Source organism: Mesoplodon bidens (genome assembly GCF_964165515.1).
Source record: "Mesoplodon bidens genome assembly, chromosome: Y".
NCBI classification, from domain to species: Eukaryota; Metazoa; Chordata; class Mammalia; order Artiodactyla; family Ziphiidae; genus Mesoplodon; species Mesoplodon bidens.
Genome location: NC_138180.1, coordinates 40,125,487 through 40,186,434, shown reverse-complemented (window position 1 = coordinate 40,186,434; position 60,948 = coordinate 40,125,487). Strand labels below are relative to the sequence as shown.

At 44.5% G+C, this 60,948-nt stretch overlaps 1 pseudogene across 1 annotated transcript; it reads right to left on the bottom strand.

The window, feature by feature from the left end:
• Nucleotides 1–6,482: 6,482 nt before the first annotated feature.
• LOC308609728 (transcription termination factor 1-like) lies at nucleotides 6,483–29,208 on the bottom strand (annotated as a pseudogene). The gene is made up of 11 exons: nucleotides 28,871–29,208; nucleotides 27,773–28,438; nucleotides 26,227–26,453; nucleotides 24,959–25,144; nucleotides 23,943–24,021; nucleotides 20,467–20,597; nucleotides 17,186–17,420; nucleotides 14,119–14,208; nucleotides 12,460–12,525; nucleotides 8,160–8,245; nucleotides 6,483–7,278 (listed from the first exon to the last, which is right to left on the bottom strand). The product of its transcript is annotated as a transcription termination factor 1-like (transcript).
• Nucleotides 29,209–60,948: the final 31,740 nt, after the last annotated feature.

The following is a 60,948-nucleotide window of genomic DNA, read 5'->3' as shown; positions in this document are numbered from 1 at the left end:
TAGCGGCCGCCCACCGATGCGCCCACCCCGGCGACCTGGACGCTTACCCTGCTGTCTTTTCCGCCCAGTCCTTTTTCTTCCCTTTTAGACGCCTCAGGAGTTTCAGCAGGGGTGTTACGGGTTGGGAAGGAATTGATTTTCTCTTTCGATTTCCTTTAAAGACCTAAAATATATTTTTACCTAAAATATGTAATCAACCCGTACTTTGGGGTAAGTATATACTTTGTATCATAGAAAAGGGATACATTAAGTATTGGAAAGAGGAAAAACAGTACAGAATATAACAGTAAAACCCCCTGGGAAGCCTACCCATTTTTTTTTTTTTTAACGCTTACTGCTGACTTCGACGATGAGGCGTCACCACTAGCTTATACTCTAATAGAGGAGACAGAAAAACAAATAATTACTAGTTCTGATCAAGGCTCTAAAGGAAAGCAGAGGCTGAGTTAGGCCCGATCCAGACCGGTCAGCCAGTGACGATCTTACTGAGCAGAAAACCCTAACCAAAGAATGAGAAGGGGTGAGCCAGGGAAGAAGTGGGCAGGGTCCTGCTGAAGAACATTCCAGAAAGAGGGCGTGGCTTATCAGAAAGCCCCGATGCCTGTTATGGAAATTTAACAATCCCAGCGGGAGGCAAAGACTGTTATTCTCGTTTCTAGATTTTTCTCTGTCAGGCGGACTGTGTTGGCCAAATTCAAATCCAGTGTTTAAATACGAAAGTTACAAAACTGTGCGGAACTATATTGCACTATAAATTGGGTAGGTATCCTTTTTAAAATAATATTAATACTTTTGTAAAATAGGGATCTGGCTGGCTATTAAAAAAAAAAAAAACTTTTTCTGAAAGAGAAGATGGAAAAAAAGTCACCGGAATCTCTATTTCCCTGAGATAACCATTTTAATGTGTATCCTTGAAGAATGTATTACATACGTTTTTATTAAAGTAGCCATGAAAGGATATTTATAAAATGCTAAGCTACTCACCACAGTGTAAGAAACGGAATATTACCGTGAATCCTGAACAGAGGGGCTCCTCCATTTTACAGGGTAGCTTGGGCTAGGGACACACAGAAATGTTTTAACTTCTTATAAAATCAGAAAAACAAGTGGAATATTACGTTGAAGAAAATCTTTTAATATTTACCATTTATTTGTCTTTATACCAATACAGTCATAAAATATAAATTTTGGTATTTTTAAGGAGGAGAGTGCCCCTGAAGGCAAAAAGTGCCTAGGGCCACTGAAGCCATAATTTCATCCTGCTTTGGAGCCCGCTGTGGGTCTTTCCTTATAATATTACCACGTTTGTCTTTAATCTGTAAATATTTGAAGCTTAGTGTGTTTTTGAGCTTTATCAAATTAGACTGAATGCATCTTTCCGTGAATTGCTTTTTATACTCAGAGATTCATTGACCCAAGGTATGCTCAGGAGTTGTAGAGCCTAAAGTTTACACAACTTGAGGGGTGTCTTTAATATTTATTTGAAATGAATAGCACAAATTACAAATTTTTTAAATGGACAAACCCCACAAATACTAAAAATTCAGAAAAAAAATATTTAAGCTGCAAACACAACTCTATAAAAGTTATATATTTGGGCTTCATACACTTTTATCTCAGCAATGAGGTTGAAGATCATTTTCTATACAAGGAACACAAAAGTAATTCAGTCTCTTTTCTAGTAAGATTGATGAAATTTTATTGTGTTTATGAACATTTCAAATTAATACTTCGTTTGATAATATGCACATTTTAGGATTGTCAAGTTTAAAAAATTTGGATCAAGCCTTTTTTCACAGATAAGCTGTAAGAATTCAGAACACATAAAGTTTCTGGTGTAATGATTGAACCTAAGTACTTGGAATTGATAACACATTACTACTAGGTTGTCATAGATTTTCTCATTTTTAGATACAGATTGTGAGTTTTATATGTCAGTATTTTATGTCAAAATTTCAGTACTTTTTCCAGTTTGATCATTTGACTCATTACTCATCATTATTTGGATCATCAACAATCCAAGAACATGTTACACATTATTTCTATTTGAAATGGATCTGTTCTTAATGAATTACTAAAATATTTGTTATATTATAATTTCTATTGACTTCATCATCATTAACCTTCATTGTAGCCTCTTAGTCCATTATTCTGTCAACTTTATATAATTTATATACAATTATACACAATAAGTACACATTTTAGGTGTATGGTTGAGAGATTTTAACAACTCCATAATTTCATGTAACCATCTCTAATCATGATATAAAACATTTTCTTCCTGGCAGAAAAGTGCCCTTGGGACACTTGGCAGAAAATCTTCTCCCCATTCACCCAATGGAAACATTGATTTGACTTCTATCAACATATCTATCATCATAGATTAATTTAGACTATTCTAGAACTCTATCAATGGAATTATACACTATGTATTCTTTTGACCATCTGCTTTTGTTCAACAGGAAGTGTATGAAGTCCACAGATGTTACTGTATGTATCAGCAATTCATTTTTATTGCAGAGAAGGGTATCATTCAATGAATACACCACAATTGGGTTTTTTTCTTTTAGTCATCTACTGATGAATATTGGGTGGTTTCAAGTTTTCCACTGTTAATAGATAAAGCTGTTGTGAACACTACTGTACAAGTCTTTTTATGCTCATATGCTTTCATTTAACATGGATAAATATGCAGGAGTGGAATTGCTGGGTTACAGGGTAGGTGTGCCTTTAACATTACAAGAATTTACAAGCCATTTCCAAAGTGATTTTACCATCTTCAATTACCATAAACAAAGTATAAGACTGCCATTTGCTCCACATCCTTGTCAATACTACCCCTATTGTAAGTATTTTAAATTTCAGTCATCCCAATGGGTTAAAATGGTGCCTCATTTGTATTTCCCTAATGAATAATGATGTAGAACATCTTTTCTTTTCTTTTCTTTTGTGGAATGCGGGCCTCTCACTGTTGCGGCCTCTCCTGTTGCGGAGCACAGGCTCCGGAAGCACAGGCTCAGCGGCCATGGCTCACGGGCCCAGCTGGTCCGCAGCATGTGGGATCTTCCAGGACTGGGGCACGAACCCGTGTCCCCTGAATCAGCAGAAGGACTCTCAACCACTGCGCCACCGGGGAAGCCCTAGAACATCTATTCATGTGCAGATTGAGAATTAGTGTATCTTCTTTGTGAACTGACTGAGCTTTCAGGCAGAGCACAGAGGATTTTTAGGGCAGTGAAAGTACTCTGATATTAAAGGACTGATACAGGTCAGTATACATTTGTCCAAATCCATAGAATGTACATATCAAGAGTGAACCCTAATGAAAACTATGGACTCTGGGTGATAATGACGTGTCACCGCAGGTTCCTCAGTCGTAACAAATGTACTACACTGGTAGGGAATGTTGATAATGGGGGATACTATGCATATGGCGGGGGGCAGCAGCGGGTATATCAGAAATCTCTGTAGCTTCCTCTGAATTTTGCTGTGAACCTAAAACTGCTCTGAGAAACTAAAGTCCTTTTTAACCTTATGGTCAAACAGCTCAGACGTTTGAATGGAAATGGCAGGTAGGTAGATTACTATTTTAGCCTGGAGTTTGGGGGAGAATCTGACCTATAACTACACATTTGGGAGCCATCAGCACATAGATGTTATTTCGAGGCACCGGGAGAATGTGAAGAGTCCAAAAAGTCTCGAGGAACATGAGCATTTAGAAGTTGGGGGCAGTTGGGGGAGTGTAGCAGAAAGTGGTAATTGATTCTACCTGTATAGAATCAAAGATAGCTAATACTGGGCTTCCCTGGTGGCGCAGTGGTTGGGGGTCCGCTTGCCAGTGCAGGGGGTGTGGGTCCGTGCCCCCGTCCGGGAGGATCCCGCATGCCGCGGAGCACCTGGGCCCGTGGGCAATGGCCGCTGGGCCTGCGCGTCCGCAGCCTGTGCTCTGCAGCGGGAGGGTCCGCAGTGTTGAGGGGCCCACGTACCGCAAAAAAAAATAAAATAAAAATAAAAAAGATAGCTAACACCATGGCTTGTTTGTATGGTGATAACAATGCAGAATAGAGATGACAATTGGGAATAATTGTCCACAGGGGTATTTACCCTTTCAGCCATTTAAGGCAGGTTGAGCTAAATCCGAGCTCCAGACATGAGCCCAGATGGGTTGAAGACCATCCTATTTTTTGTGGCTACAGTGATGGCTCAGAGTTGGGCACAAGCTCTAATTTGGGCACTGGGAACGAAACCCAGGACTTAAGCAAGAGCTATTGTTCTCTTCTCTGAATGGCATCCTCTATTTAAGTAATAATAAGGATGCGATAACATGGGGCTCTATGAAGGCACCCCTCAGGACCAAGGGGCCCCTTGTGTGGATTGAAGATGAAGTGGACTCTGGAGAAGGGAGAGCTGAGAATCAGCAAGAAAACACATTTTGGGGACTCCGAGTAGCTGGATCCATCCTCTCCCTCTGGATTTTCAGTCTGAGAGTCCCCAGATTCCTTTGAGCTATCTGAGTCTCATTTTCTGGCACTTGCAAGTCAAGACTTCTAACCTATAAACTCACAATCCCACTCCCCGGAGAGAACCACTGTCAACACTTTGGGTTTAATTCCTCCGTTACTCTGTAATGCATCTCTATTTACACATTTTTTTTTTCTTTTTTGGCTGCACCACGTGGCATGTGGGATATTAGTTCCCCCAACAGGGATCGAACCTGTGCCCCCTGAATTGGAAGCAAGGTGTCTTAACCACTGGACCACCAGGAAGTCCCTAATTTTTTTTTACTGTTACAAAATTAAGAAGATAATATGTACACTTCTGAATGAAAAACAGTATATATTTTAGTTGATGATACTGTTTACCTTGTATGTTAAACAAATCTATCACTATCATTATTTTTTTTAATTTATCTATTTATTCATGGCTGTGTTGGGTCTTTGTTGTCATGCGTGGGCTTTCTCTAGCTGCTGCGAGCAGAGGCTGCTCTTTGTTGTGGTGCGTGGGCTTCTCATTGCAGTGGCTTCTCTTGTTGTGGAGCACGGGCTCTAGGAGCGTGGGCTTCGGTAGTTGTGACACACAGGCTCAGTAGTTGTGGCCTGCGGGCTCTAGAGCGCAGGCTCAGTAGTTGCGGTGCATGGGCTTAGTTGCTCTGTGGCATGTGGGATCTTCCCAGACCGGGGATTGAACCCATGTCCCCTGCATTGGCAGGCAGATTCTTAACCACTGCATCACCCGGGAAGTCCCTCATTATCATTCTTTAATTACTGCCTAATATTCCATTCTAGGAATACACCATCATATATAGTAAATTTCCTATGAAAGAACATTCATTTTTCTCGTTTCCATATTATAAATGTGCCATTCTTTTACACTAATTCTATTATTTCTTTAGGTCCTAGAAGTGAAATTGCTGGACCTCAGAATATGTACATTCTTAAGGCTTTGATGTATTCTACCGGATTGTCCTCCAAAAGGAACATGTAATTTATATTCCCATCAGCCTGAAGATTGGTATGTTTGACAGATAGAAGGAGGTGACTAAAGGCAAGATGCTTATTAAAAAGAAAATACTCATTTGTTCTGGGACTTCCCTGGTGGCGCAGTGGTTAAGAGTCCGCCTGCCAATGCAGGGGACATGGGTTCACCTCCTGGTCCAGGAAGATCCCACATGCTGCGGAGCAGCTAAGCCTGTGCGCCACAACTAATGAGCCCATGGGCCACAACTACTGAAGCCCACATACCTATAGCCCGTGCTCCACAACAAGAGAAGCAACCAGAGTGAGAAGCCCGTGCACTGAAATGAAGAGTAGCCCCTGCTCTCCGCAACCAGAGAAAGCCTCTGCAGCAACGGAGACCCAACACAGCCAAAAATAAAGTAATTAATTAACTTTTAAAAAGAAAATACTCATTTGTGCCCTGAATATTTATCGAGTGTCTATTATTTGCACAACACCATGATAGGTGCTGTGGAAATACTGGTGAATGAGGACTCCTAAACTTGTTTCTCTCTATTCTTCCTTCTCTGATGACGGCAAGCTTGGAAACATGTCTAGCTTTGTGGATGAATTAACCAACATCACACAGCATGATGCTACACTCAGGAGACAAGGGTGCTGCACCTTGGCCCAGAGGGTGGCCTCACTGTATGGGATATTGCTCACCCACACCTTCCTTTCTATGTTCTCCCCTGTACAGATGAGGCTAGAAGCCTGGGCACTTTATTCCCCTTGCCAGCAAGGGAAGTCTAACAGAGGCAGTTTTTCCAGAAGCAATGGAAGAGACTGCTGGATTCTTTGTTTTTTTCCAGTTAAACACCAGAAGAATTCTGTGACTGGCTTTGAGAGGGCATCTTGTATGAAAAATACTTATCTTTGAACACTAGAATCACACTCGGGAAGATGAGATATGCACACCATGACAGGCACATGGGAACCGAAACCAGCTTCCAGGAACACAAACGTCCCTGTACCACATACCTAATACGCACACACACTAAAATATACATCTAAACAACTGAAACACAGAAAAAAATGGCATGCATTATTAAAATTGTTAACATTCTCTGTTTTGCTGAATGCACGTATAGTTGAATCCACACCATGAAAATGTTCATTGGGGAATTCCCTGGCGGTCCAGGGTTTAGGACTCTGCGTTTTCACTGCCGAGGGCCTGGGTTCAATCCCCGGTGGGGAACTAAGATCCCATAAGCTATGTGGCACAGCCATAAAAAAAAAAAAAAAAAAAAAAAAAGAAAATGTTCCTTGGACATGACTACCCTCTGCTGCCATTAGAGGGACTTGGGATCCTGTTGTTGTATGAAAACCATTAGTTGTAAGTATTTTCAATATGATAATTTTCAATATAATAGCACAGAAAATATTAAATCAACTCATGTACTCGCCTTTCTTTTCACATTCAGACAAACTTGAATATGAAATGTGAATCAATTTTTAATGTTCCACAGTATGTTATTATTTTCATACCCTTCCTTTGGCTGTTGCACCTTCTTCAGTAAAATCAATAGTGGAAATAGCATTATTGACACGTACATAAACACAACCAGACCTAGAAAAATGGACAAGAGAGTATCAGCCGCTTAACATTGTTCATCTCCGTCTTCTCCCTCACTGTCATCGTCACAACAACAGATGTCTCGAAACAGGAAGACTGGCTTGGGGGTTGCCAGAGTCTGGATCTCAGTCCCGTTTTTCTCCATCTTCTTCTCTAATTTTTCTTTAAGCAACGGTAGACTAGTCTCATGAAGGTAGTCTATAATCTCTAAAGAAAAGAAACTGAATCTTGAGATGATCTGACAAAGCCTCTTCCCAAGGTCAAAGGACGGACGGCACAGATGATGACAATGCATTGTTACTGGCACTACTGTGTGCAAGACCTGGCTCTAACTGCTTTATTCATAGTCACTCATTCAATCCTCTCAAAAATGCTGTGAGGTAGGCACTATTGTTCACCCGTGTTTCAAATGAGGCATAAAGACATGAAGCTCATCCAAAGTCATAGAGTCAGGAGGGCGAAGCCAGGATTCAAACCCAGGAAGTGCTGTCCGCTGAAAGCAAGGAGCATTTTGTCACACACTGCAGGGTGCAGTGTTACCCGAACCAGTGGTTCCCAAACAATGATGCTGGGCAGGCCACTGGCGACTCATCTGTGAGCTTGTTAGAGAAAAATCTAGCCTCTGGACCCAGACTAGAGACTAGGATCGACTGGGTCTGGGATGAGACCCAGGTATGTATCTTTTTTCCCAAGTTCCCCACCTGACTCCGATAGTCCAGGTTTGGGAATTACATATGTAAACCACCTAAAAATGGCTGCAGAGAAGAAACTGTAACTCCAGTTTTTTGTGGATCAGTGTGTGTGCAGGCATGTGGTGTGAGCATGTGTGCTGTGCAATCCAGAAGCACTCGCAGCTCCTCACCCAGTGCTTGCTAAACGCCTGGCGGCCTGGTGACCACACTTCTCAAGCTCATTATCTCATTTAGTACTTTTGAAAGTCCTGTCAGGTAGGGGTTATAATTTGCCAATTTTTACCATTTTCCATTTGAAGAATCTGAGGTTCCCAAAAGTCACTACCCAAGGTCACACTACCAGCGTGTGTCCCCATATGCTGCGTTTTTAACTATTCAGATATCGAAAATACTGACCTGGAAAAGTCTTCTTCTGCCAAAACGGAACACAGGAAGCTTTCAGCTTATAAAACTTACTTTGGACATAAGATGGAGGAACACCCCTTTAGAAAGGAAAAGGTGTCAAAAAGTTAGTGGCAGTTTAAAAATTAATCATTTCAGTCCTGTGTACTAAGTGCATTGATTGAGGGGTGGTCTACAGACCTAAGCAGCTTTCTTAATCCTCATGTCTACACATGTGAGAAAAATAAGACACGTATGAAAAGCTATTGTTCATCTGGTTAAACACACACACACAAAAGGAAGAAAAACAGAAGTACAACAACACGGATTCTGTCTAAACTAGAATAATCTAAACTACCAGTTGAGAAGACAAGGTGTAACACTAGCTCACAGGGGCTGATGCTAACATTGTCTTCAGCCCCACCCTGAGGGCTCTCCGCAGAGCAACAAATAACCCTCACGACCACTCTGTGTGGGGCCTCCTATGCTTATCCCTCGTTTTGGAGATGGGGAACCCAAGAGAAGATGCCCAAGATCTTACAGTGAATAGGGGGGAAGGGCTGGGACTTCAATTGGGTCCACTCCAAATTCTACATTTTTGTTTCTTTTTTTTTTTGATATCAGTGTTTTTTAATGGAAGTATAGTTAATTTATAATGTGTTAGTTTCAAGGGTACAGGAGAAAGATTCAGTTGTATATATATATATATATATATACATATATAATTTTTTCAGATTTTTTTCCATTATAGATTATTACAAGATATTGAGTATAGTTCCCTGTGCTATACAGTAGGTCCTTATTGTTTATGTATTTTACATACTGTAGTGTGTATATGTTAATCCAAGCCTCCTAAGTTATCCCCCTACCTCCCGCCCGCTAACCCTTTGGTAACCATAAGTCTGTTCTCTATGTCTGTGAGTCTATTTGTGTTATGTAAGTAAGTTCATTTGTATCAGTTTTTTAAAGATTCCACATATAATTGATATCCTATGCTATTTGTCTTTCTCTGTGTGGCTTATTTCACTTAGTATGATCATCTCTAGGTCCATCCGTGTTGCTGCCAATGGCAACATTTCAGAAATCCTACACTCTTAACCACTACCTTCAGGCTAACTGTATATTTGTCACAATGCAAAAACAGGGGTCTGGATTTTTTACTTTACAAAGCTAAATAAAGTGGATGCTTACGATATTCTGGTGAGTCAAGTCCACTTTTCATTTACAATAAGTAGGACAGAAACAACCACATCTTAAATATTTCTTTAAAGTGAAAATCACTAACTTCACTTCCTGGGCACTCATTTCCTAAGCCACAAAAGCGTGGCATATTTGTTTCAGTAATTAATTAATCTAGTTGTTATATGATTAGTGGGAATAACTGGATCTGCTAGGTATGTGGAAGTACAAGATGGCTGGGCTCTCTCTGCCTCTTCATGGCAGCAGCTGCCCGCCACGTGTGCATGGCATGACACGCACTGTCTCCTTGCTGTCGTCCTCATCACGGTGCTGTTACAACGCTGCGCAGATGAGGAAACCGTGACGCAGAGGCAAGTGAGGGAATGACCTGCCCAAGGCTGGCTAAATTATGAGCAGAGTCCCAGGACTTGACGCCCGGTCCACCTGACTGCAAAGCCCAAGATCTAGGGCATCTATGCCTTCCCTCTTCCCACAGCACCCCACACACAGGTTGTTCTGCAGATCAAAGCTCAGGCTTCAAGAAGTAACAATAACTGACCTGGACATTTTCAAACGAAGTAGGTGTTACATCTCATTAGGTGGAGATGCTTTCTTTAAAATCCTGCCTAAACAATTCACAAGGGAGCCTTAACGAACCTGAAGAGATCGAACTTCTAATTTAATTATTTTCACTGTTTTAATTCGTTATTAAAACTTTGAGGATGTACTATTTCCAATGGTATTTGACTGGATGCCATGATGTCTGTTTTACAGCTTTGAGATTTCTAAACCTTAACCAGAACAATCAATATTTAAGTATATAATTCTACTTAAAATCATTAAAAACCCATTTTAATTTAAGAAATGTGATCTGTGGCAATGTCACAAGATACACAAACATTTATTGGAAAAGTCAGATTTTTCAAAAGGGGTTTGATATTACAAAGGGAGGGACCTGTCGACATGAATACTTCTTAGGATGGGAGTTGGTGGGGTACACAGCAGGACAGCCTTCCTTCAAAGCCCCTAACACCCTCCCCTCTCAGGGACCCACACCCAAGAGCTGGTGCCCCACCCCTGAGACGAGCTAGAAGAGGAAAGGGTTTGGAACCATGGGCATGTGTCTGTGACTCCCAACAGGGCCTGCCACGAAAAGATTCCAATTCTCCAAGTTAAAAAAAAAGGACTGATTGTTCTTTGTCCATAATCCCAAGGTGTAAATAACTAACCAGCAGAACCAGTTTACACCCTTCCTAATGGATCAGTGACAACCTCACGCCAGCAGCCACGTTTCTGAAAGGCAGCCAGGTTGTGGCAGCCCTGTTCCCCTCAGCACCCTTCCCGAACTAAAGGCCAGACAGTCCCTCAACATCCCCACCTCCCAAAGCCCACCAACCCCTGAGCCCTGTGATGCTCAACAGTTTGCATTGCTTAGAGGGACTGTGCTTTGCCAGCCAGCTCTCTGTTGCTTGGCCAGCAGTGAACTCAGGTCTTCAGAGTGATGGCCTCTCCTCCAGTGGCAGGAACTGATTGAAAATGCAAGGACCATAGCAATGAAGACAGACAGTGACAACCGATGAAATCTCACTCCTCAGAGGAGAAATGCAAAGGAACAGCACACCGAAACCACCGAGGCAAATCCAAAGAGGAACAGGAGCTTGATGTGGTCTCAAAATATCTCCCCGTGGCCGTTTCTTTTCACCAAGAGAAAAACTTACTTTTCTACAGTGGGGCAGTGTGACAGAGGCCGCCAGAGCCAGGGGATCAAAATCAGAACCACATGCCTCATGATGGGATGTGACCTGGTGACACAAACACAGCCTCCCCCGTGACTGATTCCCGTGTAAAATACAAAACCCGAATCTAACAGTGAAGAAGCGTCTGACAAACTCCCCAGCTGAGGCAAGTTCTCCACAATGACTAGCCTGTATTTTCCCACAATTTCAACATCGTAGAAGACAAAGGCATTAACAGATACACACTACTGTATATAGAATAGATAAACAACAAGGACCTAGTGTATAGCACAGGGGACTATATTCAATATCTTGTAATAACCTATAACGGAGGGACTTCCCTGGTGGTGCAGTGGCTAAGAATCTGCCTGCCACTGCAGGGGACATGGGTTCGAGCCCTGGTCCAGGAAGATCCCACATGCCGCAGAGCAACTAAGCCTGTGCACCACAACTACTGACCCTGTGCTCTAGAGCCCACGAGCCACAACTACTGAGCCCACGCGCCTAGAACCCGTGCTCCTCAACAAGAGAAGCCACCGTAATGAAAAGCCCATGAGCCGCAATGAAGAGTAGCCCCTGCTCGCCCCAACTAGAGAAAGCCCACACGCAGCAATGAAGACCTATCACAGCCAAAATTAAATAAATAAGATAATAAATAAATTTAAAAAAATCTATAACAGAAATCATTTTGCTGTACACCTGAAACATTGTAAATCAACTATACTCCAATAATTAAAAAAAAAGAAAAGAAAAGGCAGAACAACTCTGCTGTTTAGAAGACTCTAAGGAGACAGATCCTGGACTGGATCTTAAATCAGGGGGAAAGTGTTATAAAGGACAGGACTGGGACGCTGGGTGAAATTTGCATGGGGGCTGTGTTTTAGACAATAGTAGTGCATCAGTGTCAGGTGCCCTCAGTACGATCACTGTGCTGATGCAGAATAACAGCCTTGCTGAGGACATGGCGTCCACCACTAACACTGAAACGGTTAAGGGAAAGAATTCTGTTCCCTTGTAGAAGGGAGCGGGAAAGGGAGGGATGATAAAGTCAATGTGGCAAATGGTAAAAGGCTAATTATGGGCAAAGGGACCATGGGTTCTTCATCCCAGTCATAGCTGGTGTGCTCCATGAAGCTTTTAAGAGACTCTGCACACATTTCATTCACTCTTCTCAGGTGTCTTGGGGTGGAGGTGGTGGTTGGAGCGGAGGGAGGGCTGGTCTTATTTACCTGGTCTGGTACGTAGACAGGGTGTTCCCAATACATATATACACAAATACAATTTATAGATGAGTTCCATAAGCAGCAGGAATTTCAGTCCTGTTCTTCAAATCTGAGAGGCATTTATTAGAACTCCTCTCTGATTTTTTCATTAGATTAATATTAAACAAATGGCCTTACCCTATGGTGCTAGCAAGATCTTCCCAGTCTATTTCATTAACATCTTCCACATTTATTTCATTCAACCTATGAGAAAAAATAAAAATTAAGTTTTCAAGCCAAAAATCAACAGGATCCACATCTTCATGGGCTCACAGAATATTAAGAGCTGGAAGGCCTCAGCGTGTTCACCCCTGCTCCAGCTCCCCTGTTACACAGGCCCAGTGTCACTGGCATGCTAACCCAAGGTCAGCCCAAGGTCTTGGGGTGAGCTACAGACCAAAAAATCACCCTTCCTCCTCCTGAGCCCTTTGCATCTCCCACCAAGCCTAGTAAAAAACACAACTTCACAAGGAACTATATTAAATATGCTGTGATAAACCATAATAGAAAAGAATGAAATATGAAAAAGAATATATATATATGTATAACTGAGTCACTTTGCTGTATAGCAAAGGTTAAACACAACATTGTAAATCAACTATACTTCAATTAAAAAAAAAAAACACAGGGACTTCCCTGGTGGCACAGTGGTTAAGACTCCACACTCCCAATGCAGGGCGCACGGGTTCGATCCCTGGTCAGGGAACTAGATCCCACATGTATGCCACAACTAAGAGTCTGCATGCCACAACTAATGAACCTGCCTGCTGCAACTAAGACACGGCACAACCAAATAAATAAATACAATATTAAAAACCAACCAACCAAACAAACCAAAACACAACTTCACCATTCAATGTAGACACACAAGAGTAGTATACATGTGTACTCAGCACTTACTAAGTGACAAACACTGGGTTAAGACCTTGATACCCACTAATCCATTTACCCTCAACACCACCTGATGAAGCTAGGGGATTATGTCCTTTCCACAGGCCAGGAATCAGGGTTGAGAGCTCGGGTCATTGGCTCAAGGTTTCATGACTCATAGGTGGTACCCACATTGGAACCCAGGCCTGCCTGACGTGAGATGCCCTCCTTGGCTCTGCTAGTCTCTGCTGTCTCTGGTAGAGGAGAAAAACCCCAGCCAGGCCAGCGTGGAGAACGAGGAAGCCCACCAATGAAGGAGAAGCAGGCTTCCTGACAGAGCGCAAGAATAATGAAGCTGGACAGGGCGGCCAGAATCCAAAGGTTTCTTCTGCTCTTTGCTGTTCCTCATTGGACATGAGGCCAGGTCCACTAGACTCGCAGTCTTTGTAAAACAGTTCTGTGTCTCCCTGTCGATCAGGGGAGGGAGGACTCTGCACGGACCAGGAACTCAAAGACAAAACTAAAGACCAAGCAGCAGTGACGCCAACTAATGCATGCTAGAGAGCAGTAGGGCTCGGCCTGAAGTATTTACCTCCATTTTCCAATGGACAGAAGTAAGCAATGTCTATGTGAAAGCCTTAAAGACTCAAAGAGCTATGCTTATTGAGTGCATGCTACGTTTTGCATGCATTATTTCATTTCTTTGGCCAATAACACTAAGAGGCAGATACTGTTATTATCATCCTCATTTAAGATGAACAAACCAAGAACTAGAAAGGCAGGAAACACATCCAAGGTCATGCACGTAGAAAGTGCTGGAACAGGAATATGAACCGTGGTAATCTTACTGCAGATTCTGCTGTTTAACAATTACTCTTTGGCTAGAGAGGAAAACGGGTAAAATATCGTCACTTTCTATTTCTGTACCTTTCAATGAGGTTGATCTTGGCCTGTAGGGCATTAAGTCCCCGGTATACGTCCCGACCATTTGTCCTCTTCTTGGTTGGAATTTCCGTCCTACATTGAAAGAAAGAAAAACAGTTTATTTTCGGGGTAAAGTTTCCATTAAAATGTCCTTTGTTTTCCTCATTTAAATTGTCCTTATTCAGAACCACTTTATAACTTTTGCAACTCATCACAGCTAAGATTTACCACCATCAAGAATATACCTTTTTAGGGCTTCCCTGGTGGCGCAGTGGTTGAGAGTCCGCCTGCCGATGCAGGGGAAACGGGTTCGTGCCCCGGTCTGGGAAGATCCCACATGCCGCGGAGCGGCTGGGCCCGTGAGCCATGGCCGCTGGGCCTGTGCGTCCGGAGCCTGTGCTCCGCAATGGGAGAGGCCACAACAGTGAGAGGCCCACATACCGCAAAAAAAAAAAAAAAAAAAAAAAAAAAAAAAAAAAAAAAAAAAAAAAAAAGAATATACCTTTTTAAAAGTTTTTTAAAGTGGGAGAGGGTAAATAAAGAGATAGAAAGTTGATGGTTATTGAAAATGAGTGATGGATACAAGGAGTTCTAAGTTGGTGTGTGTTACACAATTTCCATAATAAACAGTATAATAAAAGGGAGGAAAAAAAAAGAATAAGCCTGCTTGCAGGTGCTAAAGGATGCTGTGTAGACTCAATTTATTTTTGCTTGTTTATCAAACAGAGAGATATTGCTCTTATTACCATTATAGCTGCTGAAACACCAAACTACACAGATTTACTAAAGTGATCAATGACTCCATGATTCCTCTAAGGCCCCAAGTTCAAGGCTGAGGGAAAGGGTTCCCTGAAGTTCCTAATGAGAAAAGCAGCCCAATTAAAAATATTTAAAAAGTGCTTCTCTTGAAGAGTGAAATCTGTCACAATCTGATGGACAGATCATGAGCTGTGACATTTACTTTCTTGAGCAGGGAGGTACATGAGGCACACACAGAGAAACTGAGAGTTTTTACTAATAGCCGCCCATGTTCACTGGTTTGAAATGTACCCGCTGATGCCATTTCAATGTTTCATGAAGTAAACCTATGCTCAGCATTCAAGTTTCCTACTTTTTTCTTCAAATTAAAAAAGAACCCTTGCATGTTATTTAATTATGCTGATTCTGAAGCACGGCTCCCCTTCATCATTTCCTTTTTAAGACACTGACATATCATCTTCCAACCGAGGCTTTATAACCCACTCCTTTTTTAAAAGTAATTAATTAATTAATTAATTATTTTTGGCTGTGTTGGGTCTTCATTGCTGAACGTGGGCTTTCTTTAGTTGTGGCGAGCAGGGGCTACACTTCATTGCGGTGCATGGGCTTCTCATTGCAGTGGCCTCTCTTGTCGCAGAGCACGGGCTCTAGGCAGGTGGGCTTCAGTAGTTGTGGCACACAGGCTCAGTAGTTATGGCTCACAGGCTCTAGAGTGCAGGCTCAGTAGTTGTGGCACACGGGCTTAGTTGCTCCACGGCATGTGGGATCTTACCAGGCCAGGGATCGAACCCGTGTCCCCTCCATTGGCAGGCGGATTCTTAACCACTGCACCACCAGGGAAGCCCCCACTCTTTTTTTTTTTTTTTCGGTACGCAGGCCTCTCACTGTTGTGGCCTCTCCCGTTGCAGAGCACAGGTTCTGGATGCACAGGCTCAGCAGCCATGGCTCACAGGCCTAGCCGCTCCACAGCATGTGGGATCTTCCTGGATCAGGGCACGAACCCATATCCCCTGCATCGGCAGGCAAACTCTCAACCACTGCACCACCAGAGAAGTCCCCACTCCTTTTTTTAAGCCTAAGATATAGGGGTAGAAAGGGCTCTGGTTCCTCCATATTACACACTTCCCCCCCAAAACATGATCTGTCCTTATTTCCTGAGGGTAGTCTTCTAGTAAGATAAATATTCTACAGCAGAACTGTAAGGTATATAAACAATACTCAGTATAATCTAGCAGTTTGCTTTTAACGTACAACATGCCCACTCTGGATTTCATTCTTCTTTAATGGTCAAGATGACGGAGCCCCCTTTATGCAGGATGATGGAGCCCCATTTATACAGGAGACCTGGGTCGTGGGCTGTAGAACCACTGCTTCAAGCTGTCATGTTGCAGCTGAAAGTTAGCTCGGAATCCCTCCAGGGCTGGGAAAAGCTACGTTGGGCAAAGAACATGCAGCAACATCTGGACCGAAACTACTTCTTCATGATGGATGTACCTAAAGATGTTCTAGGATGAAAGAGTATGACTGCCCTGCTTTGGATGAAGACAGAGGAACTGCTGAATTAGAAAGCAAAAGTAAAAAGGTGGAGGTATTACTGATCACTACACTTGTGATTTCCCTCCTAAATATCCAGACGTTAATTTTGTATTTCTTTCATGCTATAAGTAGGTAACAATCTTGTTTTATGAAGAAAGGGACAGAGTGAAGAAATCAGAAGTCAATATTCAATATTAAAAAGATTCAAGTTCTGTTTACAAAACAGAAACAGACTCACAGATACAGAAAACAAACTTATGGTTACCAAAGGGGAAAGCAGGCAGGAATAAATTTGAAATTGCAGATTAGCAGATACAAACTACTATATATAAAATAGATAAACAGCAAGGTCCTACTGTACAGCACAGGAAACTTTATTCACTATCTTGTAATAAGTTACATTGGAAAAGAATCAAAAAAAATAATATATATGCACAACGGAATCACTTAGTACACCAGAAACTAACACAACATTGTAAATCAACTCTACTTCAATTAAATAAATAAATAAATAGAATAAAAAGGTCCAAGTTCTTTATGAAGAAGCCACACAATGAATCAGGGGTGGTTAAATGCTAACTTAAATCAGCTTTCGATATTGAAGTGGTTGGAGCAGCGGATTAGAGAGGATCATTCTTGACCTACTGTAAGGCTTTCCACGTGGTAGTTACAGATATTCTTAGTAACCTCAGCAGTCCACCCCTCTCCGGAAGTTGCTGAGAGAGGGGCAGGGAATGCTTCTTGTTGAAATTTATGTAAGAAGCCTCAAACTTACCACTTACTTTGACACTGCATCCAATTCCTGGTTTCCACTTTTGCCTCCACTTCTACCCAGGATATGCCTTTGTACAGTTTTTCCCAAACAACTGACAGGTGACCTTCAGGATTCTCTTGGAGTTTAGAATCCATCTCGTTTAGCTCCTGGGGAGACATTTCCTTTAGAATCACTTCTTCAACAGCCTTGATTAGTTTCTGGGTGTCCATCTTGCTCCAAGCACCATGATTTCTTTCTGTTGACATAAAAGGATGGTCTTGAAGTTGCTCATCTATTTGCTTTCAAACACAATATTAACAACAAAATGATGATGAGGGGTATCTGTCATTTGACATCTCTCCAAACCCACAGAAGCTACAACACCAAGAGTGAACCCTAATGTGGACTGTGGACTCTGGGGGGTTAAGATGTGTCAAGGTAGCTTCACGGATTGTAACAAATGGACCACTCTGCTGGGGGGTGTTGAGAATGGGGGTGTGCCGTGCATGTGTAGGGCAGGAGATAAGTAGGAAGTCTTTGTACCTTCCTCTCACTTTACCTGTGAACCCAAAACTGCTCTAGAAAAATAGTCTTTTTTTCCCTTAATTTATTTATTTTCTTTATTTTTTTGGCTGTGTTGGGTCTTAGTTGCAGCACATGAGATCTTTGTTGAAGCACGTGGGATCTTTTGTTGCAGCGCAGGCTCTTTGTTATGGTGCACGGACTTCTCTCTAGTTGTGGCGTGTGAATTTTCTCCCTCTAGTTGTGGTGCATGGCCCCTGTAGTTTGTGGCATATGGGCTACAGGGTGCGTGAGCTCAACAGCTGTGGAACACGGGCTTAGCTGCCCCGCGGTATGTGGGATCTTAGTTCCCCGACCAGCATCCCCTGCATCTGAAGGAGGATTCTTTACCACTGGACCACCAGGGAAGTCCCAAAATAAAGCCTTTATAAACAAAAAGGTAAATCAGACACTTTTCAGAAGACAATGGGCAACATCTCAATTACACAAACATCAAACTATCAGTTATGCACTTCCCTGGTGGTGCAGTGGTTAAGAATCCGCCTGCCAGTTCAGGGGACACAGGTTCGAGCCCTGGTCCAGGAGGTTCCCACATGCCGGGGAGCAACTAAGCCCACGCGCCACAACTATTAAGTCTGTGCTCTAGAGTCCGTGTGTCAGAACTACTGAGCCCTTATGCCACAACTACTGAAGCCTGCGCACCTAGAGCCCGTGCTCTGCAACAAGAGAAGCCACGGCAATGAGAAGTCTGTACGCCACAACAAAGAGTAACTCCCGCTCGCCACAACTAGAACAAGCTCGCGCGCAGCAATGAAGCCCCAACGCAGCCAAACAAAACAAAACAAAACCAAAAAAACTATCAGTTACATGCAAATCAAAATGAAACTACGAAAGTGGCCATAGATTCCTTTTAAGGACCAATCACACTCACACACACATACACACACACACACATACACAACCAACTGCAAAGAAAAAAAATCCTTTCTTAATGCAATCTTGTTTTTATCTTCGAGAAAGCTGTTCTTCCTGTTTCTAAGAGTAATACCTACTGCAAGAAATTGTGAGGTTCCCAAACATTTAGTGGAAAGAGAATAACCAAACGACTTTCATGTTATATAAATAACTCTCCCCAAGAGTTTCTGGAGTGAAATTAACAGCTACAATGGCGTCACCACAGTACTTGATGAAGGCACCTGTGAATTTCTTTTTTTCTTTCTTTTTTTTACATATTGCACTCATTAAGCTATTTTTTTTAATTAAAAAAAAATATTTGGCTGTGTTCGGCCTTAGCTGCAGCACGTAGGACCTTCGTTGTGGCACACAGGTTTCTCTCTAGATGCAGAGTGTGGGCTTAGTTGCTCTGCAGCATGTGGGATCCTAGTTCCCTGACCAGGGATCAAACTCATGCCCTCTGAAGTGGAAAAGAGGATTCTTAACCACTGCACCACCAGGGAAGTCCCAGCACCTGTAAATTCCTAAAGCCAGTCCTTGGTGCAGGGCATCAAAAGCTTCTATGATTCGCTCTTCTTGTCTACATGCTCACAGTCATGCTAAGGAAGAGGCCGCAAGCTGGAAGGCTACAGATATCTTTGATCTTGCCTACAGAATGTTATTGTTACTATTTCCCCAATAACAATTTGGATGAATATTTAAAAATCAAGAGAATCCCAAGAGGGTTTTCCCTGGTAGGGCAGTGGTTAAGAATCCGCCTGCCAACGCAGGGGACACGGGCTCAATCCCTGGTCTGGGAAGATCCCACATGCCATGGAGCAACTAAGCCCATGCACCACAACTACTGAGCCTGCGCTCTAGAGCCCACGAGCCACAACTACTGAGCCCATGTGCCACATCTACTGAGCTTGCACTCTAGAGTCTGTGCGCCACAACTACTGAAGCCAGCGCACCTAGAGCCCATGCTCCACAGCAAGAGAAGCCACCACACTGAGAAGCCCGCACACTGCAACAAAGAGTAGCCCCCACTCACCGCAACTAGAGAAAGCCTGCTCACAGCAACGAAGACCCAACACAGCCATAAATAAATAAATAAATAAATTTATTTTAAAAAAGAGAGTCCCAAGAAAAAAAAGATCTTGATTTCACACACACGTGCAAATCCAGATGTTTGCTTTACTTCTTGGAAACTGGCAGAATTGGCTGTGCTGAGTCTTCGCGTGGCACCGGTGGCCAGAGTTGGTGGCACAAAAGGCGTGGTCTCCACCACCTCAGAGTTTACCACGTGCGGACATGCAGACGCCTTGCTGGGACCCGCTGCACGGCTCTGCCTGCAGGGCCGGAGCATGTGAGCCTCTGGGCTGAAGCTAACACCCACTAAGGACTGTCTTCTGAAAGCAACTGGGGACTTTTTAAGGTGAAGAATATAACCAAGGAAGCTTTTTATGAAAGAAGAGAACAGACAAGAGACGACTGACACTGGCTTTGGGAAACGTCCCTGACTAACAGGCCCTCCCTTTGATGGTTTCCCTGGTCACCTGGGGGAAAGGACCTTGGTGGCCCAGGTTCTCCTGCCCACCGGCTGAGTGGGTTTCAGTTTACCTGGCAGTTGGAGTCACACTGAAAGCTACTGACATAACGTGTGGCAGAAATCAGTCTGGTGAATAAAGGCTGCATCAATATGCATGAAGAAATAAATGAATCAGTAAGAGAATGGCTGAAAGAGTGATGACTCTCTCAGAAGACAGGCCTGCAGTGATGCCTGGGCCCTGGGCCACTGTGGGCTGATTTGTTCACCAAAGTGGGCTCTAGAGACCATGACTTACAACTGCTGATCTGGGAGAACTTCAGGGCCACAGAGAGGCTACTTCCAGACATCATCTCGCCAATCTTTCTCCAGTCGTTTCCATGGAGGGACTGGTATATCTTTAGCTTCTCGGTATCTCCTTTGCTATACCTTAGAGGAAGGGAAAACAGATCACAGCTAAGCGTTAACCACAAGCTTAAAACCACTATTCTCACTGCAGCACGCTGCGATGCTGGGAGAAGCCGTATAGGGCGGGCTGTCAGGAAACCTGCTCAGCGCAGTCCTACCAAGGTCCTGAGCCCAGATACTTCCTGTCTCGGCATCGCAACCATGAGCACCCTGTAAGTCAATCACCGCAGTCCCTGGCTCACTTACACAGAGGCCAGGGCAAATAATCTGATCATGCTATTCCCCAGCCAAATCCATAAAGGCTTCACACAATAAAACCCAAACTTCTGACTGTGCCTGCAAAGCTCGGTGCTCCCTAAGTTCAACCCTATTGGCCTTATCGGCCTTTCTCACCTCGAAGCCTCTGGACCTGGGGTGGGAATGGCCTCCCTCCACCGCTGGAAAGCTCCTGCAAGCTCTTCAGAAGCAGCTTAAATGGTGCATGTTCAGAGAGGGCTTCCCTGACCACCTGGTTGGAGGTGTCCTGCTGTCCTCTCCCACAGGACACTCTGCTGCTCTCTCACTGCCCCCGTCACCACTGGCAACTGTACGCTCGTGGCTTCCCTGGTTTATCTGACCCTTCGTCTAGGCCACCACTGGCCAATGGAAATATGAGCCACAGATGTCATTTAGAATTTTCTAGTGGTCAGGTGAAAATTAATTTTATTAATTTTTTTAAAGATAATTTATTGGCTCAGGCAATTGAAAAGTCCAGATACAAGTGGGCCCTAGGGTGAGCTTAATCCAGGAGCTCAGTCAAATCACCAAGGACCACTTCCCACCATTCCACTCTGCCTTCCATGTGTTTGGGGGTTTTATTTAGCGGCAGCATGCGGCATGTGGGATCTTAGTTCCCCAACCAAGGATCAAACCCACACCCCCTGCAGTGGAAGCACGGAGTCTTAACCACTGGACAACCAAGGAAGTCCCTAATTTTATTTAGTTTTAATGAATTAATAACATATCTTATTTAACTCAATATACTAAAAATGCAGCCATTTCAACATGTAATCCGAACCTAAAAGTATGAATGAGATACTTTACACTCTCTTCTCCACACCAAGCCTTCTAAGTCCATTGTATACTTCACTCTTCAGCGCATCTCAGCTTGGACTAACCACAGTTCAAGTGCTCCATGGCCACATGAGGCTGGTGGTCACATGGATGGACAGCACAGCTCTGGAGGGGAAGTCCTCGGAGGGTGGGGACCCTGTCAGTTTTCTACACTTTGGAACCCGGTAATGCTTGACAGACAACAGGTGCTCAATAAAGATGAGACAGGGACTTCCCTGGTGGCGCGGTGGTTAAGAACCTGCCTGCAAATGCAGGGGACATGGGTTCGATCCCTGGTCTGGGAAAATCCCACATGCTGTGGAGCAACTAAGCCTGTGCGCCACAACTACTGAGCCTGAGAGCCACAACTACTGAAGCCCGTGCGCCTAGAGCCCATGCTCCACAACAAGAGAAGCCACCGCCATGACAAGCCCACAAACTGCAACGAAGAGTAGGCCCTGCTCGCCACCACTAGAAAAAGCCCGTGTGCAACAACAAAGACCGAACACAGACAAAAATAAAAGATGTGACATTAAAAAAATAAATAAATAAACTTAAAAAAAAAAAAAAAAAAAAAAAAAAAAAGATGTGACAGATGCCTTAGCACAAATCGGTCACAGTTTAAGGAAGTTAAGAGGCAGCAATCCCACATAAAAGCAAATACATTAAAAGAAAAGAACTAAAGTGCACTATAATATATGCAGTTTTTGAGATTAAACATCTTAAATGTTTAAGGGAAAAAAAGCCATCATTATGACATTTTATAATTCCTTTTTGGTGGGAAGGAAGAGGGGTCAGAAGTGGTAGTTTATGTTATTACTAATGCAACACAAAAGCAGCCCTAATAAAATACTAACCATTTCTAACGAGGATGATCCACAACTACCGGGGGACAGTAAGATCCTAGCATTCTCAGAAATGGATCTAAAATGCAGAGCATGGTGAACAGAGATGCGAAATCCTTCACCATTAAGAATCAAGCTTTTTAGCAGTTTCCTTTATAAGGCAAGCAGGGTCTTCCTGAGATTTAAAACAAGACTTAAAAGTACCCTTGAAGCAACAAAAAAGAGGACATGAGAGAAAAACAGAGTGTACGAAAATGAGGAAACAGGTGTACTGACCTCCATGGCCCCTTGGAGCCTTACAATTCTTTGATTTTTGACTTTCTATGGCTTTTTCACTTAAGAGTTCCTTAAGTTGGAAACATACTTTAAGGGTAAATGGTCAGCACAACACAAGTAATATGGTACCAGTGAATGAACTTTATTATCAGAATGACAGACCTTCATTATTTGAAAAATGCCATTTCCCACAGTGATGTAACAGGTAGAAAAACAGGTTACCTCATTCATTTACCAAAAGCATCATTTTGGTCCCACTTAAAATGTCACCCTTAGTGAATTTCCTTAAAGTACATGGCGGGGGCTTGGGAAAAAGAGAGGGCAGGTTTCAGTCTGTGTGGAGGCGCCTTTCCTCTACTTCCAGTTTATTTCTTTTGGTAAAAATTTTTAAAAAGAAGCCGAGGTCATATCAATGTTACATTCTGATAGTACCTATGTCCTGATTCAAGATCACGGCGCTCAGTAGGACCCAACTGGCCGTGACAGATTCACTCCATCTGCCTCCTGGAAGTGAGATCAGTAGTTGAGCCCTAGGTGGCTGTCTGGGCCCTCAAAGGTAGGAGCTGATGCTTTCTCCCTCATCCCTTTGTCCTTAAGCAGAGTGCTTACCCACCACTGACGCTCAGTCTACATTTGATTTATTTGGAATGTTGGAAACAGAACATAATTGGGTATTTTATTTAGGAAAAAAGGGAGGACAGAAAGGCTACCGCCACATGAAGCTCTGCATTGATGTTACCGAATCACACTTAAATGACCTCACACAAGTGCTCACCCCCACCTTCAAATATTTACTGAAAACCCAAAGCACTGGGCTCAGTGCTGAAGGGCACACATCACACTGAGAAGGAATGTCTGTGTTCGCAAGGAGCTTACAACTTAGGAGACTGCTGAGAAAACTGCACGGGTGACGCTAAGAGGCAGCGCGTGGAGAATGCTACAATTGACAGCATAAAGTAAAAGCCAGGGATTTAGAAAGGGGAAGATGACAGAAGATTTATTCAAGAGGTGGAAACTGAAAGGGTCTTTGGAGACATACACCTGACGGCACATCTGGTTTCACACACGAAACTCTTCACGATTTTGTTGTGTACGTTTTGATTTACAGTATCAGCAAAGACTAGAGAAATGTTCTGCTCAAGTTTTTTCTTACCTGCCTTTGTAATTGTTGACATCAAACATCTTCTTTGCTCGACAGTATATGAGTTTCCAGGGCCAGGCAATGCCCTTACCTAAAGTCGGAAGAGAGGTGGTCAGAGGGACAACCGGAGCGTGGCATGAAACACAGTCGCAATTATAAAAGAAACCCAGAAGGGCCCCTTTTTACAGCACACGCTATCCTAGACCCCAGGTGGAGGGTGCGGTTTCCTATGTCCTGCAGAAAGCCGTCTTGGGGAGCAGACATACAAAATCCCCAGTTTCCGTGGCCATCTCTGGAAACTAGATGCTTAGTATGTAGGGGCTCTAGCTTCTGTTCTGCTAAATTCACGGAAAAGACCCTTATTAGGCAAAGAGCTTTTACCGTAATCTGGAGGTGGAGGACACACTCCAGCAGCTCCCCATAAGATAAACAAAAAAACTTTGCAATTGAATAAGCTTCTTCCTGCTTTGCCACTCTAAAGATGAAAGGATCCCCCAGCAGGGGCTCACTGTTCTGTTTTCCTTTGTGCATTTCACCTAAGAAATTATCCTCTTTAAATTCAAGAGAGATTTTTTTTTCCAGTCCAAACCTACATTGCTTCGTGACCTTCTAACTTCCCCAGGATATCTCCAAGAGGAAGGTTCCAGCTCAAAGCGCAAAAATGGCTCTACTTAAAAAAACGTCTGAGACTCTGGTGTATACCAGAGTACTTTGTGCAGTGTATGCAAAAAATACACAATAGAGGTCAAGAAGAGAAACCAAAACCGTAATTGTTACCAAGTAGGAAAGCTGGAAGCTGATCATCTAATTTGTTAGAAAATCTGTAAAAGCACTATCCTTGGGAGACGTGAACACATTCCAAATCCCTGAACGTATAGGCTGGCAATAAAAATACTATTAACGTAGCAGCGGCTAACATGCACTGCATGTACTGGACGGGCCAGGCATTGTGTTCAATACTCACCATGGTTATCTGTGCAAGGCTGGAAGGCTACAGATGGTCAAAGAGGCCACAGTTCTAAACTTACCAACGTGCAATCTAAACGAGTACTTTCTTTTTAAGTCGGTGATTAGAGATTTCTCCTCTGGGTATCTGTCTGTGTACAGCAGCTTGTCTGCATTCTCGATTCCTGTCAGAGACAGAAATTCTCGCACATTTTTCTCTAACTGCTTATTTTCCTTCACGGAAATCTTGCCAAATTTAATAGCGACACCTAGGATTTGGGGAAGGAGAAAAAGGTACACAACTGTCAACAATGAATGAAAGCGAACCACCATTTTGTCTTTAGCAATCACAACAGCACCCGTCAGCTCCTCCCCACCTATCGGGGAGCAGCCCCTGCTTGTGCCCTTGACATTGGCTCTCCTGCAGAGTTCGGCCAAAGCCACACTGTCCTCCCAAAGTCTTCCCTGGCCATCCTACTCCAATGTGACCTTTCTTGTGTCATCAATTCCTTTTTACACAGTTATTTAAGAAATAAATTAACAGTAATAGATATTCATTAAAAATTCAAACAGTGTTGAAATAAAAGTTTAAAAGAAGCGCCCCCCCCCACTTCACTATCCTCTGCCCCTCCTCCCCCCAAGGCAGTGCTGGGAACTGGGTGGCACAAACATGAACATGTATATTCTCTACGAATATATGTTGGGGGGAGGTGGGGACAATGTCACTGCAATTTACGTTCTATTCCTCGTCATAACTCAAAGCACTCAAGTCTCATTATTATTGACTGCATTACACAGTACATTTTCCTAATCTTAAACTTATTTTAAAAACCTTTTATCACTTGCAGTACACAACCTTACATTTGTAGTTCATTCTGAAACCCAATAAGCTTTCTGGGAGGTTCTTGTAACACAGTGAAATCAAGAAGGAGACCAAGCTGGGTGTTGCCTGAAGCCATGCCCACTACAACCAGCTCACCCTCAAATTAATATCCTTGAAATTACACCTCATCAAAGCTGATGATGTTGATATGTGTGTTTTAATTTGATTTCACTTGTGCCCCCCTCCCAGTGTCTCAACCACTTAACCTCCTCCCCCTCTTCTTCCGGGCTTGATCTTCTAGTCTGTGGATCACCCGTTTTTCCTCGCCTCCCCTACAGAGGAGGAAAACTAGTGCACTTCAGTTTGGTAATTTTACAGTGCAGATAATGATTCTGGAAGGAGATAAAGCTGAAAGTAGCTAAGGGATGCTCTTTGTGAATCTATAAATATGAACCACTCACAAAAGAAAGTCAGGGCTAGTTACGCATATAGAAAAGTTCAACAAATATTCAAGTCCCACAAGCTTACCCTGGGCTTTAAATTCTTTAAAGCGTCCCAAGTCATCCCCATATATTCACTTAATTGTAGTGGCAGCCCTCTCCTTGATATCAGGGAGGAACTCCTGGAGCTGCCTCACAGTGGAATCCAAATCCACGTCTGAATTATCTGAATCTCTCGAATCTTCAGATAAATATTTCGTTTCAGGATCTTTAGCCGACTCCAAATTGCTTTCTTCTTCATTTGTGGGTTCTAATCTAAGGAGAAAAACTGGATTGATTAACACTGACAGGTCACGTGCCCTAATGGCTTTCAGATTCTTTCCTTACAGTGACTCTCCCTTTGACTACGACAGCATTAAAGCTGGAAGGGATCTTGGAGTTGATTCCGTCTGTGATGTCTGAACTCTTTAATGTAGCTTTACTAACTTGGATACACCTCAGAGGCTGCCTGGAAGGTAAACATGTCGCCTTAAGCCCTATTTCCACCAGGCATTGCTTATGTTACTATTTCTCAACTGTATTGTTTCAGATATTGACTTCCTCATAAGCTCAGCCCTCTTCTACACCCATGGATACTCAAGACACCTCCCCCCCACCAATGAGTTGTTTTATAATAATGGTTACTAATTAGTTAAGTCAATATTCAGGGTTTACATCGTTACAATTGCTTCCTTGCAGTTAACAATGGCCACATATTTTCCCCTTGGCAGTATAAAGAAAACATAGTCTTCTATGTATCTATCACTAATTCATTCCCACAGACTTTCTGCCAGATGTGCAAAGGTGTTCTTAGCCAAGGGCATCAGCTAACCACCCAGACAGGAAACTGAAACAAAACAAAAACAAAAACAAAACTGTACGCATTTGTCTGAGCAAAGGGTCAACAGCTTTCACAGGTCCACAGCCCCATACAAGTTAAGAACCACAGGCCGAGAACATTCCTGCATCATTATCAGTGATCTAAAAATGTCCCCAAAGAGAGGGCACAGAGAATGATGTGAGTTGGGCCCTCTGCCATTTAACTTCTATGTGAAACTATTTTAAGCCAGGACAATCTAGAACGTCACAGAGTAGAAAAGGGGAGAAAACCTGTCCTAACTCCCAGGAACTGAAATAAAGTGCTTCAAAAAAATTCCTGCATCTATTCATCAGCCAGTATACTTAAATGATAATTATATAAAGAACGATATCTAAGTTTCTTTTATTAGGGAGAACCCTAAGTCTAGTTTTTTTCCTGTTCTGTAGCATTCTAAGTTCTCTGATCCTTTCTCCTCTCTCTGTACATATAGACAAGGTAATTGTGGGGTCTTAAAATTCTTTTTAAACTTATACATAGAATTTCGGGGCTGGAATAATTCTTAGTGAAAACAGACTGTAACTGCCTTATTTTGTACATGAAGAACGCAAGGTACCTGCCAAGTTACTCAGTTAAATGTGCACAACATCCTATACATTCGATGGTCTATCTCTTTATGATTTCTGCCACTTCCTATGGCCGTGCTGAACAAAGAGGTAACGGGCAGACTTCACACCCAAGACGCACACCATCAGAAGGCTCTACACCCACACGTTACCTCTGCACCTCTTCCGAACAGGCCTGGGGTTTCTCCTCTTGTGGCCTGGGTTTCACACTTTCTTCAATCAAGGTACCAGTACCTTCCACTGAATCAAAGCGCGTGTCCTCAGAGCTCGTCCTGAGCACTGAACACTCACCAGCAGGTGCCACGGCAGTATCAACAGAAGATCTTCTCTTCCTTTTCTTAGACTTTTTCTTAAGGCCACTGGACTCCTGATTGCCCCCTGCAGTCCCGACCTCACCAATCACTTGAGATCCCTCTGAGTATATGTTCTCAGCGCTCTCAGGCGCAGGCAAGGCCTCGAATTCCTGGTCACTTGGAAGCTTCCTCTTTCTTGTCTTAGACTTGCTTTGATCTGCAGACACTGGTAGTTGTGCGATTTCACCTTCTTGGCCCATGGGAGGCTGGGGTTCCTGCTCTTGGGATTCTGATCTGGGCAGGGTGATGCTTGCACCCAGACTCTCCTGGACAGCATCACAGGACCTGACTTTCCTCCGATGTTTTTTTATGCTTTTTCCCCCGAACTTTATCATGCAGTTCTGACTCATTTTCACGTGACTTAGTAACTAAATGTGCTTCAGGCAATTTTGTTGACTTTTGCCGCTTGCTTACATCAATGTAAATGACATCGACATGCTTTCTAAAATTCTTGGGTGTGTTCACAATGTTTTCTTTTTTTTTAATTCTGTCTCAATTATCCTTTATTTGTAGTTTACCTTGAATTACTCTGGTAACCTATTGAGGTTTTTTTTTTTTTCTCTCTCCAATTCGCGCTGTCTCGGCGCACGTACGTGTCACCAGCTCTTTTTTTTTTTTAAATGTATGGCTGTGTTGGGTTGGGTCTTCGTTTCTGTGAGAGGGCTTTCTCCAGTTGTGGCAAGTGGGGGCCACTCCTCATCGTGGTGCGCGGGCCTCTCACTATCGCGGCCTCTCCCGTTGCGGAGCACAGGCTCCAGACGCGCAGGCTCAGCAATTGCGGCTCACGGGGCCAGCCGCTCCGCGGCATGTGGGATCCTCCCAGACCAGGGCTCGAAACCATGTGTCCGGCATTGGCAGGCGGACGCTCAACCACTGCGCCACCAGGGAAGCCCCCACAATGTTTTCTTTATCCACCAGGATGTACACAATACCTGTTTCCTTATAGACTCCCAAAGCACCTTTTCTTCTCTTTTTATTCTTTTTCGGTATAGAAGTGGTCTTTTCAGGCTCATCACACATTTCTGATTGTTTCAAAGCAGAAGAAACAAGATGCTGGGCATCCTTTCTCTTTTTTTTTTACCCTTAGTTATGTCAGCCGGTTCCTTTGCCAGGGAGGAGTCTCTGAATCTTTCATGGGGATGCCTCCCATGTCTCTCCTTATGTACAGAATGCTTGATCTTTTTCTAGACGAAAACTGGAGTGTGGATTTCCAATCTGCTTGATCCTCCTTCCATTTTACTCCTATAGGGAAACAGAACCACATGGTTTATTTTTGCAGAGCATTTTAAACATTAGCCTCAGGAGGAAAAAAAAAATCACACAAAAACGAAACTGCAGGACAAATGGCAAGCCTGGAGTCATGATTATAAGTTTTCCATTATTCTAAATGTGTAGCAAGCTCACTGTAATTCACTTGTCTGGTTCCATTGCCTTTATGATATGGAAAAAATATAGTTAATTGAGAACAGTGCTCTGCCATGATCGGGCCCTTGTTCCCCCACGGCCTCATCTTCTACCTCTCCTCTCAAACTCTGTTGCTCCAGCTACACGGGACTTTTTTTTTTTTTTTTCGCTTCCCCAAACATGCTCCAATCCTTTCCCTGGCTTGAGGTCTTATAAATCACGACTCCCTCACTCTGGGCCGCTCTCCGCTGTCTCCTACCCCTCCCTGCCTCCTTTCATCCTTCAGAGCTTGGCTTGAGCATCGCTTCTTCCAGAAAGCTTTAAAAGAATATAAACATTATGATACCATGCATCCTGAGTTAAGACAATATAAATGTTATGATGACGTGTATATTGAGTTAAGAGAATACATACATTATGATGCCATGTATGTTACATTCAAAACACAAAATCGTTTCATGTATCTTTTCTGAATGGATACATATGTAGTAAAACTATGAATAGAGCATGGGGAATATAACTGGTAAATTCAGGGATTAGGGACAAGTAGAGAGCCAGTTACTCTTATATCTTCAATCTTTTATTTCTTAACTGGAGTAATGAGTACAGGGGTATTTGCTATATTTTTGTCTACTCTTATTTGTCTACTCTTTTAAAGTGAACTGAAATAGTTCACTTTCTAAAAAGCAAGGGGCAGAACAAGAATACAGACTCCTTTCACTGAAAAATAAGCGTTAAGGACTTCCCTGGTGGCACAGTGGTTAAGAATCCACCTGCCAGTGCAGGGGACACGGTTTCGAGCCCTAGTCCAGGAAGATGCCACATGCCACAGAGCAACTAAGCCCTTGCACTACAACTACTGAGCCTCTGCTTTAGAGCCCATGCTCCACAACAAAGAGTAACCCCCCGCTCGCTGCAACTAGAGAAAGCCTGCGGGCAGCAACGTCGACCCCACACAGCCATAAATGGATCAATAAATTTATTTTTAAAAAATACAAGCGTAAAAACAAGCAACTGAAGGATGTAAACATACTGTTTCAAGTATTTACCAAAGAGAGAGAGAGAGAGAGAAAAGAAAGAAACCTTTCCTGACCCTTTGAGCTTGGTCCATTCCCCAAATGCTATACTTTCATAGCAAACTATTTTTCTTTTGTAGCATTTAGCCCAGCTGTGGTTCAGAGCGGGAACATCAAGTATCCACTGACCTCAAACTAGTAGATCGCATCTTTGAGAAAGAGGCTGAATGGGCCTTGTTAGTGTCCAACAAAATGTCCAAGTTCTGCAATAAGTTGGAATGAAGTTTAATAAGGCTCCAATGTCAATTCTTATACAGAGCACGTGCATCCTGGAGTTTAAGTACAGGAATAGAAATGTACTTCACAAAAGACATGGTTAAAAATATAATTTTACAAACACATCTTACAACTCTCCTTGCTCCGTATTGCTTCTGGGTTTCAATTTTTAAGATTTTATTTCTCTGCGACTAAAAGTAATACTAAAGGTAATACGTTTACATGGTTCAAACATCAAAATAATCTGTCCTTATTTTCCCTCCTTTCTCACAGAGAAGGCAGCATCTGTATATTCTGATCTGCATTTTGCTATTTTCACTTAACAACAGATCCTGGAGACCTCTCTGTGTCAGTGGTCTTTCAAGTCTGAATGCTTAAGCACCTTTTCTACCAGAAGGTACCTACTTTCTCCTCGGTAGTCAAGAAGCTATAAGAATTGTCTAGCTGGAAGGATGGGGAATAACAAACATATGGACTGATACCTATAAGCCAAAACTACCAGCCTCAGGATCTCACCTCCAACGGAGGCAACAGGAGCTTTGGTTAAGGCCTTCCTCCCTGGTGTCACCCAGAGATGCACAGAAACCCCTTCTTAACCCACTTCTTTGCAGCTTCCATCTCCAAGACACGCCCCCTGAGACTGCTCCAGTTAGAGTGCCTATGACCTTAGAGCCACTAAATTCAAGAGATACTTTCCTGGCCCATCTTTCAGGATCTCTCTCTCTCGATCTCTCTCTCTCTCTCTCTCTCTCTCTCTCTCTCTCTCTCTCTTTGGCTGCACCACGTGGCTTGGCGGAATCTTAGTTCCCTGACCAGGGATCGAACCCGTGCCCCCTGCAGTGGAAGCACAGAGTCCTAACCAATGGACCACCAGGGAATTCCCTCAGGATCTCTCAATAACAATGAACAGAGCAGATAATTCCTTTTAGTATTTTTACCTTCCATTAGTTTCTTTCTTTCTTTTTGTAAATACCTTCTATGCTTCTCCTTCTGGTCTCTTGAACTCAGCACCACGTTTTAAATATATAGTCACGTCCCACTAAAACCTTCTTATGGCTTCTCCATTATTCTTTGTAAGTTTATTTATTTTATTTTATTTATTTTTGGCTGTGCTGGGGCTTCGTTGCTGTCTGTGGGCTTTCTCTAGTTGCCGCGAGCAGGGGCTACTCTTCATTGTGGTGTGCAGGCTTCTCATTGCCATGGCTTCTCCTGTGGCAGAGCACGGGCTCTAGGAGCGCAGGCTTCAGTAGTTGTGGCGCACAGGCTTAGCTGTTCTGAGGCATGTGGGATCTTCCCGGGCCAGGGCTCGGACCCGTGTCCCCTACACCGGCAGGTGGATTCTTAACCATTGCACCACCAGGGAAGTCCCTCCATTATTCTTAAAATAAAGTTCCAAATCCTTACAGACCTACCATGCCCTTCATGAGCTAGTCTAGTCCATGCCTACCCCTCCACCGCTCATTTCTCCCTGGGTTTCAGACATCCTGTCTTCTTTCCGTTCCCAGAATACACCGTGATCCTTCTCGTTATCAGGGACTTTACAAAAGCATCTCATTTCCCCAGGAATGCCTTTCCTCCGTTACCTTTCTGCGCTATAACTGGTCTAAGTTTGAAACTCACTTTCTCTCATCACTTCTGGGTCCCGCCTTCTCGTTACAATGTTTCTCAACAATCCAGCTGCTTGCCTACTGCACTTCGCTCCGTTGGGACAGAACCGGCCTCCTAAGGGCTGGGATCTTCTCGTCCGTCTGGCTCCCAAATGATTCCCCGGCATTCGATATGTATGGATATACATTTACTCACACTTATTCGGAACATACCACTTCCCGCCTTTCAGGGACGTGCCCAAGCCTGGTCCCGATCCCCTCCCCACTTTGGGGTGCCCTGGAGACCCTGCTCTGCCCCGAGGTGGGCGTTCCGGGGCTGAGAGGGAGGAACGAACGAGAGGTTCCCGAGTGGAGGGGCCTGGAGCGGCTGCGGAGAAAACAGGTGCCACCCTCATCCCTGGGGACCTGGGCCAAAGGCGGGCCTCCGGGGAGGTGAAGACAGCAGCCACACACCTCTCGGCTCAGACACGCCAACTGGGAAAAAAGCCGGAGCAACTATAAGGCGCTTTCACTTACCTTCCGAACGCGTGGCCACCTGCCTTCCAATCCGGAAGTGCTGGTGTGGCGAAAGAGGAAGTGGGTGTGTCACTTCCGGCCCGCCCCCTTCGGCATCGCCCTGCCGTAGCAGCTCGCTGGCTGTGGGGCTGTGACTCGCGTCGTTTTCTGCCCAATTTGCTCCCGGGCTTGTTGCGAGTGGGGTGGGACAGGGTAGAGCGGGATCCTAAAACTAAGAAAGTGGGACAGAGCCCTTCCGCCGACTTGCTTATTCGTGCATGCATGCCATTTATTCAACAGTTTTTTTTGCTGAGGTCCGTCTGCAGTCTAGGAGTGAACAAGATGCTGAGGGCTAACCTGAGGAAGACAGAAAACAAACTAATCAACCAAGATAATTTCAGATTATCCTCTAAGGAAAATAGATCAGAGTAATGTGATAGGGAGCGACTAGGGACAGTGAGAGCTAGGTTAGATAGTAAGGAAGGCCCTTGGACGAGTGACAGTTGAGTTCTAAATGAAAAGGGTGAACAAAAATCGATGGAAGAGTGTTCCAGGCTGGGAGCAAATCTAGGGGCCCTGAACTTGGTTGCTGCAGGAACTGAAAGAAGGCCAGGGTAGCGGGAGAACCGTGAGTGACGGGGACAGAGGTAAGGGGTGAAGTCAGGGGATGGCAGGGGGTCAGCGGTGTGGAGTCTAATGCATATTGAACTTAGGTGGAGGTTAGAGGTAGAAGAAACCTTGAAGATCTATTCCGATTCTCCCATTTCCACTGAGTCCTGAAGAAACTTAGCTTATGATTAAAAGTAAAGCTTTAAGCAGGCCATCAAGTCGAGGCCAGTATACATGCCACCCAAACTTTTAGTCTTACTGCATAGTGAAGACAATCACACCAGCAAAGAGATTTCTCATGGAATCCTATAACAACCCCCTGTTTTAGGAAATCTTTATTAGGTAATATCAGCCTTACTTTGTGGATGAGAAAACTAGGGCTTCATGTAACTTGTCACCGGGGAACTTATGTGGCCCCAGCTAGGATTCAAACCTGTGATCTTCCTACTACTGCAGTATCCTGCGCCTTGCTGCACCACCTGACTTCCTCTGTGTGAGCTGCCAAGCAGCTTTGATTAAAAAGTGCACAACACGCACTTATGTGAGAGTCTGAAAGTGAAGCAGACTATAGAAACCATAAAGCGTACATCATACACCTGTCACCACCCAAGGGCCTCTTCAGGCCTTGGATGGACAGTCAGAAGTCTGTCTGATTTGCTCTGGAAAGGCAGTGCTGGTGTTGTCCACTGTTGCTGTGCAAGGCGGTGCAGTGAAGGTTTGTTGTCTGTGCAACTTCTCTGTGGTGAACCCTTTACCCAGAGCCTTGTGGATATTTGCACATTTAATGAAGATGATAATGATGGGTGAATGACGGCACTAAAGGCTGGAACTAGAAGGCAGACTAGGGATCATCCAGGCTAGTGGTTCCCAAAACACTGCACCAATCACTCGGGAAGCTCTTAAAAGTGCAGATTTCCCACTTTGCATACAGACTGCATACCAGGCACCATTATTGTGACATTGAAATCCATAGACATAATAGCATTGTAGTTCTGTGTGAGACTGTCCTTGTTCTTGGCAGGTACATGTATTTAGGGCCAGATATGATGCTGTCTGCAGATCTTTTCAAAATGGTTTAGCAGTGTGTGTGTGTGCATGTTCACACACACACACAGAAAGTAAACGTGGCAAATACTAAGGACCAGTCAATCTAGGTGAAGTCTATATGGGTTTTCCTTGTACTCTTCTTTCAAAGTTTCCATAGCTTTGAACTTAAAAAAAAAAATCCAAAGGGGAAGAAGGATTAAAATACAGATTCTCAGATCCCATTTCCAGATATTCTGATTCAGTGAAGCTGTATTTTTCAACTTCCCTTTTTTCTGTTGCACAAAGTTGGGTACCACTGATTTCATTCAACTCTAGCCTTTCCCCCCCTACACATTTCACAGAAGAAAATACCGAGGACCCAAAAGGTGACTAATTTGAGATCACACAGTGGTTTAGCAGTAACATCAGGCTTGGCATGCGGATTTCTATTTCATTCTGAAACACGTAATGCTCCGCCCCGGGCTGTGTGTGTGTGTGTGTGTGTGTGTGTGTGTGTGTGTGTGTGTCGCTGGGAGAAGTGGGAAGGGGCGGCGAGAGGGGTCGTGGTGAGTGGGGGGGTGTATGTGTCTTTGACTTGGAAGTCAAGTGTAGCTGGCCTTCTAGAACTCCGTCGCTTTTAACACAGCCCAGTGGTGATTCTTGGGTTTTTCTCAGGTCTACTTAAGAAAACTCAAAACACGTCCACTTAGGTGGCCGCCAAAAAGTTTCCTGAAAGTAAATCGACCAGCCCTGTTCCAGTGCCATTGGTCTCCTGTCACCATGGAAACGGACGGTTCCATTCTTCCTCAAGGGGTGGTCGTGATTTTCTCTCCTTTTCGAATCCACAGCGCAGAGCCCAGAAGGCGCTCTCAGGAGCCAGAGGGGCTTTTGTAGGTCTTAGTGCTCCTTGCAACGAGGGGGCGGCGCGAGGTGGGCGTGCCTCGCTCCGGAGGGAGCCCGGCGTCTGGTGTCCACCCCGGCGTCCGGGTGGTATGTCCCGGGACCGGCGGAGGGCCCCTCCGAGTTCCGCACCAGCCCCCCACCTGGGAAGGCCGCTCGATCCAGCCGGCTGGTCGACTCGCCACGATCCCCAGGATGCCAGAGGCCAGGACCTCCTGCCACGACCTCACGCGACGGAAGAAGAAGCAGCCGGTGCGCCACACCGTCAGCCAGATCTGCCTGCCCCCGCGGCGGCCCCTGACCGTGGCCGACATCCAACCGGCCATGGAGAATGAGAGGCTGGGGGTCGTGCGGGATTCCATGTTTCAGAACCCGCTCGCTCATCGTCAAGGTGAGCCGCCCCCACGCCCTTCACCCTCTTGCACTCGTCCCCTCACTGGGCACCCACGCGGCCGGGGGTTTCCACCCATCCTGCCCCAGCCCCACCGCCCCGCTCCAAGCCTGGCACTGGGAGCTCCAGCTGTGGTCCAGACAGACCTGGACCCCCAGGCGGTCATGGGCAGGCCGCATCACCTCGCTGAGCCTCAGTTTCCTCATCCTCAAAGTGGGAGGATAATGGCACTCATTAAAGGGAGTGACTGGGAAGATTGTATAAGGTAATCCCTGCGAGATCCCTGACACGTGGTAAGTGCTCCACGTTGGCGGCTATTTGCATATGTATTCACGCAGGGTGAACCCCCAGGGTGACAGACAGGTAGCAGCACCCTTACCACCAGCTTCCTTACCACCAGCCAGCCCTCGCAGGGTGCAGGCCGCCTGTCCCGATTCCCCTGCATGCCTGGGCTGCTGTTATGTAGCCAGTGTTCTGTACGTCCCTTGCAAGCATCACATCACACGCTAATTTCCACCCAATCATACTCTTAACCAGAATTACGACCCTAAGAGACAAAAAGCGCGAATCTCTGCCCCAGGGGTCCCACAGACACAAACGAGCGAGGGAGCCGCCGTTTCCAACTAGGTCGCCGCCTCTTTGATCGCACGCTCCCTTACATTAGTCACGTTTCGGGAATGGTGATCACCCAACGCTGGCGTGGCATCAACGCCCCTTTCCGGGGCCTCAGGGAAGGTCAAGTTGAAGTTTGGCGCTTGGGAAGCTGGTCATGGAGCAATTTTACCTTGCGCCACTGGAGGGCAGTGTGCCTTTAAAAATGTGCGCAGTTCCCCAGATTCCGGGGGTGGACGGCGCAGGTGATAACCGTGGATTCAGTAACAATTATTTATCTGAACGCCAGGAGCTGTTTAGAGCCCAGAGGTTTTGGTTGTTGTTAGTTTTTTGTTTGTTTCGTACAGGGAACCTGGGCTTTCTTAACATCGTGGTAGAATTAGCTGAGTTAACTGGCTCCTGTGAAAACATGGATTCTCTGCTCTTGCCCTACCCAAACTGTTTCCTGGACCAGCAGCTGGGAGAAGCTGGCTTATCACACTAGGCACCCTTCCATCTAACACCTCCCCTTCCTAGGCCTCCCAAAGTGGAGCAAAATCCTTCACTTATTTATAGGTGAGAAGAGCCATTCTCAGAGGACAGATGGCACAGACAGATGGGGTTCACCACTCTGGGATCAAGGGGAGAATCAATTTCCTCACCTCTGATCATTGCTTTTACTCAAGCAGTTACTGGGGGACCAACACCTTCCTAGTTAAATACAAAATGGACAGTGTAATGGAGTTATTCTCCATGGTGAATTAAGTGTGATGCACACCCCAAGCTATAACATAGCGATAGAGACACATACATACATATAGGTATATGCATAGATATATACACCTTGTATATACACATATGTATGCACACATACACACATGTGTATGTACAATATACATGTGTTTAACATGTATAACATACATCTCTAAGTAAACATTTCCCCTCCCATTTTTCCTTTTGCTCGTGCTGCATATCAAGAAAGACAGTATTTGGCCTCTGGATGGCACTAGCTGAACAGCTTCCAGATGAATTCAGTCCTAATTCCTGAACTTGAACTTTGGGTTGGAAAACGTGCGGGAGACACTGACCCACCACCGAGGGTTCTGTCTTCAGAGCATGTGACACAGAGCAGGGCTGCCCCGTCAGCGGTGACTCGGCTCAAGCAGCAGGGGGCGCCCTGGTGATCGTGCCCAGCTTGTCTCCTGTCAGGAAAGCAGGTGTTTCCTTCTTACTTTTCTCCCTCCAGTTCTTGATGGGCCGTAAGGTAGTTTCAGTAGCAGTGAAGGTTATGTCCACATTTCAATACTGACCACCACCACCAGATTTTTCTACTAAAATCTGGCCTAAGTAAAAGCTGCAGAAACATTGAGAGCAAGGAGTAACCTTGATTATTACCTTCTTCAGACCCCTCCTTACACTGGGGACGCTGAGGAGGTCTGTGGTGGGTTCTTTGTGCCAGGTTCTGGCAGAGCCAGGGGTATAAGCTTCGTTCACTGGCTCCCAGCCCAGCTTTACTTTTACCACTCCTAAAAGCTTCCTCTATTTTAAAGGAAATTTAAATTATGAAAAAAAACTTTGAGGTTTTCAGCTCTCAAGAAAAGAAGATTGAAAGTATCCAAGATGGTGGAGCCTTTAAAAAAATCTTTTTAAACAATAATGTATTGCTGAAATTTCTGTTGAGGCATGGCTTGTGGATTTCTTGACTGTGGCATGTCAGTTTCACAATCCCAGATTTTCAAACCCTTGTTTCTGTGCGAGTTCTCATTGTGTGCAGCAGAGGTGGGAGTGCCCTCTGCCTGGGGTGCCTGCAGGAGAATGATTGGAACTGAAGTATATTTTGGTTTTGTCTCCATCTGAATCTGAACGTTGCATCTGTATTGGGGGAACATAGCACCTGAGAAAGAGTCATTGACTCCCCCATGTTGGGAGGTTGGTGCTCAGATTGTTTTCTCCAGTGAATAGGATTGCAATTTTCTTTTTCATTTAAAATGCAGACACACTGCCTGAACGAACACAACACTGCTGTTTCACACCCATGGAATTTACCGGGACGTACACACATCAGTTATTCAAGAACATGTCTGCCAGATGTCACCGTAACCAAGTGAAAAGTGAAAACCTCAGACATCCAAGCAGATATTTTATCAGCAAGAGCTCAACAACTCTTTGCCTCATTTAAAACCAAGCCAGCTGGCTATTGAGTGGGGCTGATTGAAACAACTGCATGTTTTAATGTGGCCACAAGAAGATGCAGGTGTTTTCCATTAGAAAGGGCATCTATTCTATTGTATAAAGTGACGTGTGGTTAGCCAGTTTTCCTTCAAATGTGACTCTCTGGGAAGAATAAAATTAAATAGAGAGAGAGCCAGGCTTCTCCCTGCTTGATTCTCATTTCCCCAGAACTCTGTGATTCAACTGAGGATCCTGCGACAATAGCCTTCAAGGCTCCTTTACAGAACCTGTCAGGGTGCACCCTTCCTGCCATCAGAACTCGACTGATATCCTGTCAATACAATTGTGGGGGAGACTGTTTGGTTTGCTCCACTGACAGCCTTGAATCTTCTGTTGCCCTGGAGAGGCAGGCTAGGTACAGGGGTGGAATTTATTGAATTGAGCATCCTTAGAGTGTGCAAATGATCACGGCACCCGATGTTTTTCATAATTTCTCACCGACTCTGTTTTTCGGTGGGGCTTTGTGTCACAAACAAGAAGCGTGTACATTTGTAGATAGAGCTATAGAATCACGTCATTCTGGTCCATCTAGTCCAATTCCTTCTTTGAGGCTATTAAGACCCAGAGAGGGGAAGAGACTCACCCAAGGCACTACCCTGACCTGGTCACAGAAGTGGGGTGAGATTTATGTCACCTGACTTCCAGACCCATGCTCTTTGGCCGCGATACACAATTAGTTAATGAGTGACAAGCCAGATTGGTTATATCTCTACATCAGGCAGTCAAAAAAATGTTCATTGCTGAATCCGGTTCCATTATTGTTTCACTCAACATTCCTTCCAGAGTGAACTCTGCTAATTTCTTGGGATTGGTTGACAGCCAAGAAATATTTATTGAATGTTTACTGAGTACTCTGCACCAACCTAAGCTCTCTTGGGGGCATAGAACCAAGTTCAGAACTTAGCTCTTTCCCATAAGGAATTAATTATCTAGCTGGGGAGACAGAATATCTATCTATATCATTATATATATGTATTTCATATGTATGACATATATATTGCTTTGCATAGCCCCTGCATCAAAGAAAGCTCTCAGGAAACATTAGCTCTTACTCTTGTGCATGTGCGTGCACACACACACACACACACACACACAGAGATAGGACAAACAATGTCATGGGTCACCCCCCTGTAAGTTTCAAGTTTCTACACTACCCAGAAAGGTTCAGATTTGTGGGGAGGAAACCCTGAGCACGACTCAGGAGGCTTTATAAAGGAACAGTCCTGAAACTGGACCTTGAAGGGTGAAAATGTAGACTCTGATCAGGAATGGAGATTGGGAGAAACTCAGCCCTCTGGGGCCAGATGACTCACCCCTCCTTAGATCCTAAGGTTTCATAGACTTTCACCCCAACCCGAGTTCTATTTCCTAAGACTCAGCACCGCTGCTGGGTTTCTTATCATCGTCTTCACGGGGAAGAATTTATTTAGAGCCAGTGTGTCCAAATTGGATGCTCTACAAAATTAGGCAACCACACTCAACCACACTAAGAGCCTAACATCTCTAATAAATATTGAGGCTGGTGAACATTGGCACATAGGTAGAGACAAATGCAAAGAAGGTGGGCAGACAAACACACAGTCGGGCAAACAATCCATCGTAGGTCAGTAATTTTTTTTTTTTTTTTTTGGCTGTACATGGGCCTCTCACCGTTGTGGCTTCTCCCGTTGCGGAGCACAGGGTCCGGACACGCAGGCTCAGTGGCCATGGCTCACGGGCCTAGCTGCTCTGTGGCACGTGGGATCTTCCCAGACCGGGGCATGAACCCGCGTCACCTCCATCGGTAGGCAGGCGAACACTCAACCACTGCGCCACCAGGGAAGCCTCCGTTGGTCAGTATTTTTATCATGTTTGAATGAAATGGGAAAACGTTATATTCCGCTATGTATTGCAGAGAATATGCCTTTGATTGCTCAGATCCTTTTATGTTCAATTTACAATGTAACTGGAGATGGTAAAACACAAGGAAGGGGGGCTGAAACTGAGCTACCCACCTTAACGACCCAGTCTTGGCAGGCTGGTGGGCAGTTTTCATTTTTCTAGGGAAAGCTATGTGGTTGTCGATCCCTGCAACTCTTTCTCTCTCGGTCCTTTTTTTTTTTCTTTTTTCTTCTTTTTAAATGAAAGCTTCCAGCTTCCTGGCGCCCAGGCACATCCTTCGGTGAGCAAGGGTGAGCAAGCATGGGCTGCAGCAGTGCCCAGCCCTGTGGTCGGTTCATAAAGGAGACCTGCTCCCTCCCATGCTTTTTACCACTGGCCCGGGTTGGGGGGTGGGAAAGATCTGCTGGAGGAGGGGCCCACCTTCCTCTTTGTTTCTCTAAAAAAGGGGGGCTTTGGCTTTGCAACGTTAATGAAGACCTCAGAATGTGGGTTCCTGGGGGATGAGCTCAGCCCCCTTTTGAACACTCCTCACAGATCAGTGGTGGGAAGGCCGTTCCTCCAGGAAGCATTGTGAGTCCTGGATGAACAAGTCGGCAGTGGCTTCCAGACCTTCCAGAATCTTCCAGGCTCAAGTGCTGCTCATAGTAGAATTTAGGCCCCTTTTCCTGTATTTGAAAGACAAAGTTTTCTTGCTTTATGACTGGGCCTGCGGACAAAATTTCAACCCCCTAGTTCTTTCTCTTTTAAAAGAAAGTATTTATTTATTTATTTTTGGCTGCATTGGGTCTGTGTTGCCGCGTGCGGGCTTTCTCTAGTTGTGGCGAGCCAGGGCTACTCTTTGTTGCTGCGCACGCGCTTCTCATTGTGGTGGCTTCTCTTATTGCAGAACACGGTCATGCCGTGTTATAGGCATGCTGGCTTCCACAGTTGTGGCACACGGGCTCTAGAATGCAGGCTCAGTAGTTGTGGCATGTGTGCTCATTAGTTGTGGCTCACAGGCTCTAGAGCACAGCCTCAGTAGTTGTGGAGCACAGGCTTAGTTGCTCCACGGCATGTGGGGTTTCCCTGGAGCAGGGCTCAAACCCGTGTGTCCCCTGCATTGGCAGGTGGACTGCTAACCACTGCACCATCAGGGAAGTCCTTGATATTATCTTTAAAGCGATGAGGAGTTTCGTGGAAGGGGTGTCATGACAGAATTTGTGTTTACAAGACACTCTGGCCACAGTGTGGAAGACAGAGTCAAGGGGACTGGAGTAGAGAGGAGGAGCCAGTTGGGAGGCAGTTGGAGTAGTGCAGGTGGGAGGTGATGGCTATTTGGAGTACGGTGTGTTGGTGGAGAGAGGGGGCAGTGAAAGGATTTGAGAGCCACGGGGATGGGTTGACAAGGAAGAGAGGACGAGGGGTCAAGGATAAGCTTTGGTTTCTAATTATGCAGCTGGATGCATAATGGCCCATTTACGAGTCAGGGAACAAAGAACCAACAAGAAAATCATGGCTTTAATTTTGGACTTACTGACTTTGACATATTATTGACAAACAGGCAAGGAGAGAAGTGGCTTGAGATACACATTCCTGTGTCACCTGCATTGAGGTGGTAATGACGGTGCTGAGGGAGAAAGCGGAGGGTGGCAAGAGGAGAGGGGCTAGCCTTGAGCTTAGTGATTCTCGAAAGCTTAAAGGCCTTGTAGAGGAGGGTGAACCTGCAAAGGAGGCGGAGGGGCAGGAGGAAAACCAGGGCGATGCTGTATATCACGAAAGGGAAGAGAGCGCTTTCAGATGAAGGGACTGTTCAAGAGCATCAGATGCCGTTGAGTGGCCAAGCCAGGCGTGACTGAAAACTGCTCATTGTGTTGAGCAGCGTGAAGGTCATTGGTAATGTGAGAGAGCTGCTTTGTGGAGTGGAGGGATTGGAAGGCAGATGGTGGAGGAGGGTAAGAATAAGTGGGCAGTGGGGCTTCCCTTCTGGCACAGTGGTTAAGAATCCGCCTGCCAATGCAGGGCACACGGGTTCGAGCCCTGGTCCGGCAAGATCCCACATGCCACGGAGCAATTAAGCCCGTGTGCCACAACTACTGAGCCTGCGCTCTAGAGCCCACGAGCCACCACTACTGAAGCCCATGTGCCACAACTACTGAGCCCACGTGCCTAGAACCCGTGCTCCACAAGAAGAGCCCATGCTCCTCAACAAGAGCCCGTGCTCTGCAATGAGAGGCCCACTCACCACAATGAAGTGTAGTCCCTGCTCGCCACAACTAGAGAAAGCCCACGCACAATAACAAAGACCCAACGCATCCAAAAATAAATAAAATAAATGAATTTATATAAAAAAAGAGTAAGTGGGCAGTGACCATGTAAAGAGCGAAGGATGGATAACTCCTTTGGGAATTTTGGCTGTGAAGGGCAGGGGAGAGACAGCAATGAGTAGAAGAAGGAGGACTGAATAAAGTGATTTAGTTTTGCTGTTGTTTTAATGGGAAAGACTTGAGCATGGTTCAGAGTCAATGGAGAGCCTCCAGTCAGCACTGAATGCACAGAAGAGAGGACGAAACTGTATTGTTTAGATCCCGGGAAGGGCCGAATGGAAGTGTTCCTAATAGAGGTGGACAGAACAGCCATTGACAGGAAGAGAAACACCACATCTGGCCCTTCGGGGGAGGGCGTGGATAAGACATGTGCCTATGGAGGAAGTTTTGTACTTGGTGTCAGGAGGGCGGGGGAGTGTAAGTGGATGACTTGAGATGTTATCAGTAACTTATAAAACAAGAGTGCCTAGTGAGAGTGAGGTTAGAGGGCAGCACTGAGATTTGGAGAGGCCTGAAGGAGCTTTGAAATAGTCATTGTGAATCATGAGAGCGAGAAAACTGTTGGAGACTACTAAGGGGATCCCAGGCAATTTGGGAGTAGGTCATCATGAGTTTAGAGTTAAGCCACAAAAGCTGTTTTGTGATTTTCTCGTTACACTTGATTACCACCTAAAATATGGGGTCAGCCACTTCAGTTTGCTAGGGCTGCTGTAACACAGTACCACAGATTGAGTGGCTTAAACAACAGAAATTTGTTTTCTCTCATTCTGGAGGCTGGAAGTCCAAGATCAAGGTGTCAGTGGGGTCGGTTCCTTCTGAGTTCTGTGAGGGAGGGAGGTGTTCCAGGCCTCTCCCCTTGGCTTCTAGATGGCTGACTTCTCCCTGTGTCTATACGTCTTCCCTCTGTATGTGTCTGTGACAAATTTCCTGTTCTTACAAGGACACCCGTCATATTGGATTAGGGCCCACCCTAGTCATCTAATTGTAACCTAATCACCTCTGTAAAGACACTATCTCCATATATGGTTCCATTCTGTGGTACTGGGGGTGTAGGATTTAGCATATGAATTTCTCTGCAGGGGGGGTTCAATTCAGCCCATAAGATACACACGTACACTCAAGTTTTCAGCTAAGAATATAAAAAGTAAAATTGTACCGGTGTTAATAAAGGGAAGGAAGCTGAGAAAGGGAGTCAGTTTATGAGGGAAAGGTGAAAGGAAAGAAGGGAATCAACTGTTTATGTCCAGGATGAGATGTCCAAATGACCTATTTGTTGACTGGCTACTAATACTGCAGATTTGGAAGAAGATAATGCCATGGGAAACACACCACACTTACAATGATAGAATAGCCAGGAAACTCTATCCTGAACTTTATGGTGACATGATTTATCATGGTCTCCAGTCTTTATTGTATGAGGAAGATCAGAGAGAGACGCAGACAGAGACAGACTGACACACACCAACAGCAGTGTGGCCACACTTAGAACCCAATGGGCCAATTTTTACCCAATGCCGCTTCACTTTACCTTCGGTTTTACTTCTCTTTCAGTAGGCCTGGGACACAAATGAAGAATATCTCTTCAAAGTGATGGTGTCTTTCTCCATGAGAAGAGTTCCCAACAGAGAAGCAACTGAGTAAGTAAGCAATGAAAAGTCTAAATTGACTGTTTGCAGCATTATTTGAGACAGAACGTTCATTGAAAACTCAATCTTGAAAATAATGTATACCTCAAATTATTAGGGACACACTTTTTAATTTAACATTAAAAAGAACCTTTATAATCTAGCTCAGCTTATAGCTTATATCATGTTCAAACAATGCTCTTCATTCAATAGGCACTATGAAGATAAATACAAAAATTTGTAGTTACATGTCATAAGCTTTCTACATTTATATATATGTGTGTGTGTGTGTGTGTGTGTATTATATATATATATATATGTATTATATATATATATATATATAATATATATATATATATATATATATATATATATATATATATATATTTCTTGCAGATAGATAGATAGATAGATAGATAGATAGATAGATAGATAGATAAAGATAGCAAGAAAAGAGTTCGCTTCTCATTGTATTGGTCTGCTCTGGCTGCCATAACCAAATACCACAGACTGGGAGGCTTACACAACAGAAATTTATCACAACAGAAATTTATTTCTCACAGTTCTGGAGGCTGGGAACTTGAAGATTAAGATGCTGACAAGGTAGGTTTCATTCTGGGGCCTCTTCTTTCAGCTTGTAGGCAACACCAAATCTTTGTATGCTCACATGATCTCTCCTTTGTTGAGGGGGAAGTGGCAGGGGAGAGAGTGAGCATTCTGGTGCCTTTCTGGATGAGGGTGCTAATCCTCTCTATCATGGCTCCACCATTATGACCTCATTTAACTGTAATTATCTCCTTATAGGCCCTATCTCTAAATATTAATACATTCACATTTGGGGTTAAGACTTCAACATGTGAACTTGGGGGCAAGGGGATAAGTGCACAGCACTCCTTTTGAAAATAACTTACATATGTATTGGTTCATCGCACTGTTGGTATCTGTCACAGCACCTTGTTTATTTTCTTCAGAGCCTTAGTCCAACTTTTAATAGTTTTACATTTGAATCTGTTCTTCCGAAGGAATCTTCCCTATTTGTGATGTTTCCGTCCATCTCCATTTGTGATTAGGGTAACACTCCTGGTTTCTCTCTACTCCCTTACTTCACTCTTCCCTTGAGAGGTGAAATGACTGATTTGATTGGTGGGCTGGAAGGATAAACGGGGCATGGGTTCCCTTCTCATGAGGAGCCGGCCTGCCCTCTGCACACATTTTTCTGTGCTGCTCCCCACACTAAGTACAGAATCAAGCCCTGCCTGGGCAAGCTCACACACCCACATGGTTGTCCGTGCTGTCTGTAGCTGTAGACTGTTTAGATTGGTAGGGGCCAGATCCTAAGGTGTTAAATATCTTGCATATTACACCAGAATATCGTGATACCTGCCTCGGTTCAGCTCTGCCTGGGTCAGTGTAGATGAATTTATCTCATCACAGGATATTTTTAAAATTAAGAAGGAAACTTGCCCCCTGATAAAAGTCATATCCTCCCACGCAGCCTTTTATTGTGGTCTCCTGTCTGCTTCATTCTTTTGTCTTAATTTTATTGAGAACTTGACAAAGAGGGTTTCTATTTATTGTCTTCCTCAGACTCAAAATGTATCATGCATGGACTGTGAATATAAGGGATAAAAGAGAAGAGTAACATTTGGGGGAGCAATATAAACATATGATATGTGGATTTGTGTGTACACAAACACACACATATATACACAGCACATGTATGTATTTTAAGATACGTAACATGCTCACATGATTCAAAAAATTAAAAGAAGGAGGTGTAAGGTAAAAAAACAAATGATGCCCTACGTGAACTTTACTCCTGTTTTATAGATTTTTAGAAAAGATATATTTGCCTTTATCTTATGCTTTAAACAGAAGCATTCTTTCCAAAACAATTTATAATAACCTTTTAAAAATAAAAAAATGAGAAGGTTGCCTTCCAAGAAATGAAAAAGGGAAAATAATAGGAGAAGAGGGAACCCATGTACACCATTGGTGGGGACGTAAATTGTACAGCCTGTGTGGAAAACAGTATGGAGGTTTCTCAGAAAACTAAACATAGAACTACCATATGACCCCGCAATTCCATTCCTGGGTATATATCAGAAAAAAAGAAAATCCCTCACTCAAAAAGATACATGCACCCCAATGTACACAGCGGTGTTATTTACAATAGCCAAGACACGGAAGCCACCTAAGTGTCTATCAACAGAAGGATGGATAAAGATTATGTGGTGTACACACACACACACACACACACACACACAGAGAGACACACATACACATACAAATACAATGGAATACTACTCAACCGAAAAAAAAAAGAATGAAAACTTGCCATTTGCAATAACGTGGATGGACTTGGGAGGCTATTACGCTTAGTGAAATAATAAGACAAGTACTGTATGTTATCACTTATATGTGGAATCTAAAAAGTAAAGTAGTGAGTATAAGAAAAAGAAACACACTCAGATATAGAGAACAACCCAGTGGTTCCCACTGGGGAGAGGGAAGGGGGAGGGGCAAGATAGGGTTAGGGGGTTAAGAGGTACAAGCTACTATATATAAAATAAGTAAGCTACAAGGATATATCATACAGCAGAGAGAATAGAGCCAGTATTTTATAATAGCTATAAATGGAGTTATAGCCTTTAAAACTGTAAATCACTGTGTTGTACACCTGCAACTTATATAGTATTGTACATAAACCTATACCTCAATTTTAAAAGATGCAAAAAAAAGAGAAGAATATAAGGAAGAAAGCCTCTGGTCATCTCACAATGCTAGCCCATCAGCTAGTCTCTTTTTATCTTATTGTCATGTTTGATCAACAGATTTTATACATTGCTGTGTTCATTGTATTATTACTTCCTCTTAGTACCTAAATTACACCTTGAAACTGACTGTGTTATATCACATTTCCATCCTTAGTAAAAGTTAATTTAAATATGTAACATTACAGATTAGTTTTGAGGAATTGACTTTGGGAATTTCATTTTTCGGAACCCAGACATTGTAGGAGTCTGTGCATATGTAATCCGGTTTATTTGCACAAGTGTTTTAATTGGAACTGGGTGCATAGGCTATATAGAGGCTTTTGTTGCCAGTGTCAGTTGAAAAATTGAAAAGTGCAAACCTAGATTGGGGTCAACAAATTGTTTTCCTGCGAACGCTCAGGCAGCTAGAGTCCCAGCAGCACTGCGCTCAGGGGGCTGGGGGCTGAGGGCTGAGGGCTGCCTCATGAATCAGGATGTGTTTAAGATGCAGTACACGTGCTGCCCCCCAATAGTGGCTGCTTCTTTACATGAGCAGGTTTCCTCTATGGGAAAGGGCACCACAGGATGCAAGATGAATTGGAAACAGCTTCCCAGACAGGCTGGCTCTCCCGAGTGTGGTGGGTAATAGAAAGACACCACTAGCTTGGCAAATGGATCAGATTTTAAACGTGCTTTTCAGAGGTCTTTTGGTGCCAGTGTGAGGCAGAGTGGATTCTACAGGGTGGGAAGAATGCCTGTTAGGATGGCTTTAGACATTCAAATCTTGAACATTGGCCGTTTTTTTACATCTATTTTTTCCTATCCTGTCACTGCTTATTCTATGGATACTGCAGAAAACTCAGACCTACTGAGATGCGCTGGGTGGAAGATGTAAAGAGTAACTCACCAAAGATAGTCAAATAATGAACAGAGTAATGAAGACTCTCCGTCCCACCTTTCACCCAGTCCTAACTATGGTATCTCCTATCGAGCGTGATGACGTCCAGTGACACAGGGCTCAGTGTCTCCTCTGCATATTTGGGAACCTACCGCCAGCCTACCCTTGACCCAATATAAGCTGGATTGACTCTGCAAGAGGGTGTTGTTTCTAAAGCGAGGTCCTGGCCACATCCATGACGGACTTGCAGGGGAGCTGAACGGGTGCAGTCACCATGACCCCAAGCGGGTAGTGGAAGAGAATGTCGATGGTCCGAGAAGCAGAGGGCGAGGCCCTGCAGAGAGGGTGTGGTGTGTCCACGGCCTTCCCCACAGGACAGGGGCGGGGATGGGCCCCAGTGTGGGTGCACCACGCAGCCGGCTGGGAGCTGACAGCTGGGTCCATATGATGAGTTAGCGCCCAGGCCACACTAGTGGACCCCTTGCGTGTTCTCCTGCCCACCTCAGGTCAGGCAGCGCTGCTAGTAGAGAGAGGAGCCGTCTGTGAGAGGAGAGAGGGGCACATCACTCCCCAGCTTGCAGACGTTCCCAGGGCCACTTCCAGCTGATGCCACCAGAGTAGCAGCACCTGGAGCGCGAGCCACCGTGATGGTGTCCCCAGCCACTGAGACTATCCCGTGGGTGGAACAGAAACTGGCGCCTAGCTCTTAGCTGGAGAGGTCTGAGGGCAAAGGCTGGCTTGAGGCTCCGTGGCTGGGTGAGAGAGGGCGGCTTTTCCAACAGCCTGCACTCGGATGGCTGCCCGGGGACAAGCAGAGGCCTCCGGAGGGAGCTGCACGAGTCGCTGCCTGTGGGGCCCGAGAGCCAAGTGAAGGGCCGAAGGAAGGTGGCAGAGCGGGCAGGGAGGGGCGAGATGGAAGCCTTCGGCCAGACTGTGTCGTCCTTTTCAGGGGCAGGGGCAGTGCGCAGGCCCCCAGACCTGTCTCCTGAGGCCCCCCGGGTGCACTCTGGGTGGAGAACGCAATGACCCGCCCCGACAGGAGCCACCAGCGGCCAGCGGGCAGCACAAGGAGCCTGGCTTGGGAAAATGAAGCTTGCCTTTTTCTCTCCTGTCGGATCCCCGCCCTCTCCCACCTCCCTTTTCCATCGCCCAGTGAGCAGGACTGCGGGGAGGTAAGGGGCGAAGCGCAGGAGGGGTGGAGCCAGGAGAGTCAAGGAACAGAGCACGCCGCTGAGGCCAGCACGGCCGGGGGAGGGAAGCTGTGTGTTAAGGGCGGGAAGACAGTGCGTCTAGGTTTCGATCAGACTGGCCCGAGCTCTTTAAGGGCCAGAAATGACAGGCAAGCTCCATCGCGCCTCCTCGCGGTGCTGTCAGGGAGTGAGGGAGAGAAAGAGCTGACAGAGCGCCCAAGGCAGTGGTGTGAGAAGCAGAAGCCTCTTCCTCATGGCGCTCTCCTGAGGCCGCCTGTGGGCTGCACTGCTGGATGGGGGCCAGAGAATTAAGTAACCTGTGTTGGAAGCCTGCTGTGTAGGCTGCTAGGTAGGCCCTGAGATTTAAATGATGGGTAAATCCAGGTCCCACACAGCACGGGCCCACACGCAAGAAGCCGGCCCTGGGGGTCATGGAAGACGGACGAAATGTGACAGAAACAAGACAGTTCCTTTGAAAGCATTACTTACAAATCTTGATATCAAGTGGTTTTCTTGCTCTTCCCTGGATTTTCGTCAAAGTACAATGGAAGAGGGAAGGACAAGTTTAAGTGGTAGAAAGTTCTGGTTTCATTAGATCAGATTACTCAAAGGTTTCTTGGGACTTTGACTGAAGATGGTAAACAGGTGTTTTCAAGTTTTTACAAGAAGGTTTAGGCCAGATTTTCTAAAATCCTTTCATAGGAATTTTTAAATGTTGGAAGTAGTATTATCTCAGGAAAATATGATTAAGTTTAAACTTCAGTCTATTTTCCAGGTGAACTGAGAAATCGAATTGCCTAGTTTACTCCAATATTGGTTTTGTAGAATAATTTTAGCAGGAGAGGCAGAAGAGTAACTCAGGCATAGTGTTCTCTTTCTGAGTAAAATGATGTAGGGCACGGAGTGGATGTCTTCCTCTGCCTAATTAGTCAGGGATAAGCCTTGTGATCTAAGAACGAACAACATGCTCTTGTATCCACCGTAAGGGGATGAACGGTCTCGTGCCTGTTAAACAGCAGCACAGCTCCTATTTAGTCCTTTGATTTCCAGAAACAAGAGCCCGATTCTTCCCACCCTAGTTGGCCCTGTCTGGCGCCACTGATGAGAAGTGGCAGTGGAGCCAGTTCTTAGACAGTTACCTTCAGACCAGGGCTTCCCACCCTCAAGGAATGGGAGGGGACATTTCTACCCTTTTAGTTTTTGCTGACAGGAGTAATTGTATATGTATAAATATTACAGCTTTGTGAAACAGTTGGACAAAATTGTTATTCCAGTGAATACAAAGGATTCCATCAGACCCATCTATATTTACAAATCTTGAAAGTGTAGGTTTGCTGTTTAGCTGTGCTAATGCCATTTCAGGCATTTATTTATTTATTTATTTATTTATTTATTTATTTATTTATTTATTTATTTATTTTTATTGAGGTATGATTGACAGACCACATTATATTAGTTGTGGGTATACGACATAATGATTTGATATTTGTGCGTATTGTGAAATGATCACCTCAGTAAATCTAGTTAACATCTGTCACCGTGCATTGTATTATAATTTTTTTTTATTTTGATGAGAAGTTTGTAAGATGTAGGCACTTCAGTTTATTTATTACATCAAAACATACTTTAAAAGACACGTTTAGTTCAGTCAGTGCTGTTGGCTGATTTATTTTTCATTTTGTGCAAATCTAGAGGACATTCTGTGATGACAAGTATTAAGGATCATTGTGATCACACGTGTTTGGAGCATTGTGATGACAGAGATCATGGATCATTTTGATTTCAAGGAGAATGAGCATTGTGATGACAAGAGCATGAAGAAATGTGACCCCAAGGTTAATGGAGGATTGTGATTACAAGCGCATGGAGCATTGTGATGAAAAGGTCATGTAGTATTTTGCTGACACAGGCATGGAGCATTGTGATGACAAGGGTCATGGAGAATTTTGATGAAAAGATTCCCGGATCATTGTGTTGTCAGGGGTCATGGAGCGTTGTGATGACTGTGGTCATGGAGCATTGTGATGACAGGTGTCATTGAGCATGGTGAAGAGAAAGTCATGGATCATTGGGCTGAAACTGTTCCTGTAGTATTGTGATGACAGTGGTCCTGGTGCATTGTGATGGCAAGGGAATGGAGAATTGTGCAGACAAGTTCCTGAAGCATTGTGATGAGAAGACCATGGAGCCTTGTGATGAAAATTCTCATGGAGCATTCATAAAAAAGGGGCATGGAGCATATTGATTACAGGGGTCTGGGAGCACTCTGATGACAAGTGTATGTAGCGTTGTAATGAGAAGGCCATTGAGCTTTCTGATGACATGTATCATGGAGCTTTGTGATGACAAGGACATGGAGCATTGTGATTACAGGGTTCCTGGAGCATTGTGATGAAAAGGGCATGGAGGCTTGTCATGGCAGTGTTCAAGGAGCATACTGACGACAAGTGTCAGGGATCATTGTGATGACAAGTGTATTGAGCATTGTGATGACAAAGATCATGAAGCATAGTGATGAGAAGACAATGAATAATTGTGATGATGAGCGTCATGGGGCATTGTCATGACAAGTGTTATGGAACATTGAGATCACAAACGTTTGGAACATTCTGATGAGAGAGGTCATGGAGCATTTTGATTTCATTGTGATGAAAATAGCATGAAGCATTAAGATGATGGGCATGGTGCATCGTGATGACAGTTTTCATGGAGCATTGAAATGAAAAGGAACATGTAGCATTGTGATAACAGGGGTTTTGGAGAATGTTGATGACAAGAACATGTAGCTTTGTGATGAGAAGGCCATGGAGCATTCTGGTGACATGCGTCATGGAGCGTTGTGACAACCAGGGAATGGAGCATTGTGATGGCAAGACCGTGGAACATTTTGATGAGAAGACCATGGATAATTTTGATGAAGAGTGTCTTGGAGTACTGTAATGACAAGGGACAGCATTGTGAGAAAGTGTGTCATGGAGCTTTGTGATGACAGGCTTCATGGAGCATTGTGATGAAAAAGGTCATGGAACTTTCTGCTGACAAGCCTTTGGAGTATTGTGATGACAGTCGCATGGAGCATTGTGATGAAAAGGGCATGGATCATTGTGATGAAAAAGGCATGGATACTTTTCATGACAGGGCTCAAGGAGCATTCTCAAGACAAGTGTCAGGGTGCCTTGTGATGACAAGTGTATTCAGCATTGTGATGAAAAGTGTCATGCAGCATTGTGATGACAAGGACATGGAGTATTGTGATGACAGGCATCATGGAGGATTGTGATGACAAGTGTTATGGAACATTGTGATGACAAGGGATTGGAGCATTGTGATAACAGAGGTCATGGATCATTTTGATTTCAAGAGAAATGGAGCATTGTGATGACAAGGGTATGAGGCAATATGGTCCCAAGGTTCATGGAGGATTGTGATGACAAGCACATGGAGCATTGTGATGACAAGGTCATGTAGCATTTTGCTGGCAAAGTCACGGAGCATTGTGATGACAAGTGTCATGGAGCACTGTAATGACATGCGTCAAGGAGCATTGTGATTACAAGGTTCATGGAGCATTGTGATGACAAGGTCTTGGATCATTGAGATGACAAGTGTCATGGAGCCTTTTGAAGACAAGAGTCCCGAATCATTGTGTTGTCAGGGGTCATGGAGCGTTGTGATGACAGTGCTCATGGAGCATTGTGATGGGAAGGTCATGGAGCATTGGGCTGAAAATATTCATGGAGTATTGTGATGACAGTGGTCATGGAGCATTGTGATGGCAAGGGAATGGAGCATTGTTATTAGAAGGGAATGGAGCATTGTGATGAGAAGTCCATGGAGCTTTGTGTAGACAAGTGTCATGGAATATTCTGATGAAAAGGGACATGGAGCATTGTGATTACAGGGGTCTTGGAGCATTGTGATGACAAGTGTATGTAGCGTTGTAATGAGAAGGCCATGGGACATTCTGATGACATGCGTCATGTATATTTGTGAATGACAAGGGCATGAAGAATTGTTATTACAGGGGTCTTGGAACATTGTGATGTCAGGGGTCATGGAGCATTGAGATGATAAGGGAATGTAGCATTGTGATGACAGGTGTCATTGAACATGGCGATGACAGGGGTGAGGGTGTATTGTGATGACTAGTGATGGAACATTGTGATATCAGTGGTGAGAGAACAATTTGATGATAAGTGCATGGAGCATTGTGATGACATGGGTCATGGAGCATGGTGCTGACAAAGGAATGGAGCATTGTGATGACAAAGGTCACAGAGCATTGTGATGAAAAGTTCATGGAGCATTCTGGTGACAAGTGTCATAGAGCTTTGTGATGATGAGTGCATAGACCATTGTGATGATAATGGTCATGAAGCATTGTGATGAGTGTAGTCACGGAGCATTGTGATGACAGGGTTCATGGTGCATTGTGATGACAAGGGCATGGAGCATTGTTCTGACAAGTTTCATGGATTATTGTGATGACAGTGGGCATGACACATTGTGATGACAAGGTCATTGAGCCTTGTGATGACAAGGTCATGGAGTATTGTGAAGAGAGGAGTCTGGGACGATTGTGATGACATATGTCAGGATCCATTGTGATGACAATGACATGGAGCATTGTGATGCCAAGTGTCATGGAGGTTTGTGATGGCAAAGCTAACGGAGCATTTTGATTACAAGGGCTTGGAGCATTGTGATGACAAGGGCATTAAGCATTGTCATGACAAGGGCCATTGAGAATTTTGATGACAAGGTCGTGAAGTATTGTGATGACAAGCGCATGATGCTTTCTATGACAGGGGTCATGGAGAATTGTGATGACAGGTGTCATGGAGCATGGTAATGACAAGGATCATGGAGCATTCTGATGACAAGCTTGTGGAATATTGTGATGACAATTGGTATCCAACTGTCTTGGAGAATTGTGATGACAAGAGCAGGGAGCATTGTGATGAAAAGGGCTTCGAGCATTGTGATGACAAGCGTCATAGAGCTTTGTGATGACAAGGGCATTGAACAATGTGGTGAGAGTGTTCATGGATCAATGTGATGACAATGGCATGGAGCATTTTGATGCCAAGTGTCATGGAGCTTTGTGATGACAAATGTTATGGGGCATTTTGATGAAAAGGGCGTGGTGCATTGTGATGAGAAGGGCAGGGAGCATTGTGATGACATGATCATGGAGCCATTTGATGAAAAGGGTCATGGAACATATTGTTGACAGAGTTTAGGGAACATTGTGATGTAAGGGGTCAAGGATCCTTGTGATGAAAAGGGTCATAGAGCATTTTGATGACAGGGGTTATGGAACATTATGAACATTTTGATGTTTGGGGTCATGGAGCATTGTGATGATAAGGGCATGTAAAATTGTGATGACAGGGGTCATGGAACATTGTGACGACATGGGTAAGGGTGTACTGTGATGACTAGTGATGGAACATTGTGAGATCAGTGGTGACAGAGCATTTTGATGAGAAGTGCATGGCACATTGTGATGACATGGGTCATGGAGCATTGTGCTGCCAAAGGTATGGGACACAGTGATGACAAGTGCCAAAGAGCATTGTGATGAAAAGTTCTTGGAGCATTGTGGTGACAAATGTAACAGAGCCTCCTGATGATGAGGGCATGGACCATGGTGATGACAAATTTTATGAAGCATTGTGATGACTGGAGTCAAAGAGAATTTGATGACAGGGGTCATGGTGCATTGTGATGAAAAGGGAACGGAGCATTGTGATGATAATGGCAGGGAGCATTGTGATGCCAAATGTCATGGAGGATTGTGATGACAAAAGTAATGGAGTATTGTGATGACAAGGGCTTGGAGCATTGTGATGCCAAGGGTCATGGAGCATTGTGATGACAAGGGCTATTGAGAATTTTGATGAGATGTTCGGGAAGCATTGTTATGACAAGCGCATGTAGCTTGCTATGACAAGGGTCATGGAGCTTTGTGATGACAAGTGCATGGAGAATTGTGGTGACAAGGACGTGGAGAATCCTGATGAAAAGGGACATGGAGCATTGTTATTAACAGGGCATGGAGCATTGTGATGGCAAGACCGTGGAGCATTGTGATGAGAACACCATGGATAATTGTGATGACGAGCATCACGGAGCACTGCAATGACAAGGGACATGGAGCATTATGATGACAGGTGTCATGAGCATTTGGATGACAGGGGTCATGGAGCATTGTGATGACAAGTTTCATGGAGCATTCTGATGACAAGCTTGTGAACTATTGTGATGACAATGGCATGGAGCATTGTGATGAAAAGGGCATGGAACATTGTGATGAAAAAGGCATGAATCCTTTTCATGACACGGTTCAAGGAGCATTTTGACGATAAGTGTCATGGATCATTGTGATGACAAGTGTATTGAGCATTGTGATGACAAATGTCATGGAGCATTGTGATGACAAGGGCATGGAGTACTGTGATGACAGGCATCATGGAGAGTTGTGATGACAAGTGTTATGGAACATTATGATCACAAGGGTTTGAAGCACTGTGATGACAGAGGTCATGGATCATTTTGATTTCAAGGAGCGTGGAGCATTGTGATGACAGGAGCATGAAGCAATGTGATCCCAAAGTTCATGGAGGATTGTGATGACAAGCGCATGGAGTATTGTGATGACAAGGTCATGTAGCATTTTGCTGACAAAATCATGGAACATTGTGATGACACGCGTCATGGAGCATTGTGATTACAGGGGTCATGGAGCATTGGGATGAAAAGGGCATGAATCATTGTGATGACAAGGTTCATGGAGCATTTTATGACAAGAGTCCTGGATCATTGTTGTGTCATGGGTCATGGGGCGTTGTGATGACAGTTGTCATGGTGCATTGTGATGACATGGGAATGGAACATTATGATGACAAGCTCCTGGAGCATTGTTTTGAAAAGGACACGGAACCTTGTGATGACAAGTGTCATGGAGCATTCTGATGAAAAGTGCCATGGAGCCTTTTGATTACAGGGGTATTGGAGCATTTTGATGACAAGGGCATAGAGCATTGTGATGAGAAGGCCATGGAGCATTCTGATGACATGTGTCATGGAACAGTGTGATGACAAGAGCATGGAGTATTGTGATTACAGTGTTCTTGGAGCATTGTGATGAAAAAGGCATGGATCATTGTGATGAAAAAGGCGTCGAGCCTCGTCATGACAGGGTTCAAGGAGCATACTGACGACAAGTGTCAGGGAGCATTGTGATAACAAGTGCATTGAGCATCGTGCTGACAAAGCTCATGGAGCATTGTAATGAGAAGACCATGGATAATTGTGATGACGAGCGTAATGGGGCATTGTGATGACAATTGTTATGGAATATTGTGATCACAAGGGTATGGAGCATTGTGATGACAGAGGGCATGGAGCATTTTGATTTCATTGTGATGACAACAACATGAAGCATTATGATGATGGGCATGGTGCATTGTGATGACAGTGTTCATGGAGAATTGAGGTGAAAAGGGGCATGGAACATTGTGATTACAGGGCTCTTGGTGCATTGTGAGGAAAAGGGCATGGAACATTGTGATCAGAAGGCCATGGAGCATTCTCATGACATGCGTCATGGAGCTTTATGATGACAAGTGCATGGGGCATGGTGATTACAGGGTCTTGGAGCATTGTGATGACAAGTTTCGTGGAGCCTTGTGATGAAAAGGCCATGGAACATAGTGATGCGAGGGAGCATGGGGCCTTGTTATGACAGGGGTAATGGAGCATTGTGATGACAAGGGCATGGAGCACTGGTCTGAAATGTTTCATAATTTATTGGGATGAGAGTGGGCATGGAGCATTTTGATGACAAGGGCACGGAACACTGTGATACATGTGTCAAGGAGGATTGTAATGACAAGGGCATGGGGTATTGTGATGAGAAGAGCATCGAGCATTTTGAGGACAAGCGTCATGGAGCTTTTTGATGACAAGGGCATGGAGCAATGTGTTGAGAGTGTTCATGGAGCATTGGAATGCAATGGCATGGAGCATTGTGATGACAATGTCATGGAGCATTTTGTTGACAAGGGCGTGGTTCATTGTGATGAGAAGGGCAGGGAGCATTGCAATGACAGTGTCATGGAGCAATTTGATGAAAAGGGCCATGGAACATTTTGATGAAAGTGTTTATGGAAACTTGTGATGTCAGGTGTCATGGAGCATTGTGTTGAAAAGAGTCATGGAGCATTTTGATGACAGGGTTTATGGTACATTGTGATGTCACGGGTCATGGAGCATTGTGATGATAAGGACAGGTAGCATTGTGATGAGAGTGGTCATGGAACATTGTGATGACAGTGGTGGGGGTGTATTGTGATGACTAGTAATGAAACATTGTGATATCAGTGGTGAGATCATTTTGATGAGAAGTTCATGGAGCATGGTGATGACAAGGTTTATGGAGCGTTGTGATGACAAGGTTGTGGAGCATTGTCATGACAAGCACATGACACATTGTGGTGACATGTGTCATGGAACGTTGCGCTGACAAGCGCATGGAGCATTGTGATGACAAGGGCCATGGAGCATTGTGATGACAAAGGCATGGAGCATTGTGATGACCAGGTTCGCAGAGCATTGTGATGAAATTTTCATGGAACATTGTGGTGACAAGGGTCACAGAGTCTTGTGATGCCGAGGGCATTGACCACGGTGATGCAAAAGGTCATGAAGCATTGTGATGACTGGAGTCACGGAGCATTGTGATGAAAGGTGTCATGGGGCATTGTGATGAAAAGAGTATGGAGCAATGTGATGACTGCTGCATGGAGCATTGGTCTGACATATTTCATAGATTATTGCAATGACAGTGGGCATGGCGCATTGTGATGACAAGGGCATGGAGCATTGTGATGACAAGATCATGGATTATTGTGAAGACAGGTGTCAGGGAGCATTGTGATGACAACTGTATTGAGCATTGTGATGACAAAGGTCATGAAGCATTGTGATGACAAGGGCATGGAGCATCGTGATGACAGGGCCATGGAGCATTGGTCTGACAAGTTTCATGGATTATTGTGATGACAGTGGGCATGGTGCTTTGGGACTACAAGGGCATGGATTACTGTGAAGACAGGTGTCAGTTACCATTGTGATGACATATTTCCTGGTCCATTGTGATGACAATTGCATGGAGCATTGTGATGTCAGGTGTCATGGAGGATTGTGATGACAAGGGCTTGGAGCATTGTGATGACCAGGGCATGGAGCATTGTGATGGCAAGACCGTGGAGCATGGTGATGAGAATACCATGGATAATTGTGATGACGAGCGTTATGGAGCACTCTAATGACAAGGGGCAAGGAGCATTGTGATGACAGGTGTCATGGAGTCTTGTGATGACAGGAATCATAGAGCATTGTGATGATAAGGGTCATGGAGCATTCTGATAACAAGCTTGTGGAGTATTGTGATGACAATGGCTTGGAGCATTGTGATGAAAAGTTCATGGGGCATGGTGATGATAAAAGCACAGAGCCTTTTTATGACAGGGCTCATGGAGCATTCTGATGAAAAGGGTCAAGGAGTACTGTAATGACAAGTGTATTGAGCATTGTGATGATAAAGGTTAAGGAGCATTGTGATGACAAGGGCATGTATCATTGTGATGAAAAAGGCATGGAGCTTTGTCATGACAGAGTTCAAGGAGCATACTAACCACAAGTGTCAGGGAGCATTGTGATGACAAATGTATTGAGCATTGTGATGACAAAGGTCATGGAGCATTGTGATGAGAAAACCTTGGATAATTGTGATGACAAGCGTCATGGGGCATTGTGATGACAATTGTTATGGAACATTGTGATCACAAGTGTTTGGAGCATTGTGATGACAGAGGGCATGGAGCATTTTGATTTCAACTAGCATGGAGCATTGTGATGAAAAGGGCATGAAGCAATGTGATCCTAACTTTCATGGAGGATTGTGATGACAAGCTCATGGAGCATTGTGATGATATGGTCATGTAGCATTTTTCTGACAAAGGCATGGAGCGTTGTGATGACAAGGGTCATGGAACACTGTGATGGCAAGCGTCACGGAGCATTGTGATTACAGGGGTCATGGAACATTGGGATGACAAGCACATGGATCATTGTGATGACAAGTGTCATGGAGCATTTTGATAAGAAGAGTCCAGGATCATTGTGTTGTCAGGGGTCATGGAGCATTGTGATGACAGTGGTCATGGAGCATTGTGATGACAGGCATCATGGAGCATTGTGATGAGAAGCCCATGAATAATTGTGATGACGAGCGTCATGGAGCACTGTAATGACACGTGTCATGGAGCATTGTGATGACAAGGTTCATGGAGCATTCTGATGACAAGCTTGTGGAGAATTGTGATGACAATGGAATGCAGCATTGTGAAGAAAAGGGCATGGATCATTGTGATTAAAATGGCATGGAGCCTTGTCATTACAGGGTTCAAGGAGCATTCTGATGAGAAGTGTCAGGGAGTATTGTGATGACAAGTGTATTGAGCATTGTGATGACAAAGGTCATGGAGCATTGTGATGACAATGGCATGGAGTATTGTGATGACAGGCATCATGTAGTGTTGTGATGACAAGTGTTACGGAACATTGTGATCACAAAAGTATGGAGCATTGTGAGGACAGAGGTCATGGATCATTTTGATTTCAAGGAACAAGGAGCATTGTGATGACAAGGGCATGAAGCAATGTGAACCCAATGTTCATGGAGGATTTTGATGACAATGGTAATGGAGAATTGTGATGACAAGCACATGGAGCATTGTGATGACAAGGTCACGTAGCATGTTGCTGACAAAGGCATGGAGCATTTTGATGAAAAGGGTCACGGAGCACTGTGATGACAAGCGTCACGGAGCATTGTGATTACATGGGTCATGGAGCATTGGGATGACAGGGGTGACGGTGTATTGTGATGACTAGTGATGGAACATTGTGATATCAGTGGTGAGAGAACAATTTGATGATAAGTGCATGGAGCATTGTGATGACATGGGTCATGGAGCATGGTGCTGACAAAGGCATGGAGCATTGTGATGACAAAGGTCACAGAGCATTGTGATGAAAAGTTCATGGAGCATTCTGGTGACAAATGTCACAGAGCTTTGTGATGATGAGTGCATAGACCATTGTGATGACAATGGTCATGAAGCATTGTGATGAGTGTAGTCACGGAGCATTGTGATGACAGGGTTCATGGTTTATTGTGATGACAAGGGCATGGAGCATTGTTCTGACAAGTTTCATGGATTATTGTGATGACAGAGGGCATGGCGCATTGTGATGACAAGGACATGGAGCCTTGTGATGACAAGGTCATGGATTATTGTGAAGAGAGGTGTCTGGGACCATTGTGATGACATATGTCATGATCCAGTGTGATGACAATGACATGGAGCATTGTGATGCCAAGTGTCATGGAGGTTTGTGATGGCAAAGGTAACGGAGCATTGAAACATTGTGATGACAGGTGTCATGGAGCATTGTGATGACAGGGGTCATGGAGCATTGTGATGCCAAGGGTCATGGAGCATTCTGATGACAAGCTTGTGGAGTATTGTGATGACAGTCTCATGGAGCATTGTGATGAAAAGGGCTTGGAGGCTTTTCATGACAGGGTTCACGGAGCATTCTGAGGACAGATGTCTGGGAGCATTGTGATGACAAGTGTATTGTGCATTGTGATGACAAAGATAATGGAGCATTGTGATGACAAGTTCATGTAACATTTTG